Genomic DNA, 72,089 nt, shown 5'->3' on the forward strand with positions numbered 1-72,089 from the left:
ATGAAGGGTTTTTTCCAGCGGATCACCTATGTTTCACAGATATGAATGAACAAGGGTCTTCCTCAGTCAGTTAATTCAGATACATGCAAGAAATTTCGCATTAATGGAAGTTTTCTTTCAGAATTATTGTAAGAAACGGAATAAAAGTCAGGCTTCTTCTTTTCTAATCAAACATTCTATCCCTAGTTATCCCTTTTGAGTTTTCAGAATAAAATACTTCGTTTGGCAACCCCTGAGGATCGCAAACGCCACACTGGGGCAAGTTTGAGTTGAAAAGGAAAGAAAAGTCCCAAGAGGTAAAAAGTGATAAAGCAACAAAATCAAAAGAAAAAAAAGAAGAGAACCTCGGTTGATCATAAATTGGAACAAATTTTTGAAAAAGTCCAAAAGAATGGCAAAAGACCGAAAAAGAGAACAAAATGAAAGAGAAAAGAGCCTCAATTGAGAATAAATTAGGGCAAGTTCTGATTTAACCCTAAAATAGGGTTGGCACCATAATGCGATTTCAGGTCATTCAAACCGCTTTTGAAATCCGCTTTCAAGCCTTAACCTTTCTAAACACCCCACCTGACCCCATTACAAAAGCCGGAAGCCCTGACTTCTGTTCTTTGCAATATTTCTGTCGAGAAATTTTTTACATTAATTAGCGCTCATATACTGATGTCGAGAAATTTTTTAGATGTATTTTTGAATTGATTAGATGAGGTTGACACTGCTCATCATGTGAAAATCCGCAAGGGCACCTTTGAAAAGAAAAGAAAAGGCAAGCAAAATGAATGCAAAAGAAATGCAAAAAAATTTCGATGCTGAAAGTTCCCGTTAAGTAATGATAAAAGTCAAACGAAGTCCAGGATTTTTCGAGTTTAAAATAGGGGCAATTTTGAAAAAATGCGATTTTCGATGCAACGTCCTTGAAAGTCTTATTCTTTAACTATCGTTTTCAAGCCACATTACAAGCACATAAAGTCCATCGTTGACTTATTCTTCATGACAATTCGAAGTGAGGATTATACTTCTGAAGAATCTATCAATCATTTGTGATCTTAAGACTATAACCTGTTTTCATATGTTTAGCTATCGTTTCTGCCCACATGTTACAAGCCTAAAAAACTTATATGTGACTAAATTTTCTTAAGAAATTGGGGTGACGGCAGAAAAGAAAAGGGGGGATCTAGTGACGGCTGATGGGAAAAATGAGGTCCGGCGATTAGAAAGGAAAAAGCGAGAGCCAGCTGAAGAGAAACGAAGGGAGGCGGCAGAAGAAAAACAGAGTGGAAGGAAAAGAAAAACAGGGGAGCTTCAGAGGGGATGGCTCTCGGTTGAGGGGAAGAAGAGAGCTTCGTGAGGGCAAAAGGGAAAAAGGAACAAGGAAACAGAGCAACGACAAAAGACAAAGAAAAAATTTAAAAAAAACAGAGAGGCAAGAACAGGAGGGCGGTGTCTGACGGAAGAAGAAAAAGGAGGAAAGCCGAGAGAAAGCTATGAAAGAGGAGGAAAAGAGCCGGAGGTTTGAGTAAGAGAACTGGAGTGACGGCTAGGGTTGAAAAGGAGAGATTTTTGTGGACAAGGAAGGGGGAGTGAAAAGAGAATCAGGGTGGCGGCGAGAGAGAATAGAAAACAGATAGAGTGACGGCTGGAAAAAATAGAAAGCAAGAAAGGTAGCTAGAAAACTGAGGAAGCGATCTGGGGAGCGAAGTAAGAAAAAGAAAAGCTACAGGGAAAAGAGAGAGCTTGCGGCTGGAGAGGAAAACTGAGAGAGTTGGGAGGAACAAGGGCTGTAAAAGAGAGGGAGACTGAGAAGGAGGAAAACAAGAAACAGAGAAAAGATTTGGGCAACGGAGAAACTAAGGAGAAAGCCAGCAAGAAGAGCAACGGGAGCTAAGAAAGAGACCGAGAGGCCGAGATAGAAAGTAAGAGGGAGTCACGGCTGGGCAAAAGCTTGGAGATTTCTGGTCAAACCAAAAAGAAGGAGAGGAGCTGCTACTCAAGTTTTTTTTTTATCGCTGCTAAAAATCCATCAGAAAATAGCACTGTAAGGTTCCTTTCCATTTTCTATAGATAATTTTATCAATAAATCATGAAACAGTGCTGAATCATGAGTCGGTGAATGTGGTTAAGAGTTGCGATGTTTGTTTATGGTTATAGTTCAAAGATGTTGCCTTTTTGTTGCTTTGTGTATGATAGGTATGTTAGGGTCTGAAATTTGTTGGGCGTTGATTATATTTCATTCCTAGACTGTAGTTTAGTAGCAAGATCCTAGCTGTGAAAAGAAAGGGCATTTACATGGCCTGTCCGTTTGAAATGCTGGATAGGTTGTGAAGAAAAGTGGCCTGTTCCGTTTCCATTTTGAATCTGTCTTGGCTTGTTCGGATGTTGGAGTCTTGTTCTGGTTTTGTTGCTGAAGTTTTCGATTGTTTGAAGTGTTTGATTCGTTTGTTAAGAGGTTTTGAGCCATGGTTGGTTCGAAGTTTTGAATGAATTCTTGTTGAAAGTTTATAGACAACTACATTAGAAACCATGAAAGCTATGCTGCAAGCTCTTTCTATGTTTTTTTGCTTGTTTGTATGTTGAAGTTATGCATCTTGTTGCTTAGTTTCAAATTATGATTTTTGGTGGAAAATATTTTGAGCAAAGCTGTGTATTTGAATCTGAAATCTGAGTTTGGAAGTAAAAATGCAGCAGGCTTGCATTTTCGGTTGCTGAAGATTTGGTTTTGAACTGTTTGATTTGCTTGTTGTTTGCATGGAGTGCCATGTGCGTGTTTGGGAATGTAGGGGTAAAGGCCATCAGTTTTCTTTATCTTGTTTCGGATTAATTTTTTTTTGTTTGGAAATCTGAGTCGAAGTTTGGCTCATATTTAGATCATTTGGTTGCATTTTGAGTCCGAAGGCTTGCTGTATTTTTCTCTCCACTTTGTTTCAAGTCCCCGCACCTTGTGTTTGAATGAGTTGGATTTGTGCTTGAGTCATTTCCGCGTAAATGTTGTTTCGGCTGAATGAAGGCAAGTTGCAGAAGCAACATTGACTGGAAATTGCAGAAATCTAAGCTTCTTCATAAGCTTTGCATGAAAGTTTTTCTAGAATTTGCATGCCTCTTGAATATTTGTTTATTTATTTATTTGCTTTATTGGCTTTAGTTTTGTATATTTATTTTAGTTCAATTTTGATCATTTGAAAGGCAATTTAATGCCAAGATTGTAATAGTTAGGTTATTATTTTATTTATTTCTTTCCCCCTTAGATTGTAGTAGGGCCTCCCTAATGTAATAGATAGGGCTTTCTTTGCTTTATTCGCCTTGCGTGATTTGCATGCTTACGTGCTATGTGTTACCGCTTTTCTAGGATCTAGCGTCTAGATATGCATGCTTATGTGTTATGTGAATTACGTGCTCACATGCCTACTTGCTTTAACTACGCCCATTTACTTGTATATATATGGCGAATGCAAATGTACAATATAACCGTGCCTAGTCCAATGTTAGTCATGATCTTCCCCTCGAGCTCACAAGTCCAATGCTTGTGAGAGAGCGTTAGTAAAGGGCTAGTCCAATACTTGACTCTTAGGAACCCTCCGCACGTTAGATCATGATTATGTGATAAAATCAGTTCATCTCATGCATATTTTCACTTTTTAGGGTCTTTTATCATTTTTTGCATGACATCCCTCCTTATATGTATTGCCCTTATCCCATATTTTCCCTTATATGTATATTCCTTACTCCTATGTGTGATATATAACATTAGATTTGCATTTCATTTAAGAATTAGAATTAGGATAGTACATTTGTTTGATTAGATTAGGGATAACCCCTTGAATATGGGATATGGACGAGTTTGGCTTTCTAGCCTTAGCACGCTTGTATTTCCTCTATTAAAGGGAAAATTGACTCACGAACATTAGTCCCTCGCACCCAACATGATGCATTCCTTTAGGACATACACATTTGTATATTATTATTTTCTTTACTTTTTCTTTCTTTAGAGTCTCACATTTTTGCATTATTTGTGACCTCTCCAAAGAGCCCACTTTGGGCATCACAATTAATGTGACTAGCACTAATTGAGCTTTGAAGAGAAATTTTGCCCCCCGATACCCTCTTAGGTCTATGGTTTGCATTCATATAGTACATCCAAATGTGATAAATCTTTAGGTTAAAATAGGAAAATCTTTGACTAAATCGCACAACTAACATTGGCTAGGTTGAAAGGGTGCCTTGGATTCTTATCCTTGCCTTCCCTTTTTTCAAATGTGACTCCCGAATTTTTTTATCTGATTTTCGTAGACTTGGAGTCGTTTAAAAAGGGTTTTCTACTTTTTCCTTTAAAATTCATTTTTAGGTGACTTGGTACACCTCAACTCAATATCAAGTGGCGACTCCATTTTTCATTCAAAAAACCCTTTTTAAATTATATTTTGGGTCAAATCGTCGCATTTTCAAGTCCCATTTAGACCCATGTTTTTATTTTCTTTTTAAATCAAAAATTCATTTTCCAATCAAAAATCGAATCAAAAGCCATTTTCCTAAACTCGTCTTTTATTTTCTTATTTAAAAATGGGGCGCGACAATAGTGTTTCTTACCGATGCATGGCGTCTATTGAAAAGTGCTCTTGCTGCCCGCTCTTGTGGGGTTCCCCGTGCACTCCCAAAGGAAGCCATAAATCTTGGCATATTTGTGTATGCCACGTCCATTGCATAATATTTTCTTGCATATCATGTAATTATAGTTGAGTACATTATAAATATAAATGTATTTAAACAAGGCAAAAATTCAATTTTTAAAGGCATTATTTGATTTAATTTTCACTCACCTGCTGGTAGCATTGGAAAGACACAATTAAGATCAAATAAAACATTTTGTAGGATCCTAGAATCATGTGCGCTACCCCTCCCACCCTACCCTGACATAAGTGAATCTCATATTATAGTCACACACGGCTAAAATGTTTTATGATAAGCCGCCATGCCTATTCCGGTAATGATCCCTGTCTTCGGCTCTACACCAAGCTGAAACATGTGTTCCATCAATAACTCCAACGCAATACTAATCACAATTGGCCAGCGTTCAGTCTCCAACCGGTTTTCATAAAATGCTAAATTGTTCAAAAAATAACCTCTAACCTTAAACCAGAGCCAGAACAGAGCACTGTTTTGTATTCTTGGATGAATTATGTGATAATCTATCGGCCTGACCAAGTCGCGTCCCAATCGAACGAGAGATCGAAGGCAGTGTCGTAGATGGCAGTCCACTGTCTCAGAAGAATGTTAGAATCTCTCGGCTAGCACCCTATGTCGCTCATTATGACTCAAGCACAGAAGGCAAATGGCGACAAACTCATGAATTTCCACCCGCGGTGTCGGGTGGGGCTCCCAATAGCCCTTCTCAGGCAAACAAGTCACATAACTGCAGGAAAAGGGGAGCTTCCATGTGAAGGTTGTCGAATATTCTGTCCCGACAGCCGTCTATTAGCTCTATAACCCATTGAGCACCCGACTGTGCACCATCTCGGATTCGTCGCTGCTCTACAGGGTTTAGGTATGGGTCGAATAAGGCCAATCCAACTAGTATAAACATAGTGAAGGTCAACAAGAGCTTGTCCTCATCCGATTCGTCAGAGAAATCCCCACCATGCACATAATTATCATACTGCATTTCAGGTGTTATTGGTGCAGCTCCGTCAAAGGTGAATCTGAAAACAAATGAGGCAATAGTAATAATCAGAATCAAGACCAGTTGTCTTCTAATTAACAAAAAATGACTTAAAAATACCTATACACCTGCAATAATGAATTAGCCAAAAATTATATGCGATTTACAAAGACAAGTCATTAACTTCCTTTTCAAGACAATATGGAAAAGCCAGTCTTGTGAGGACCTAAAATTTTTTTTTCTTATTTTATCTTATTTTATTGGCTTATTTAATTATTTATTCACCTATTTTCTCCGAATAATTTATTTCAATCATTTTAAGTCTATTTGTATGGAACAATGTCTGCCCTATATTTTAAAACATCCCGTTAGCAAATTTAATTTTTCGGAGGCTCATTTAAATGAGGAATAACGAGTACACGTTTTTCGAGACTATATTTGAATCGAGAATATAATAATTTTGGAGAATTAAGAATGATCAATAGTAGATTAATAAAAATTAATTGAGAGATTAGATGTGAGCGAGTTAAAATTTAGTTTATACTGTCCGCACGTCGATAGTTTTCCGAAAGACGCGCAGTACAAATTAATTGGTGATTTGAGGAATTAATACTAGACTCGTGTGAGGACTCATATTTTTATTTCTAAAATAGTTATTTTATGATTAATTACCCTAGTATTAGTTAGTTATATTATCGTTACAAGAATTTTTTAAAAATTGCGCTTTATCGCGCACGAGTCGGAAGTTCGCGTTTTCACACGCGCGACTAATTGATGGACTTTAGAAATTTATTTTTGAGCTACTAAGAATGAATAATTATAGTACTAAAGGAATTATATTTGGAGATTTAGTACACAAGTGAAATAAACCCGAAAGAAAATGGACACGAAAAACGCGCGCGACACTACTAGGAGTTGACCTTTCACAAACTTTGGCTCCAAGTTTTCAAGCTTCCAAGAGAAGCTTTAGTCATCAGCCATTTCTCTCTCTCTTCTCATCTAAGCTGGCCGAACCATCAAGAGGGAAGGAGGAAGGAAACCACTCCAAGTCTTGCTCCAATTCTTCACCAAAACACCAACCAATCTTCCTCCAAATCACCTTAAATTTTGCATTCAACTTGCAAATCACTTGGAGATTCACTTGGACTAGGAAGGAAACATCATCTCACGGTTTTTCTTGCAGTTTTAGAGGTGTAAAATTTCTAATTTTCACTCAAGGAGTTGAAGGTAATCATCAAACCACTTAATCTTGGTTCTATTGGGTTCGATCGTGGCTATGAAGCTTATAGCTTCATTATTGATGTTGTTATTTGGATTTAAATGGTGGAGTGGGTTCTATGAATTTCCACCTTGGATATATGGACTGATATGATGATATAATGGTTGGTTTGAGTTGTTTTAGTGTTGTTTAAGTTAATTATGGGTAGAGAATTGAAGGAAACAGAATGAAATTTCACTTGGGTTGCTGACCAAAAATCTGCCCTATTTTTCTTGAAGCTTTGGTTCGAATTTTTGATGCTCAAGTGACTTTGAATCTGATGTATATATGTTGTGTGTGGTGTGTATAAAGTTTCTATGAAAAATCATTTGGATTGGTTGGATAAAAATTGAATTTTGGCAAGAACAAAATCTAGAAAACGTGTAACAGTGGTCCTCTGGTAGTGTTCTTTGAATGAACATATCTCTCTATCCAGACATCGGAATTGAGTGTTGTTAGTGGCATTCAAAACTAGACATCCGTAGTTTTCTAACAGTATATCATGACCTTCTAATTCTAACCGAGTCATCTGTAGTGATTGAGCAAAATCTGCTGTCCTGTTTCATTGTCAAACTGAGGGAAAGCTAGAAGCTGCAAATTGTGACTCTGTTTTCTCTCACTTGCCAATTGAATCTCAAATGACTTCTTCTGATGAAATGTAGACTTTTGAATGTAGTTTCCAATGCCACCAACCATGCACAATTTCAAATTGAATTGAGTGAGATGTGATCTAATTACCAAACTGCAGCAAATCTGGAAAACCCTCTTTTCATGCTGGCCGACTGGTTTGGTTGCTTGTGAGAGGTTTTATTTTGAGATTTTGATGTCAACCAACTAACAATTGCTTATGAAATGTTCTTGGATCTTGGTTTCACAAATGACCCAAAAATTGGGCTGATTTCATGATACAAAGTGTTTGAAAAGGAAAGAAAAGCTTGAGTTGGCAGATTTGTTTTGAAAATTTCACAAACTTCAGTCATTTTGCTAACTGCCTTCCCACATGAGTTTTTGCGTGAAATTTGGTAGAGATATAGTTCATATATGGAAGATTTAGTGTGTACCAAATTTGGTGTATTTTCAATGCCAATTTGATGGCCAAATAATACTTCAATGATAGCCTTTCAAATCTAGAAAATGACTAAACAGCTTATAAAATGCAACCAACTTTGAGCTGCTATTTATCAATGGTCAAAACTCCGATTTCGGTCCCATTTGTTGTGTTTTAAACGTTGGTTGTAATTCTAATTAAGTTACAAATTTCAGAGGCTAGTTCACTTTCTGTGAATTTTGCCGAATTTTCAAAGTTTTCCGAAAACTAGGATTGAAACTGTCTTGTAGTGCGAATCACCCACTTTAAGCTGAAATTTGAGTGTCTTCCATTTAGAATCTTGGAAAAGTGTCTTCTAGGAACTTTTAGTACTTTGAAACAAGATTCCAATAGTATAAAATTTTCCAATTTTTGACCTAAGGAGTGCAAGATATGATTTTTCAAAAATTGCTCCTTAAAACTGAAATTTTTGAACTTGATGAGAAATGAGTTTTTGGAAACTTTTCTCTACCCTTTGATAATGATTGATCATTTTAAACTCGATTTCGTGAAGGAAAACAATTTTTCTTGTGTTAATAAATCCTCACTTTTGAACTTTTGTTTTGAGTGGTTCAGGTTCGTGTTTGAGGTATCAACTACTCAAATTACGTGTGCCTTCTTTCTTGATTAATATGTGGTTGTGAGTGAGAAATATTTGTTAATTGTCCAGGCGTTCAAGGAGATTTCGAAGGGAATCTAGGTGCAGACACCTAAAGCTTTGTTTGCTCACTTATTTTGAATCGGTGAGTGTCAAGTGCATGAATTACGTGTTTACTTGATCAATTTTACTTGTATACGTGAACATAACTTGATGAGATGAGAGTGTACTTTATCGCAGTCACTCTTCTTTATTTGACTTATTATTTAACCTATTTGAAGTTGTATGTTAATTAGAGTGAATCTCGTCGACTATTATACGTGATTACTATTATACGTGTTTACGTGAGGGACGCCCAAATCTCATTGGCCAATCTTGCGACTCGAGCTAGCATGGGCTTGGTCGAGAAGCTTGATGAACCATGGGATTATTACAAAACACAACTTGATCTTTTGAGATCTTGTTCGGCATACTCGTGGAGTATTGCCCTTTTTGTACGTGTTCTTAAAATAAAACTTGATCTCTTGAGATCTTGTTCGGCATACTCGTGTAGTATCGCCCTTTTCGTGCGTGTTTGGTTACGGATCCGAGAGAGTGAAACGGTGGATGGAAGAAGTATTAGGTGAAGTTTCTACGGACTTAATACCTGCCCGGATGACGGAGTGTCCTTACGAGGGGGTATCAGATCGAGCCTTGGCGAAGCAAGTGAAAATTAACTCCTGAGAACTCCTGTATCATTAACAAGTGTGTTATATTACCAATTGTGAATTACTTGAACTTTTTGACTTTAATTCCTGTACATATGTTATTGTTATTTTTTACTTGAACTATGTATTCGCATGTGCGTGTTTTGTTTTTTTTTTCTTAGCCTCACAAGCATTCGCTCACCCCGTTAGATTTGTTTTTCTTAGCAGGACCGAATGGGAAGATTTTGGAGAAAAGTCAACTATATTACTCTTTTGATTAGTACCTTGGTTGTAATTGTTTGGTCGACATATAATGATTGTATTTTGGGACTTGATATATTGTTGAATTGGGATTTTGGATGTATTTGTCTAGACAATTTTTGGAAGTTGTATATTTGGGAATGAGATGTACTTTTGGTATCTTGTAATATAAGATTGAATATCTATGCATGGCAGTGACTTCTTTTCTTACGTCGTCTGGTATTAATAGTCATTTTGTATTAAGCTTGAATAGGAATCGTATCGAGTCCTGGCGAGAGTTGGGCAGGCATTCCACGGATACCCTTGGGAGAAGTGGTGTCACAAGTCTTAGAGGCCAAAACTAGTATCCTTCAGTCACTATGTAATACCTTAGATGCTAAAATGTATTGGCCAGCAAAAATTAAGCAATACTAGACCATTCACTCAAATGGTTCCAAACAATAACCTTAAAACCAAAAATAGTCTATGTTAACTTGTCATGGCCCCCAAGCATCCTGAATTTAAATACTATCCAACACAGTCAAGGTCACAAAGTCATCCTGAATTTAAATACTCTGCTAGATTTGCATGGCGAAAAAGTCATCCTCAAAACGAATAATATCCACAGCAATCATGGCCATAAAGTCATCCTGAATTCAAGTCATATCCAACACATTCATTGCCAAACAAGTTATCCTGCCATTTAAATACTATCAATAATCAATCATATCCACAAAGACATCCTCAATCATTAATACTCATCATTAAGAATTGTCAAATACTCAACAAAGTCATGGCCAGAAAGCATCTGGAATTTAAATAAACAAATGACAACACTCAGAAAAAATAAAGTCCAAGTTCCAGTAGCAAATGCTACAACTAACAGTCTCCCACATAAACAAACATTTGGCAACAACTCAAGCTTAAAAGACAGGATCTCGATGAACAAGGCAAACTACTAAATCGGGGGTGGGGAAGGGGGCTCCTGACAATCAGGCGAGATACAACCTTTTAACTTCATCTAGGCGATGCGGTCGGCGTCTGAGGATCCTAAATTCCAAACAGCCAGCTCTTGCGAATCCTTCAATATTTCAGCAGCAGCGTATTTGGCTATGTAGGGCATATTTTGTATTCCCCGAAGTTGATCCATGGCAACTTCATAGTCAGTTTTCTGCGAGAGATCGCGGCCGGAACGACGCTTGTTCGGAGAACTAACTGAGACACTCATGCTGGAGATCTTCTTTCGACTAACCAACGACTCAATGTTGTCAAGAGCCCTAAGGTATCTCTCAGTCACTAATCCAGAGGCGGTAGACATAGGACTGCCACTTGAGCAATCACCCGACTTTCGCTTTCCTTTCCCTCTCTTACCTTTCACTATATTCGCTCCTCCTACCTCAACTTCAGCAGCCTCGGCCGCAAAGTCCGACCTTTCCTTTTCCTATGAAAGTCGTGCAGCAGTCTCCATGTCTTGCTCCTTGGCTGAAGTACATGGCTCGTTCTTGAAGCCAGAGTTGAAGTCTCCCGTCGCACCTTGATTAACAAAATCCTCCTCTAGCAAATGATAGACGGTGCAGTCATTTTGAAATTTTGGGTTGGCCTGGTAAAAAAAAACACAGCCAAAAGGGAGTTAACGGAACCAGCAAATATAACTATTAAAAGCAAGTTTTAAAAGATATAAAAACTCAACAAAATAGTTATACATGCTCCATCTCGGCCCACTGGCTATCGTCCATAAGCCAGGTAAACATCTGGCTATCCCAACCCATTCCTGTTCCCCGCCTCTTGAAGGCAATGTACAATTTGGTCAGCTCTCGCAATGCATAGTACTTGAATCTTATAGTATCAAAGGAGAAAAAGGTGCCGTATTGGCCGTTCAACTGGCGTATGATTTCGGGAACCACATAGCCAGTAACTGGAGCATGATTTCGGGAACCACATAGCCAGTAATATTATTGTCCCTAATTTCACTAGCTCTATGCATGTTCACAAGGTGGTTGGCAAAATCAATTTCGTGCTACCTAGTGAAATACACACGCTTCCCACCTTGATTGCGCCTTTGTTTTCTCATCTTATTAACCTATAAACAAATTCAATTAAAAAAACAAAGAAATAAAGTTACAGACATGATTATTGATTATCCAAGAGACAACATAATAATAACCAAACTAGAGGAGGAACAAGAATTACCTTGTAATAGTTAGAAATGCACTGCCTTAAATCATTTTACCCCCATGCTGAGTTGGATGAACGAGAATTCTTGATGATTTTCTGCTTCAATGCTGTGTACAGATAATAGAGATACAATTACTGACCATATTGAACAAGGCAATGAACAAAAGGGAACATAACAAATTTACCTTTGGTAGTACGGCAGGTAATAGGGGGCATGTAGGCTTAGAAAGCGGCAATATAGAGCAGTAAACTACCTTGTATAAGCGAAAGCAAGGCAGAATGAAGTTAGACAGCAATCATTCACTGTTTTCAAGGTCAAAAAATAGAAAATTTACACAAGCAAAGAATGGACAGACAACACCAGAAAGCATATTGATTTCATTTTACACACATAATAGGATAATGAATTTAGTGTCCCATGGTTAATACTAACAAAAAAATTTTGAAAACTGGCGAGATTTGAACTGAAAATTTAGTATTTAACCATCCATTCTCGGACAATGTTCCACTTATATATTTAGATGTTAGAATGTCCCTTCTAGGCAACAAAGAATAATCATGCAACTATACTTAAATCATGTTATGAAACAATTAAAAGTATGGATGTCCCTTTGTATTCCCAAGAGGATTAATTCATGATTTATGATTACGTTATGTATAGAAGTTACAATTCATAAATCTATTCATGTAGTGGAGAAACCGTTTCATAGGTTTCTTTATATTATTGTAGTAGTGGATGTTTAATAGGATTTATGTACATTTAACCTTGTAGTGCCTATATATAGAGGTACATTGAAACCCTTTGAGAGTACTTTTGTATCTTGTTAGAATATAAGGATATCATTCTCCCTTTCTCTACTCCTTTCTCTAATACTTCTTCAATTCCTATTGTAGTATTTCATTTTATTAATTTTATAACACGTTATCAGCACGAGTCTCTACTTTTAAGCAAAAGGTGAAAACGGAGGTTCTACTTTGAACAAAAGTGAAACACGAGATTTTGCCAAAATTCTGCCTGCATTTCTTCATGTAACTCCTGAGATAAATTTCTGACCCACAAACTTATTTCAATTTCTTATGGCTAATATTTGAATTATCGTAAAATACAAGTACCTACTGTTGAGCAACCACTAAACAAAAACATATATTGTTTGACATCTTTGAGGTAATATTTCTCCTTTTAATTCTACTTATTTATCTTTATAATTATTTGTTATAAATACTTATTTTCTGATGCAATGAATTTTGGAGATGCTATTATAGAAAATCAATTATATTTGAGGATCTACTTGTCCTTTGAAATATTTAAAGAAAAAAATTCGATCATCTGAAGATGGTCGTTCTTTAACGAAAATATTTGGCCACCAGAAAATGGTCATTATTTCAAAATCTGATATGATAAATTTACTTATGGCTGCAAGTACACAATTTTACTATGTTTAGAATTATTTCTTAATTGAAAATGATATTCTCCACAATTGGTTTCTCGAATATGCTCCTGTAGTAGCAATATTAAGAGAAATTTGAGAAGTATTCTGTACTTATTGCATGCTAGTTCTAGTCCATTCCCAGAAGTGAATGCGACTAAATTTCAATTTATTAGTTATGGTTGTTGCCATGATTATGATTTTGGTAAATATATATTTTACCATGACAAGAGAAAAAGTTACCACTTGAAGTGGGATAATAATGATAAGGACACGAAAATAAAGGTTCTAAAGATAAATGTCCCGAAGTACATTTGACGAATCAAAATTATAATAGCATTTTCACATGGCCAATTTCTTTAAACACCCTGAAGGTGTATGATGATTGATTTAATTAGTTTTTCTTCCCGAAGAAGAAATAAATGTTAAACATTTGGGATCAAAGGATTATAGTGATGATATTTGTCCCATAAGAATTATGATGATAATGATATGTGTCTCATTAATAAGTGTTACTATATACACTATTTTTCAACGAAAGAGACAAACACAATTAGTGTTAGTGCTTAAGTGATTGAAAGCTCCAGAAGAGCCACTACTATATTTTTCCCTGTAGGAGAAAAGTTTATCATGAATAAAGTACTACTTTTTACCATGTCTCGAAAAATTTATTGAATTTGAATATCCGTTGAAATGGATATCAAATTGAGACATTAAATGAGACAATAATAAAGATCATATTTAGAAATCAAGTGAGATAAAGGTTAATTATATTATAATAACCATTCGAGAGAGAAATGGTTATCGATATAGTTGTCTTCATTCTCATTTTGATTTATAATCATCAATTGCAGCAAACCAGAAGTTTACTGATCCCAATGGATATATGATTTGACAAAAGTGAGAATATTTGAGAGCCGACAAGTATTTATACATACCCCCTTTATATTATATATGGCTCCAAAAGAAATTTAGAATTTATGTCGAGTATGAATCACTTTTTACGATTAAATATCGTAAAATATTTGATGAATGATCTATTAAATGATTTATTTATTCTGATGAATTACGATTCCCGACATTAGGGGGAGAAAGAAATCAACCGAAAGAAAATCACCTGAAAAATTGGATTTCCTCGATCCTCATACAAAATAATGTGAACTGAAAGTTCAAGAAATTATTCATTTGCAGAAAATTGCAAACCTGTTGTCAGATATATTATCGACTCCAAAAGAGTTATTAAATCAACTGTTCCTGCAGGAAATACCTTGATTAAAATTGATGTCCCTGAAGGACATGCACAAGTGTTACAATTAAATTTAAGGCCAGCCTACCTAAATAAGGTATAAATTGATTTCATATATCTCCGGAGATTAAATGTCATGACAAAATTCAATCTCTTGAAGAGGTTGCTCCTGAAGAACCAACTTATGAAGAGAATGAAATCATAAAAAAAAAATTAATTGGAGCCTAATAAAATGTAGCACTTGATATTATAGAAGTTGATGAGCATCATGAATCTATATCGGTTGATGAATGTCGGTATAAAAATGATTGTTCAAAGTGGAAAGATGCGATCCAATCTGAATTGGACTCACTGGCTACAAGAAAAGTTTTTGGACCTGTAGTCCAAACACCTGAAGGTATAAAGCCAGTAGGATATAAATGGGTATTTGTGAGAAAAAGAAATGAGAAAAATGAAATTGTGAGATATAAAGCAAGACTTGTAGCCCAAGAATTTTCACAAAGGTCTGGATTTGATTATAATGAAACGTATTCACCTGTAGTGGATGCTATTACATTTAGATATCTTGTGAAGTTTTGCAGTACATGAGAAATTAGATATGCGTCTAATGGACGTCGTTACTGCATATTTATATGGGAATCTTGAAAATAATATTTATATGAGAATCCCCGAAGGATTCAACATGCCTGAAGCATGCAAATCAAATCCTAAAAATATTTATTCTATTAAATTACAAAGGTCTCTGTATGGGTTCAAACAATTTGGACGTATGTGATATAACCGTCTCAATGAATGTCTGACAAAAGAAGGTTATACCAATGATCCAATATGTCCATGTGTTTTTATTAAGAAAAATGGATCAAATTTTGTGATAATTGCTGTATATGTTGATGATCTAAATTTGATTGGAACTCCTGAAGAGATTCAAAATAATGTTGAATATTTGAGAAAAGAATTTGAGATCAAAGATTTTGGAAAGACAAAATTCTGCCTTGATTTACAATTTGAGCATTTGAAATGTAGAATTTTTGTCTACCAAACTGCATATACCCGGAAGGTATTAAAGCGATTTTATATGGATAAGACACATATATTAAGTATTTCAATGATCGTCAGATCATTAGATCCTAATAAGAATCCTTTTAGACTGCGAGAGAAAGATGAAGAGATATTTAGTCCTGAAGTACCATATCTCAGTGCAATTGGTAAAGAATATTGGAATGCAACGATTAAAAGATCTCAAATGATGTTTGCATCAGGGGGAGAAATTAATACACAAGAATAGTGTACTCTTTTTCCTTCACTAGGGTTTTTGGTCCCACTGGGTTTTTCCCTAGTAAGGTTTTAACGAGGCATATTCTTTGTGTAATGGACATCCAAGGGGGAGTGTTATGAAACAATTAAAAGTATGGATGTCCCTTTGTATTCCCAAGAGGATTAATTCATGATTTATGATTACATTATGTATAGAAGTTACAATTCATAAATCTATTCATGTAGTGGAGAAACCGTTTCATAGGTTTCTTTATATTATTGTAGTAGTGGATGTTTAATAGGATTTATGTACCTTTAACCTTGTAGTGCCTATATATAGAGGTACATTGAAACCCTTTGAGAGTACTTTTGTATCTTGTTAGAATATAAGGATATCATTCTCCCTTTCTCTACTCCTTTCTCTAATACTTTTTCAATTCCTATTGTAGTATTTCATTTTATTAATTTTATAACAAATCATTATTTATTAATGTAGATTAGAACCATGACACCCTTCAAAATAGGAAGTAACTTCAGAAAGGCTCGAGTAATAATAGGAAGTAAGCGGCCTTCAAAAAATTTCAAGTACACACTCAATTTGACATGCATTCAGATTGTGGAAGCAGCTTCAGAAAAGCACAGAAGGCAAATGGCAAGCAAATTCACTGTCTTTTCAAGAGCCAATTATGTGAATATATGCCATCAATGCACGGCAACAGATTAATGTTTACTACATATATCCAATAATTAATATCAAAGTGTCCCATAATTCAACAGTAATATTTTCCTAGATCTTCTTACCAAAGATAACATAAGTATAGTAGGCTTTTCAGCATGCCACGAATAATAGGTTCACTTTAACTTACATAACAAAAATAGAGCAATCCATTCTATTTCCGCAGTATAACCAAACAAATAAAAGCCAGAAAGATAATTATCTTTCTCTGAGGCACAACCAAATAAATCCAGTAAGACAAGCAATTTTCGGACCTTAATCTCCAAACAGAGCATTTGGAATTAACACATAAAAAGGACTTTCACAGTTTCTTAGAATACGAAATTAACCCAGACAAAGCTAGTTCAGACGAAGCCATAAAAAGGACAGTTCGGACAAAAAAAATCGGATCTTAATTAACCCAATAAAAGGACCACAAAATATAAAGCGATTATAATATTTTCTGTATAAGCATTCGAAATTTCTTCGGGAACATAGCAAAATCTCCGCAAATGCACTCCATTCTTGCCTGCAATTTAGCCTTATCGACATATCCAGTTTGCAAGTGAACCCTTAAAAATAGCCCTGTTTGGCCACATCATCTCCGGTCATGTTTAAGCTTTCCCACTACAAAACACAACAATCCCACCCTTTAAACCTCATAATAATCAGTTGAGTCAAGCTTTGAAAGCAAGGAAATTAGAGAAACATACATTTTTCGACCCATAGAGCGAAGAGGGAGTCGATACTGGTGATGCCAGAGCTGAAGTCTGGCTGCGATTGAGTGCTTGGATCTACAGAAAGGGTGAGAATCGCGGCGAAAAAGAAGAAGATTGGCATCAATGGCATAGCATCCGGAGCATTTTGTTCAAAATGATACTCTGGTGCGTCAATTTCGTGCAGCGTTCACACTTTGGGGAGTTTGGGAAAGTAGTTTAAGGTTGAACGGGTCGAAGAAGCCAGTCGAATACAACCCTTTTGGGTATTATGTCAAAACGACATAGTTTTGTGAAACTTTAACTGTACACTTAATTGTAGTAGACAAAAATAGTTTTTGGAAAAAATTGACAATCCAAACGGAGCCAAGGGTAAGGAGAAAATGGAGGATGATGGGGACAATAGGGAAGGTTTTCCAGAGCGTTTAGATGAAATTATAGATTCCTTGCCTATACCAGAAGCTCCAATAGGTGCATCTCCAAAATTGCAACAGGTCACGCGTGGGAAAGGTTCCAGTCTAAAGTTGGACCAGCCATCAGGTGCTAGGTGTGCACCAGTGGATCAGTTAGTAAGGGATGCAGCTAGTTTTAGGTTGCAGTCGGTCTTGCAACTATGCGACCAACAGGTCCAGCTTGAAGAAGTGGGAGATCCTAGAGCTGGACAGTCTGCAGGTGTGCATTCATGCTTAAACTCCGCTTGCATTGTCAAACTCTTTTGACAAGTTGGGGACATTTGGGGAGAAAGAGCTTTGGGTCTCATCAGGGGAGAAACGTGCATTGAGTATAGGTAGGAGATGCTTTGTTGGAAATTTGTAGGAGTTGGTGGTTTCTCCTCGTCAATTAAAGGAGTACGAGGTTCGCTTTGATAACAAGATGTGTGACTCGAACAAGCTGGATCCAAAGGTGCCATGCACAGTAATAGTGGATGCGAAAGACACTTAGTTATTGACCTTATCAGCGGAGAGGAAAGTTGGCCTCCCAAACAATTATAATAAGAAGCTTTCAAATATGCTTGCTCAAGTGAAGTCTACTATGCGTCCTTATGTTGGATCCAATTAATGCTATCGTTTGGAACATTAGGGGAGTCTCCTGTTGAGATGTACATTGACGGTTGAAGAAAATTTGAGTGATAATAGAGTTCGCTTTTTGGCTCTTTTAGAGCCTATGTCTGATGTTCAACAGCTAGAGGAGGTTAGGTGAGTCATCAGCTTTGAGTCGGCTGCCTCCTTTTTCGAAGGGAAGGTTTGGATTTTTTGGTTTAATAATTGGGTTTGTACATTTCATGAGTACGCAAAGCAGCTTGTTTAGGTTACTTTTAAGTTTTTGCTAGAAAGGAGATACATGTCTCGATTGTCTACGAGAAGTGTACTCGTGTTGGTAGACGTCCGTTGTGGCAATCTTTAATTGCATTGAGTGAGGTGTCTCAGGGGCCATGAATGGCTGTTGGGGATTTCAATGTTATTGATTCAGCTAGGGAGAGATCTGGGGGGCTTCTCCAAACATTACCAATATGGAAGAGTTTAGTCAAGCTTTAGTTACTACAGGTTTATCACAGTTGGAATTTGAAGTTCTCATTTTACGTGGACAAATGGTTCAATCTAGCACAGGTTGGATCATACAGTAGTGAATAATTTGTGGTCAGAGGCTTATGGGTTCTCTCGAGTTATTCATCTACCACGAGAGGGGTTAGACCATGCTCCACTTTTATTGCGTTGCAAAGCTACTGTTAGTTAGGGTTTGGCCTTTCCCTTTTTGAATATGTGGAAGAGACATTAAGATTTTTTGTAGGTGATTCGATACAGGTGGCATAGGGATGTGGAAGGTATCGGGATGGTCAAATTCTATAATAAGTTAAAATCAGTGAAGGTTAAGTTAGAAGAATGGAACAAAAACCAGTTTGAAAATATTTTTCTGGCTGTGAGGAAGTTGAGGAAGCACTGAAGCAAAGGGAAATAGAATTCGATAGGGATCGTGATTTGGAATCTAAAATTAGGTTACATGAGGCTCAATCTATTCATGCGAATGCTCTTGCTATTGAGTGTGAATATTGGCATCAGAAAGTGGCATTGAGATGGGTGAAAGAGAGGTATGCGAACACAAAATTCTTCCACTCTGTGGTTCGACAGAGGTGCAATGCTAATTTTATCTCATGTATAAGTGATGGTGCAGGGGATGGCTAGAGAACTTGCAAGATATTAAACATTTTGCAGTTTGTTTCTATGAATAACTTTTCTCGTCTAATGCAGCTATTAATAGGGCACTAGTTCTACCCTTTTTGTTTTCATAGATCACATAAGAGGATAATAGTATATTACTGGAGTTGTCTGCGATGGAGGAAGTTAAGGCTGTGTTTTCTCAATGGAAACGGACAGTGCACCTGGAATAGATGGGTTTGGTGCAGTGTTCTACCAAGCTTGTTAGGAGCTGATTAAGGAGGATTTGGTGGATACAGTGAGAGATTTCTTCAAAGGGGCTTAGATATCATGTAGTTTTATGAGCACCTTAATTGTTTTAGTTCCTAAGGTGGAAGGTACGGCTCATTGGAAGGATTTTCACCCCATTAGTCTTTGCAATATTAGTTCCAAGGCCATTTCAAAAGTTTTGGTTTCGAGGTTGGAGGGACTATTGAAAAAGATAGTTGCACCTTGGCAAACTGGTTTTGTTCAAAGACAGTCTATTATCGTTAATGTATTGGTGGCTCAGGAGTTTGTTTCAGATTTAGATTGCAAACTGGTTCAAAGTAATTTGATGCTTAAGCTTGATATGGAGAAGGCTTACAATAGGGTAGAGTGGTCTTTTTTGTTGTTCATGTTGAGGCAGTTTGGCTTTCAGGAAGGGGCAATTGATTTGTTTTTTGTATGCTTGTTAATAATTGGTTTTGCATTCTTATTAACAGGGAACCAACAGGATTCTTCACTTCAACTCGTGGAGTTCGGCAAGACAACCCATTGTCACCAGCCTTATTCCTTCTTGTTGCAGAATTTTTGGGTAGAGGACTTCTTCATATTTTCCTTCAGGATGACCGAAGGTTCTATGTTATTGTAGGCAATCAGGTTACTTATCTTGCATTTTGCTGATGATATGCTGATTTTCTTTCATTGCTTAGAGAATGCAGTATTGCTATTCGTGATCTTTTGCACCTATATGAGTCTTACTCTGGGCAGCGAGTAAATATAGCTAAGAGTTCCTTCATTTGCTCATCTCGGACATTGGATGAACAGAAGGCCATAGTAGCATCAATTTTGGGTTTTTGTTAGCAATAATTGGCTTTTAAGTATTTAGGAGTCCCAATTACTAAGACAAGACCTGTTACAGTTCTTTTGATCATCTAGTCGCTAAACTTGGGTTGAGATTATTCTATTGTAGTAAGCTCCTATCTAAGGGGGGCAAGTTGGACCTACTTCATCATGTGCTTTCGTCCATGCCCTTGTATTTGTTACAGATGCTCCAGCCTCCTAATGCAGTGCTCTCACAATTGAGTAAAATTTTTAATGGCTTCCTTTAGGACAATGGAGGGGGTGATCGTCGAATCCATTGGTGCTCATGGGAGAGGGTATGCTTCCTAGTAGATAAGGGGGTCTAGGACTTAGGTCGTTTTCAGACATGGTTACGTCATTTGCCTATAAGTTGTGGTGGCATCTGCTTCAGAGGAAGTCATTCTTGTCTGAGTTCATGTTTAAAAAGTATGTTGGGGTTCAGCATCCAGTAGTTGTATCAACAGAGCGTCCATCTGGGACTTGGTGGCAACTACTGAAGGTGAGCCATTTAGTTAAGAGCCAAATGAGATGGTGTGTGGGGCAAGGTGGTGTGGACTTTTGGTATGATATATAGTGCTCTAATGAACTGCTCTATAGTAAACTAGAAAGACAGGTTGCGCCAGGGGTCCTTGTTTCTGATTTTTTTGATGGAGATGATTGGGATGTGTGGAAGTTACAAGAGGTTCTTCCACCCTCCTTAGTGCGATCTATCAATCAGCTTACAATTGATCGATCAAAACCTGATACTCTGATCTGGTTACAGTCGAGTTCAGGTGAATTTACTACTATTTCGGCATAGGAATGCATTCGGCAGAGGAGAAATTTTTTAGTGCTAGATAGGGTGACTTGGGCCGCCATTCTGCCTTTGAAAATTTCCTTCTTCACTTTGTGTTTTTTGCAGAATTTCCTACCGTTAGATGTGAACATTTAGCATAGAGGTGTTGCTTTAGTATCTTGGCGTGTCGTTGCTATGGAACCAAGGAGTCTGTAGATCATATTTTTGTTACAGGTATGGTAGCGACACAAGTTTGGATACATTGTGCAGGGATGTTTGGAATTGTTGGAGGGCATTGGATAGGAGTTGCATCCTTGCTCTTCTCTTGGTGTCTTTCTTTGCCAGGAGTGGGCAAAATACACATTCGGGGGCTGCTCCTCTCAGTGGTGTGCTGGTACATCTAGAAAGGGAGGAATAAGGCGCAATATGAAGGCTATTCCTTTAATGTGGAAGGAGTGATTTCGAAGGTTGAGGGATTTTTTAAGCAGCTAGTATTGGATGGGCGCCTTAGTGGGAAGCATTTTCAAGAGGATGAGGATTGCATTTGGGCAAATGGTATACAGGCTACAGCCAAGTCGGTGAAGTTATTGTTAATTCGGTGGGTTAGGCCTCCTACAAACCTTTATAAACTTAACTCGGATGCAAGTGTGAGGGAAGGACGTGCTGCAGGGGGTGTCGTGGTGCGGGATTGTGAGGGCAAGTTGGTATTTGCAGGGTACAAGGAATTTGGAGATGTGGAAGTGTTAGTTGCTGAGGCATTGGCTTTGTTAGCTGGTTTGAGGATGTGTGCAGAATGTGGTTTTGCTAGATTTCTGGTCGAGGTGGATTCCAGGTTGCTGGTTCATTTAGTTTCGTCTAGGTTTGCAGGTAAATGGCCTTTGTGCAATGCACTTCGTCAATTTTGCTATTGGCTTAAGAAATTGCAGGCGTCTCTAGGGCATGTGTATAGGGAGGCAAACTCGACAGCCGATAGGGTTGCGACTTTGGATTTGGGTCAGGACTATGTGTTTGATCATGTTAATCAACTCCCATCATTAGTTAGGGCAGCTCTAGTACTCGATGCACAGCTGTTCCATTTGTTCGTGCGCAAATTGTAAGGGAGTAAATACTCCTTATTTCCTTTTCGTCTACTTTGTATTGGTCTATTTTCCAATAATATAATAGGGGCTAGCATCCCTTCTATTTTTTTTTTTGTCAAAATGATAACATTTGTATTGATTTAAACTTGATAATACAAGAGCACTTTACAAAAGGAGCTCATTGCTCTCATAATCTATTCTTGCTAGATCTTTAATCCAGCCAGGGAAACATGATTCCCAATATACATCATTAACTAGCTTCAAGGCAAACTTTGCTAGCCTATGACACACTTCATTCCCTTCCCTATGTATAAAAGAGAAGTTGCATTGCTCAAAAAACTCCCTCAGTTTTTGTATGTCCTCCAGTATCACAACACAGTTGCTATTGTTGCATGAGACTGTTAAGATACAGTCTATCACATTCTTGCAGTCTAATTGTACTTCGATTCTTCCCCAGCCTGCTGCCTTTCCAAATTGCATTGCATCTCTAATTGCTGCAGCCTCCTCAATTTCTGGTTCCCCCAACTTCTCCTCCATTATGGCCCAAGCTTTCAGTACCTCTCCTTTCCAGTTTCTAGCCACTATTCCTTTACCAGTTCTGATCGACTGTGTTGAGATTGCAGCATCAGTGTTTATCTTGTACACACCTTCCATGGTTTTGGGGTTTTAGCCAAAAAAGAAAAAAAAAAAGAAGAAAATCTTGTGGTAATAGATTCACCAAAATTCTTGTATAGCTATTATTCTAATGAAATATCGAGTTTATTAACAAATCTCATGGAAACTAATCACTACAAATATTTTATTTTTTCTTCTTACTTTTATCTTTCTATTCCATGCAGAATTTGCAGGTTCCTCCATTGATGGATGCATTATTGGAGGGGTTAGATTTGTTTTTCTTTTCTATCTTTTTCACATACTTGATGTTTTTTCATACACTCTCTTTCGCTTATCAGGTTTATAGAAAGTGTGAACCCTATTTGAATACTTGTTCAAGGATGGATTTTGTAGCTAACATGAAGAAAGAAAATTCTGTATGGCTAAATATGCTTAACAAAGTAGAAAAAAATATGAAATAAATATAACAATAACGGCAGACACTAATTTCTTCTTTATATTTCAAACCTATGATGTAATTGGCTACAAATCTGAATTAAGTTACTGCCTGCCTTTATTCTAATTGTCAACCATTTTCAAATACCCAAATCCGCAATTGGTGAAAAATCAAGTTGGAAAATTGATAAAGCAGAATTCTATTGTTAAAAGATTAAATAACCAAAAAAAAAAAAAAACAGCTTAATAAGCTACAACCGGTTGCCAACTTCCACTAATGTGTTGAGAAGGGTTTAGTTTAGTGGATAAATTTGAGATTCTAGAATCTAGACATTACTCATATTACTCGTTATATATATTTCATTTTATAAAAAATAAAATAGAGAAAATTTTTTCTCAAAAAATGAATACTGCAAAATTTTTTCTAAAAGCAATCTTACCAATTTAGATTTAGTTGAAAACAAAAAATAACTAGATAAATCAAGGAATATTGTAATATCATTTCCTATATTATATTGTCTTCATCTAAAAATAATATATATTTTTTTACATTCTTCATTCTCTATTCTTTCTCTAAAGAAATATAATTAACTGTCATTCAACATTTTTTTAAAAATGATCTCCTTTTTTGAATGCTAATGCATAATGCATAATTAGTATAAAAATTTGCACTGTTTCTTGGTTGCTATAAGAATCAATATCTAAGTGATATGGATTTACTTGAAACATCAATCTCATTGTAAAATACACAAATTACAAATTCAGATTATGTCATCTCATCAATACATTATACGCTGTCTATACAAATTCATGTATGTATGCACGTATGCATATATAAACACACATATACATGATAAAAATAGTAAGCAAATTTACATGAGTATTGATGTTAAAAATCATATTGATTTGGCATAATTACATTGATTGCCTGATCTAGCAATATCAAAATACGTAATTCTTATCCTTATCTTGGAGAATTTTAGAAGGAAATACAAAGCCAATTTGGTTAATTAGGGGGAAAAAAAAGCCAATTTGGTTATACCATTGAATTGGTAATGAAAAAAATACTATATAACCTTAGATTGGAGCAAACTTTAGGCTAATGCTATATTGAAACAAGATGAATATATATATATATATATATATTATCTCTAGTTTATTCAAGTACAATGTAATTTTCTAAACTCACTACACGCACATTGCACATTGTAAGCAAGTATAGAAACTTAGTTATTTAATTACACATAGAAAATTGTCAACCATGTTTTTGCAACACCAATATATAAGATAGAAAACACAATTTCAAGTTCATAGGACAGCCAATTAGCCTTGCTTTCAATTTTTAAGATTCTCATTTCTAATTTGAGCACTTAAAAATTGAATTAAAAAAATTCTGTAACAATTCCCAAAAGAAAAAAGGTTTGGGAATCAATATTCTCATGAATTATGAATAATTTATCAACACACACATACTCAAACACTTCTATTTAAGAGACTATAAAATCTTGTGAAGGGGTAAGATTTAAAAAGCGAAAAGGGGACAAGAAATTTGGATCTAAAACCTCTCAATTATAGAGTTTTATTTTCAATTATTAGATCAACACAACTTGTACCAATTTAAATATACATAGTAATAAAAGTGAAAAAAAATCCACAAAAATTTGATTTTGACTAGGAGATAAAGAGAAAATTTCTAACACTCCAACAGTAAGGGAAACTTTTGTACTAATTTGTGAAAAGGCCATAATTTCTGCTTAATTTCCACATCGAAATTTTACCTTTGTTTTAATTTCTCTAATCACGAGCGTTCTTCCAAGTTCAACTTCGAGAGAAAGGAGGATAAACAAGAAGCAAAAGACAGCAACTCTTCCATCACTCTCCTCAGTCAATTATCCTCCCCATAGCCTGCAACCATCGTCTTCTTCAGTCCCTTCATTTATTTCCAAATAATCTCCGCAATCCATTAAAGAAGGGGTGGTTTGGAAGTTGCCAGAGGAAACCATAAGAGGAAGGAAGAAAGGGAAAATACAAAAGAAGTCCCAAAAATGGCTGCACAGAAACGAACTTCAATTCCTCAAGGTGGTCAGGAACATTCTACCCCTCGTTCCAGCCGACCACGGCGTAAACAATCGCGGAGGATTGGAGGTGATCAAGCGGCGAAGATGGCAGCTGATCAAGAACCGCAGCTGCGGCAGCAACAGCAGCAGCCAGTTCAAGAAGCTGAAGATCAGCCACCACGTGAGGCCCCTGATGATCAGCAACCAGTTCAGCCGAATCCAGATGAAGGTAGCTAAATGGGCGTCGAATTTGAAATCCATTTTGCTAGCATTGATTTTTGGATTGGTTTTCGATGCTAGTTATGCGCAGTAGTAAAGAGTGATTTTGACTAATTTAATTGTTGAATTTGTCAAAATTATTCAGATTCTGGTGGAAGTGGAACTGACCCGGAAGAATTTGACGAGTAAGGACTCTTCTTTTATTTGTTTATCAATTCATGTATGTGATTGTCAGTTTTGCATGTATGTATGTATCCATGCATGTGGAATTTATCTGGTGGCAGGAATTTATTTTGATACATATAATTACTTTGTTTTGATAGATGTTGAGGCGATTTTGAATATTACGTGCATTAATTCGAGGCTTACGCATGTGTTAGGCATTTTGAGTTGTTCCGTACGCGAAAATTTTTTATCGAATCACCACATGTTCATGAACGTCTGATGTAAAATTTGTTTGGGGGTAAGTTGATTCGGGCAGTGTTCGTGCATTCAAGGTGCTTGAGTCGATGCCGAAACAGTCTCTGAATGTTGCTTTTTGATGCGTATTGATTTCATTTGTCAGCGGTTTTCTATACTCTGAAGAAGAATATGATTTTGTGAATTATGTCGCATGTGCTTTTAAAGTTCATAAAGGTGTAAACTATGGTGTTTATCTTTCCATATTCAATCAATGTAAGGCTTATGCATCATTATGATGTTCTATTCTTTAAAATAGTAGATGTGTGAGTAGCTATTCTTATTATTTGGTAAAATCTGTTGTATAATTGCTGGCTTTGCAGTCTATCAGAATTCGCTAATTAGGTTGTTTGCACAAAATGTCTTTGTTTCTGTATAAGGTTAAAGTGCCCACACTATATCATCTCTATTACCTTAACGTTGCTACCATTTTTAATTGGATGAGCCATGCCGTGCAATCTTTGTTCTCCTTCATTTGTTCAAGCATGCATGGCGCACACTGCAGCTAAGCTTTATATGGAATTTTTTTTTTCAAATTCCTTGTCTCTCTAGTGCTATATTGATATTATAGCCCATATTTACTTTGGCTAGTTTGTTATGTGATATGCCTTCTTGCTCTAGATGAGCAGTTTCTGTATAATTGGTTACTAGAATTAGATTTTTCTACCTTATAATTGTCATTGGTGATAAAAGGGTTGGTCACGGATATGTTTTCTGTGTTTAGTTGCTTGAACAGTGGCATCAGTACTAACTTCACATTTTGTGGATTTTACAGAATTATCGCCATAGTACGGGGTGCACTTCGTACCAATGTGCAGTGTCCCATATGCCTAGGTACTTTTGTTGTTTTTCTTCCTCATCATTCTGTAAATTATTTACTACGTTCAATTTTTTGCTAGGATTACAATGAGAGACTTTTTTTTGCTCAAATGTTTATAAAAATGTAGAATGTGCAATCTGTCTAGGTATTTTGTTTTTCAAGTTATTAATTTTTTCCTATAATCTCATGTAATAATTTATTGTACTGGAGCTGCAGACATGTTGATATTAACATAATCTCTGAGTTTTACATTTTTTTGGTTCCTATTGAACTTCTAATTCTTAGCATTGGTATATGATTTTGTTGTGTATAGGGATTGCGTCCAATATCGTTATTTTAAGTTTTGATGTAGTGGCCATGATCTGCTGATGTGTCACCTTATGTGTTTCTGCGCAGATGTTTGCAAATTGTCATGTATCTGTTAGTATAGCTAACTGCACCATGTTATGAGTCAGTTCTCATGTACATTAAGATAGATGAAGCAATGTTGCACATTAATAGCACCTGGGTATGCTTATGGTGCCTTAGCAACATGAAGATTCCCAATGAGGTGACATTCATTGTTCAGTAGATTGTGTATAATTAGGTGTGAGTGATTTAATACATAAGAATTCAGGCCTGCTGAATCTTCAGCTGCTTCTCTTCTATGTTTTACAATTAGTTATGGTCCTAGAATTGATGCATGATTTTCAATTTTCTAGAAAATGCACCTACATTCATAGAATATATGCATTCTAGTCACTTAATTTTCTAGAAACTGGATTTCTTCTAAAAGTTAATTCTATATACTCAATGCATTTTCAACATTATTTGAAATTAGCTGTTCATTTTCTGAGGTGATCATATCTCCTTATATCATGTCATCACAAGCATGGCATACCATACCAACCTTCAAAAATAATTGCATAAAGCCATGCATGGGTCTTAGAGTATCTCTTAACACTAAACTTGCAACTATAATTGGATGGCTCAACATATGTATGTAAATTTGGTAACAGGATAGATAAAGTCTGAGTTCTTCGTGTAGTTTCCGTGCATAGGTTTTGTGACTATGACCAGACATGCCTTGTAGATTTGTTCACATCCTGATAACCTCTTTGACTGAAGATGAAAGTGTTATCATGATACTATTTACTTCATGGTCTGCAATGACTTTCTTTGCACTATAGAAAGATTTTCATAGTAATTACTGAATTCGAGTAATTTGAACACCTCTCTCTCTCTCTCTCTCTCTCTCTCTCTGTGACTCTGTGTCTTATGTCTGTGTGTGTGCTCGCATGCATCATTTCATGGATTCATGGATCCTTTTAATAAACCATCTGCAACTATGATTTGTTGGATTCATATAAAATTACAGTTCAAGATATAGTTATCCATGCAGAAAAACTCGCCTTCTGGTCTCTAGCTCATTGTCCATGGTGAATTGATTATTTTCTGTCACTAATTATTCTGCAACTTATGTATAACAGGCATTATTAAGAAAACTCGAACTGTTATGGGATGCCTGCACCGGTTTTGCCAAGAATGCATTGACAAATCAATGCGAATAGGGTATGTAATGAAAATAATTTGCTCTCATTTATTTTTTTGCAGCGCATCCGATGTATTTATTGGGTACTTTCAACTTGGATGAGTAATGTTGCTCTGAGATGGTGTAAGGAAACCTGTAATGAATATTTCTTTCTTGCAGGAACAATGAATGTCCTGCTTGCCGCATACATTGTTCCAGCAGACGTTCTTTGAGAGTTGATCTAGACTATGATGCCTTGATTGAAGCTATATATCCTGACCTTGCAGAGTACGAACTAGAGGTAGTTCTTTCTGTTTTGGATATTTGGTTTGCATTACAACTTTACTTTAAATTCAACAAGGTATATGATTGGCTGACCTGTTTTATGTGGATGTCCTTTCCAGGAAAATGTCTTTCATGAAGAGGAAAAAGCACTGAATAAGCAGGTCATTAAGCCAATGCCAGCGAGATTCATGTTTGCTTGCATCTGTCTTGACTTTTGTATTTTTCTGTTTGTCTTTTCCTTCTTCTTGTCGACCATTCTACGAGTTTTTATACATCTTAACCTATGCTTATGGCATGTTATTCATGCCTAAGTCAGAAGTGATAGCTAGGAAAGGTCTATTACCATTTGTTTTCTACCCTAACCCTCAAGTAATTAGAGTCCTTTTCCTAGAGACCTTGATGAGAAAAATCATATGCAACTTGCAAGTGTCGTTTCAGTATATAGATCCATTACCAAGCTTTTGCTTCATGTTAGTGGACGTAATATATTTTTACCTGACAATGGGCTGCTTTTATCTTCACCTGCTTCACTTACCTTTTACCTGCTTGCTAAAAGCTTGACCCAAGTTTAACTAGTATTATATGCTAATTCTGTTGCTTGGTGTGATAAATACATTATATTGGAAATCAAAAAGTTGGCCTCAGTGGCTCCAGGTACAGATTTATTGTTAGGTATACTTTGGGGACAAAGAACGGGGCAGAATATGATGGAGCTAGCGAATAAGGCTCTCCCTGTATCTTTCATAAAAAATTATTTTTGTTATATATGTGATTTGTTTCCAGTTTGTCCAAGTAATCTGCCTCATTTAGTTTCAGTTTAATTATGAGCTCCTTCTTCACTGCTGGATGTTATCTAATGTTCTTTTGACAAATTTAGTTTCCTGTTTGGTGTTAATAGTAATTATAATCATAATTTCGGTGTCTTTTCTTTGTCTATGGTTAATTCTATGATGTCTTGTGATTAAAAGTCCACTAAGTAGAATTTAAATTGATGTGGAGCAGTGTTCTTTGTTTCCATACACTGAATAGGGAAATCAAGTTCCTTTTCTATATATGATTCTTTTATCTTAGTCTTCATCACAGCAACTCATGCTCATCTCTTCTTCTTTTTCCTCTCTCTCTCTATACATATGTGTGTGTGTGTGTGTGTGTGTGTGTATGTCTATATGTATGCGTATATATATGTATATATGTCTGAATATCTCTATATGTATCAATGTATGTACATATATATACATACATATACATATAATATATATATGTGTCTATGTATATATGTGTATACATGTGTATATATCTATGTATATATGTATGTATATCTCTATATGTATCAATGTATGTACATAGATATACATACATACATATACATATATATAAATAAATATACACATATGTGTATATGTATATGTATATGTCTATGTACATATACATATACACATATGTGTATATATATTTATATATATGTATATGTATGTATGTATGTATGTATATATGTATGTATATAGTGGAATGTTTTCCTTAACCATTACAATTGGCACATGACACATGCAATCAGCAATTGTACCCGTTATGTATCAAACTCGTTCCCTGAAGTGGAATGGTTACTTTTGTTTCTGACCCAAAAAGTGTTTGGAGCTTAACAATAAAAATCCATTTTGTATGCATTACATCTTCATTAAATTCAAAAAACTTGTTTTACAAAAGTTAGTCTTTCAAACAAAAGTTATATATCATTAATGTACTCCACTGAAAGGTTTCTTTCTTCTACAGGATCTCATACTGTGTAATTTAAAAGGAGTCCTTCTGTGGCTGGATCAAACACTTGCCTGCATTAAGAATTTTGTTAAACCTAAATGTCAAAATGTTAAACTATTTTGGTGGTACAGCAGTGCTACCACTTCAATGCAGACTTGGGGGAATATTTAGTGTTGGGAGATTTAGGGGGACTATAAACCCAATATTCGATGCTTTTCTGCAATGGCTTTACCAGAAAAAGCTGAGATATATCAATTAACAGAATTAATTTTATTCGATGTTTTCCCTAGTCTTTTGTTCTTTCTCATGCTCCTTTTCAGAATAGCATCTCATAGATTGTTGTGGCAACAGTTTTCACTCCGATAGCTATCATAACTATGCAAAGGTTTCTAATGAAGTAATTTCATAAACTTGTGAGATGCATAGTGAATTCATGGGCATACATACTAGACTTTTAGTTTTAGGAACATAAATTTGTGAACAGTAGTATTTCATTGCTAGTTTAAGTTGGTGGAGCATATAGTTACACACCTCAACATTTAAAGCCTCAAAATTATGTGTAATAGCTGATGAAAAGAACCAGTTGTCAAAAGCACGAAAAGAAAGGAAAAAGATGAATGGATAAAAGTCCTACATTGTACATTTGCAGCCAAGGTGAATCCATGAAAGAAAGACAGAAAAATTTTCTCTTCCTTCAGTTAATGCACTTATATATACATAAAAATATGTACAATGTGTAAGTGAGAATGATTTAGCTGCCACTGTGATTGGGCAGGTTCAAGCATCAATTGCTGAAATTTCTAGACGACAGTCAGAAGCATTAAATAAGAGGCGTAGAACATATAGAGATGGAGATGACTTAAGAGTACCCCGCAGTCGCAATGCAACTTCAAGAAGAAGAAGCAATCAGAGAACTGATATAGAGTCTGATAATGTTAGTGAGAGGGAAAATGATCTACAAGGAAACTTAGATCCATCAACGTCTGACAGATCTCACATAGAAATCAAGAACTGCAGGCCCAAGAGACGGGCTAGTACTCAGCCTCCACCACCTTCCCCATCAGCTGCTAATCCTGATAGTGAATATCTCAAAAATCCAGTGGAGCCAGTGAGAGAAAATTTAGTTAATCCTCTTGGGGTTGCGCACAATCCAGAAATGCTGACTTGGGGCAGAGGTGGTGCTCGTAGCCACACTCGACATGGAGGTGGGAATGCTGGCAGAGGCACCAGGGGCAGCCGAATGTCCAAGTTGATGGAACAGCTGGAAAGCTCCTCTAAGATTGATTATATGGTATTTCAAGCTACTGGTCTATTGTCCTACCTATCATTTATTTATCCATTGGAAACAACATGAGATCTATATGTAACAGTCCAAATACAGTTCCTGTATATGGTTTTTCTAATTTACATATTTTGTGATACTGTAGATCATGGCATCAAATTTCACTTGTCTGTCCTAAATCTATTCTTTGCAGACAGAAACCCCATTTGCATTAGTTTCTCTGGACAAGGAAAGGATACCAAATTTAGAAAAGCCCTGGCTTTGTTTGCCGTCAAGCTTTTCCGTCAATCAACTCCGCAAGGTTAGAGTTTTCTTACATGATTGTCTCACAGTGACATGAATATATAGTCACCAAAATGTTAACCACTGGACTTTTATCTATTAGACAAGGGTCTAATCAATTCCGAAGATATAACCAGGTCTCGTGGCTTCATTTGTTAAAATCTGTCTTTCCACTGTTCAACAATGGTAGACATTCATTTAAAACTATTTTGTTACATAACTTTTTTTTGTTGGATCTTGACACAAAATCTTGTGTTCGGAATATGTATTTCTTGTATTATACAGTGTCAATAGCTAATTCAAGATGGTGCCCATTCCCTGAGCCAGATTCTTTATACAGTTCTCTTTTCTTTCTGTTATTAGATATTCTCTAGTTGTTTTCTAACTTCATTCCTTTGTGAAATATTTTGTTACCATAGCTCGTTGCTGATGAAGCAAAACTTGAAGCTGAAGATGTTAAAATGCTGTTAGTTAAGGAGGCAGGTGTTGATAAAACCAGTGCTGATTATTCACAAATGATTGATAGACAGGATCCCCTTTCACGAATGGTTAATTGGTCCAACATTTGCTTGGAAATTCAAGAGGGCCAAGAAACTCTATCTGGGCTCCGTTGCTCCACAAACACCATATATTTGGTAAGTGACAATTCAAAATCTCTGTGATATTGTGCTTGCTGAGCCTTCTGTTAGGTGACATGTACTATAATCCATTTTAAAAGGCACATGATCATTCTCTTTATATTCCATTTTTACTCCTTAATGAAGTGCTTTTTCTGTTCCAGATACTAGCTTACCAATACAAAAAGGATAATCAGCAAATTCAACCCTCTCCTCTTTGAGAAAACGGTAACAATGAAGTGTTAAGTGTGAGACTACTGCAGCAAAGGCTTGTTGCAACAAAACTAAAGGCAAGAGATCGACCAACAGGCCAGAGGGTTTAAAAATGCATGTTTATTGCAAAAGACTTGTGCAACTATTGGTGACATATCATCTTAGGTTTCTTGCAGAAATTTTGAAGTTTTGATGGTAGAATTTTCCTTTTAATGAAGCTGAACAATGACCACAGAAAACATTTGTATACTTACATCCACCTATGTATGTAGTGTAAATCCTGTATCTTTTCATCGTGGTGTGACTTGATTCTTGACCCAGCTCATGGCCTTTGATCTGTTAGCTAGAGACCTCATTTGTGCTGGTTTCTGCTTATAAGAAGGGGCTTACACACATTCTCTCTCTCTCTCTCACACGCAAGTGAGTTGTACTGCTTATCATTTTGAAATTTGCTGTAGATAAAAACATGCAAATTCAGCCAGCCTGGAACAGAGATTTGTCTAGTTAGTTTAGCAGGTAAGTGGGGGTTCTATTGTGTCCACGGTTCGTTCTACTGCATTTAGTACAACATTCAAACAATATAAATCAGGAAAGATATTATTATGAAAGATTCATTTCGTTCTCCAAAAGTCAAAAAGCTCTCCAGTAAAAATTTTCTCTCAAACTGCCCAGATGGGACTTTGTTCCTCCAAAGTATTGAGGGTTACACGTCAGAATTTTAGGTCATTCCAACTCAGCAACCCAAAAAAAAAAAAAAAACAGAGAGAGAGAGAGAGAGAGAAGAGCATTTGAGGTCACCCCAATTCTTTATTCTCTTAAAAAGAAAAGAATAGTGACCTTGAGATTTATATTAAATAAAAAGAATTATGAACTTATATATTGAATCAACAAAATTTGTGATATATGTAGTCAGAGCTAGAAAGGACTGGTTTGACATCATTTTCTTTGAAGAGAATTTCTAGTTCTTTTTGTTTTGTGTTGGTTGATCTTTATTTTCAAATGTTAGATGAATAAGGAACATTAGATGGTTGATTTATTAGCTTTAGCTTGTGACTTTGATTTACTAATGATAATGAGAAACTCTAGGATCTAATCATTGTAATTTTTTAATGGTTCAATAGCTAAACATGCATTATTTGGCCTATGAATTATGCTTTAAGTTTTGGGCTAGTATGAAAGGTCAACCAAGTTAATCCCATATTATATAGCAAAAATATTTATTTAATGTATCACTATATATCAAGTTAAACTTGTAATTATAAAAAATGTTAACAATGTAATTATAAAAAAAAAACTAAATTTTTCTGTAGATAGGGTAGTTGGGTAAGATGATAGAATTGAAATTAACGTGCCATTTGGGAAAGCAATATAATTAACATTTCCCTAATTCTATGCTGCAAGTACCTATAAGATTTTTACATGGAAGTTGCTTTAATTTTTTATTTTCAGGCTTCTAGTTGGTGTAGTCCTCCATGTATTGCTTGAGAGGTATAATAATAACAATTCAATGGAATGGTTAACACATCAATATCTTTCGTACAAAACGATTGAATAATTAATGTATAGTTGTCAAGGTCCTCCAAATCACGTAAAAAAAAAAACCCTAACGGTAATTAAGAGTACACTCATGTTTGAAATAAAATAGAGCCAATAAAATTTATAATGAGGGCATTGTAGAAAAAAACATAAATCACTAAATTTGATGAGGCTATCCGTATTTTATTTCTTGTTTAGATTCTACATATTGAGGTTCCCTTCATGACTTGCACTAAAGGATATATGCACTAAAGGTTTGGCTTCCAGTTAGTCGCTATCACCTTTTTTTTGTTCTCTTGTGATGACTTATTTTTATCATCTGATGTTTAATGCCTTCAATTTCAATTACTTTATATTATGTGACATTACAGAATATAAAGCATTGGTGAGATAATTATTGCTTATCCAAACATTTCAATCTTGGAGCCGTTGCTCTACAAGTGTATAGTTATGTTTTTTATCAATATATTCCTATCGTTTCAGGGAAAAAAAAATTAATAACAAGAAGAATGTTGGCACATGTTAATTAGCCACGAATATTTGTGAAAAGAGGAAAATTTAGGATCCAACAATTTGTACATTTGCAAGAAACTACTAAGCAAACAAATAGAAAATTTTCTACCGCAATGTCATTAGGGGATTTATAAACTGGAATCAAGTTTGACATATGTTAACTAGTCACAACTATCTATAAAAGTAGTTAAGAGTCTTATTCTCATCCTAATATTAATTGTTCAGACTTGATTCACTTGAGGCGTATATAATAACAAATTTAACTTCTTACAAAAGTATCATTTGGGACAGCAAGTTTTTTGTGAGTTGCTAAACATTATTTAGTTTTTATTAGTTATTAACTTTCATACAATAAAGTTATGGGAATTCTATTAGATAATGAATTATGAAACTAGACAAATTTTATAAGGTGCAGATACTGTTGAAGATGCTATTATAGGTCATTCTTTATGTAAAATTGGGAAGTTATAATGATATAAGAATTTTGACAATAGTAGACATCTAAAATTTAAATTGATTCTTTTTTTTCTTTTTTGAAATTCCTATGTTTTCTTTGATATCTTTACTCTAATTTGACACCTAAGCATTATTTAAAAAGTAAAATATAGAAAAATGCCTTGTGGTTTAGTCAAAGGTCATGGAATCCCTATATCATTCAAAAATAGCCAAATAAACTCTTTATACTTTGGACGATATGGACCTTGGACAAAAATCATTCAAATTGATGGAGCATGGATTACACACACATGACAACTGAGTGCACATTGCAGTGGAGGAAGGTATTTTGGTAATTGTACTTCTTCTTATTTCTTTTTTTTTTTTTTACTTTTCTTTCATTTTCATCTTTTTTTTTCCATGTTTTCCTGTTTCTTCTTTTCTTTTCTAATTTTTTCCTTCTCCTCCCACGCATCAAATCATCAAACTAAAAGCCATTTGTATCCCCTTTTTTCATTTTTTTTATGATTCTTTTCCTTCGCCTCCTGGTGTAGCAAAACAGAATCACCACCACCAGTTGCCATTGCTGCCATCTCCACAATTAGCTACAACCCTTGTTGCTACTGCCATTAACCATTACCAAATAATGTCCAAACTTTACCAAATTTTCATCCCAAGTGCTATTCATCTAGTAAACTTCGATTACAATGTTTGATTTGACCAAAACTAGTCAAAAATTAGCAAAATGGGATTAGAGTCTGGACTAGTCTAAGCCTCTTTGTTACCTTAAATCACCATTATATCTTATAAAATTAGCATTGAAACGATTCTCAAGAGTCATAGAATGATTATGTAAAAGCAATTTAACATGAAAATGTGTGAATAATCTAAATTTAAAACAAATTTGAGACCCAAGATGTAGGTGAAATTGGCAATGAAGATGGCAACAATGATGAAAACAATGATGTAAGTAGCAGATGATGATTGGAGAAGATGATGCCTTTTTTTTAAATTTCAATTTGGCCGCTCAATTTATTTTTCTACTAAAATGAAGTAAGGAAGTTTTTAAAATTTCAATTGAGTCTTGAACTAACTATTGGTATACTTTGCAAATAGGGATAATATAGGAAATTTTCATCTGGCCATTAATTTGGATGATTTTCATCCAAAGTCCACATTAGATCAAACCACAAGGGAATTTTCTATATTTTACCCTTATTTAAATATTTTGAAAGAAAACTTGTCAAGCACCTAAAATTATTTGTGCTTATATATATAGGATAAAACATAGTAAATATAAGGTAGGTTTTCTTAACTACCAGCTTTCACTTTTGTCAAAAATTTTATTTTCTTTTGCAAGTCAAAGTCAAATTAGATTTGTTATCCCTTGCATTATGTTCAAAATCAACTAGAATAACACCAAGTAGTACTATGTTATTTAATTTAAACTATATTTAATAAAATTAAGTAATTTCATTCTAAATCTAACTGTATTTTGTAAGAAAATTGCAATGCAATTCTCTTCCTAAAATAAAATATTGACATTGATACTTAAATTTATAATCTTTAATGCTATTATGTTCCACCACAGCAGGAGCCCAACATTGATACATTAGAAAGCTTTCTATTATTTTATACAAAATTGCTTATAGTATATGTGTATGAAATTAAGAGACTATCATTTATTTATGAAATATCTAAATAAAGATCAATTGTACAGTTATGCAACCATTTACTTTAAAACTTTTTGTTTGCTGAAGGAGTTGCTAATTTAAAATGCCATGTTTAAAAGCTTAAATTTTCTGAATTGGCATAATAGAAATACCATACTCATACATCAAGTGCAGTAGAAGAATTACAATACTTGGATATTATTGAAAGTACTAATTACTTGGTAGCTCCCATGCATTTATTTGAAGTAATCTGTGTATAAAAATGTAAATGGTATAAAAAATGCTCATATCAAACCCAGATTATGAGTTAGTTTTATAATATGAAATGATATTTTATTTGGATAATATATGAAACAATTTGGAGTTATGGCATTTCATGTTGACCTTTGGAATCATCAAATGAATTTGTCTTAGATGCTTCAATTACTGATGGTCCATCATCTCTACAAGTAAAGGAACATAGATTTTATCATAAATTAGAAATGAAATGTGTAATAAATTTATTGCAACCACATTTGTCAATAAAAATAAAAGGTGATTACCTTTGTATTTGAAGAACTTCCCTATAGACATAATGCCTTGGCGTATGAAGTTAGCATTTCTCGATTTTGATCTTCTTTTAGAATAGTTGACATGGACATCCCTCTAGATAACGCCACATATAACAATCTATGAAAAAAAAGGGATTGTGGCAAGTAAACACCTATATGTTAAATCGTTTGCATTCATACCTTATTAATCGTCATTACAAGGCACAATCAAATTGGGTATTGCCCTCTCTTGAATTGAAATTGGTAACTTTTATTTTCTGCTAGAGATAGAGGAATTTGTGGTTATAATACCTGTTTCATGATTGATACTTTTGGGTTCATTGAATAAAATATATAATCGTACAAATTGATGATAGGCATACCTGTTTCATGTTGTGGTCTACTATCACAATTTTTCTGTGAACTAAATTGTCTTTGAATCTTTTGCATATCATTCTTGTACCGTTACACAACCCATTTGAGGGTCCAAATTTCTCAATAACATGATTGGATAAACTTTATTGAACACTAACTTGTATGGTGATAATCCCATTCGGAGTAAGAGAGTTCGAAATTTATTTTTTGATAATTGCTATTGATGTAGTCAACTCCTTCATCAAGAACTTTTGAAAGTTCTTTCTTCTCTAGGAAACTCTCTAATTATTGTTTCATTTAGAATGCCGACTGTCTCAACCTTTGCAGCATGTATTGCATAGTTTTGTCATATATTCTACGAAGCATGCATTTTGTTTTAGTGGCAGATAAATACTGTCATTAGTTCTTCTTCAAAAGCTTCTCCATTTTTTATATTTAATCAGCATTTTCGTTGGTATTTGAATCATGTCATCCTCTTTAATTAGTTTTTCTCTATTTCCAACCCATAATAAAAAGTCACTAAAATTTGAGTTACGTCTTGCACACATATTTCTTGTTAGATTCACCTTTTCCATTTTAATCAATAAGGTTGACATGAAAAAACTTGTGATGACAGTTTTTTCCCTAGCTTGCCAAAAATCACCTCAAAGACATCAATTTTCCCTCCAAAATCTTTTTCATTATTCATTATGTCTTTTAGTGATCTTTCAAGTGTCAATAACAAATCTTTTAGCTGATAGAGCTTCATCCCAAACTATCGGTTTTTATTGTTTAAGTAATTTTGCATGACCAGTTTATTTTAATATGGAATAAAGACTGCTTTCAGTAATTAGGTTATGTGGTCTTTTAAAGTAGAAGCGTGTAGTGCAGTTCTTCTATCAAACATTAGAGCTGTTGCCACTCCAAATATTTCAGTAATAAGTACAATCATTTTTTTTAATCTTGGATGAGATAATAATGTATGTACAAAAATGTTCTTTTCGACTCCTCCGGGTCCATCAATGAAAAAGATATTACCTATTCTAGTGTTTACCTTTGTTGATCTTGATCCCTATCTTTTGATGTTTACAAAACAAATTGATGATACTAATATCTCTCCAAGAAATATTTTCAGTTATGAAGTTATGTGATTCCATGAACAAGTGCTATTGAAAGAAGACAAAGGTTGCTGAAAGCTGTCGGACGCTCAAAAAGACTGCATCGGACGTCCGAAAACCATTGAATATCTTCGGACGTAGAAAACCAGCCTACCGGACGTCCGAAAGAATTGAAAAAAATCTCTTAAACTCTCTGCCTGCTGTCGGCTCTGTTTTGAAACTCGGACCGGACCGGCCGGTCGAACCGGGAACCGGCCAGGTAGCCGGTCCGAGTCTTATTAAAAAACCGGAAATTTAAAACCCGGTCAAAGCCGGTCAAAAACCGGGTTTGACCGGAAAAAAACCGGTGTTTCCGGTTCAACAGTAATTTTTTTTAAAAAAAATTCAAACTTTATAATATTATGTTTTGACCCCCTAAATTGTTAAAACTTATCGATATACCTCAAATATTTGATACTTTATAAATATTGTCCTAAAATTTGATGTTATTTTTCAATTAAACTCATAATTTTAATTCTAAACTTGTTAATATTTATTAAATAATATAAATTGCTACTTAATTGTTCTAATTTCTTTATATTTTCTTGTTAAATATATTTGAAACATCAAATATATATGAATATACCTTTATTAATATCAATATATTATTAGATATTATAAATATAATATTTTAATTTTTAAATAATTTTTATTTATGACGTCATCCGGTTCGACCCCTATCGACCCCCGGTCGAACCCATTGACCCCTGACCCCTGACCTTGGCCGAGTCGCTATCCGGTCCGGTTCTGAAAACATAGGCTGTCGGACGCATAAAACAGGGCTATCGAACGTCCGACACTACCAACTGATAGTTGACTGTTTAGCTACTTTCTATCCGTTGGAAGCATTTATGAGGCACTTTCTTGGCTCTATATAAATAGTGGTTGGTCAGATATTTCAAACAATTTTGGCACACTGAAGATACAAAAGATCTAGAGAGATTTTAGTAAGAAAATACTCTTCAAAGAAGATTTGTAGTCTTAGTGGTGTGAGGTTCATTGTAAGCTTTTCATTTGTAAGTGAATACTTCATGAGTGTAGCTCTGTGAGGGTTATCCGAGTGATAGTAAAACTTTCTTGCTTGATCAAATGTGGCTTGGGGCGAGGAGGAAGTGATCATTCCTTTGTACACAATAGTGATTGTAATTCATCAACTTGAAATAGTTTGTTTGAATCAATCTACAAGCTCAAGAGGAGTTGGGTAGTTAATTGGTTTGCAATTCTTTCCTTTTTATTTACTTATTCATACGTTTATGATTTTTAAATTGTTTATCTCTTCTACTCACAAGCACTTGTACTTTCTTATCAACTGCTCCATTGTGTGGTCGCCTAGAAAAGGGTTGTTTTCGGACCTAACAATTGGTATCAGAGCTTGGTCTCCTAGAGATTAAGTTCAATCGGTTTTGGAGTAAAGATGACAACCAACAATGCTATGTTCTTTGAAGGACATTCTGTCATTAGACCACCTATGTTTAATGGGTCAAATTATGTGAGTTGGAAAGAAAGACTGATTATTTTTTTGCAATCTATTGATATTGAATTGTGGTTTATTATTAGTGAAGGTCCATATGATGACTCTCTTATAGATGAAAATACTCAGAGATCTAGACCAAAAACAAGAAATGAACTGACTGCTGCGGATAGAGCTCATCTCACATTAAATGCAAAAGCCATGAATGTGTTATATTGTACTTTAGACTCAAATGAATCTATTAGAGTCAAAGGCTGCAAGTTAGCCAAGAAAATTTGGGATAAACTGAGAGAAATTCATGAAGGTAGTGAGAATGTTAGAGAACAAAAGAAGTCCATTTTAGTTACAAAGTATGAATATTTCAAGATGCAACCTCATGAAAACATTGATGAGATGTATTGTAGATTCAATGACCTCATTAAGGATTTAGAGGTGCTAGAAAAAGAATATTCTCTTGGTGAGAAAAATAGAAAAATCCTGAATGCCTTATCCAATGATTGGGAAAATATAGTGACTGCTATTGAGGAGGCTAAAGATTTGAATACTATGCCTATTGAATCTCTTATTAATTCTCTAACCTCTTATGAGCTGAAGCTTAAGTCCAAAATACAAGAGGATGAGGATGCGAAAGTAAAAAAGAGCATTGCTCTAAAAGCATCTCAAGATGAAGATAATTCTGCCTCTCTAGATGAAGATGATGCAGAAGGTGATGACAATGATATCACACTCATCACAAGAAGTTTCAAACGAATACTCAACAAGAGGAGATTCAGAAAAGATGGATCTAGCAATTCACTCCCAAATCAGTTCAACAACCTAAGAAACAAAGGGAAGCTAGAGTTTAACAAAAAGTAAACTGATAAGTGCTTTGAATGCGGCCAACCTGGACACTATGCAAGTGAATGTCCAGTGATGAAAAAGAAAGAAGGAAGAAAATCAAGATTCAACAAATTTCAATTCACATGGAATGAGTGCAACTCCGATGGTGAAATTGAAGAGGATGAAGAATCTGCTCAATTGGCTTTTATGGCCATTGGAGATGATGAGGTAACATCTTGTAATTCTTAATTTGAAAGTGATGATGAAACTGATGATGATCTTGAATCTTTCATTATAAAATTGCATGATAGTTTGAAAGAATCTTACGTTAGAAACAAGGAGTTAAAACAGAAAATTAGTTTTTGACTTCGAAATAATACAAATCTTTTTCAACAAAATAAAAAGTTGAAAGCTGAAAATGATTACTTCAAAAAGAGTAAGACTGCTTTACACTTACAGCTTGATAGAAAAACAAACCTTTGTGAATTGTTCAAAAAGGAACAAGGTGATTTGAAAAGAAGAATGGATGGTCTAAATGAGTTGCTTAAACACAAGAAACAAGTCTGTTTTCAAAAGAATAGGTTGAATTCTAATTCCAACGAATTTGCTATTCATAGGAGAAGACAAGTAAGATTTATTAAATCTGTTTATGTAAATAACTCTTTGGTTATGTGCAATTTTTATTGTCAAAAAGGTCACATGAAAAGTGATTGTTATGTGAGAAAAAATATGAGAAGAGGTATGAAATGCATGTGGATAGTTAGACATGATGCTAACTTTAACAAGTAGGAGATTTTATTAATCATTGCAGTGATTCTTGTTCACAATATTTTTTTCTTTTGATATTTCTGATACTTTGATCTGAGTTTTCGCTGATATTTTTGAATACTACTGAATCTATATGATGTCAAAAAGGGTGAGAAAAGAACTATTCTGATCTAACGATGATTTGCTAATCTCTCTGTGATATGTTGGTATGTTGGTATTGCTGAATTCTGGTATCATTTCTTTATTTTTGTTTGGAATATTGGATTCTCTGTTATTGTTATTGGATTATGGTTGTTGGTTATTACTCTCATCTTATGATGACAAAAAGGAGGAGAGATTGATACAATGTGTAAGGGGGAGTTATTCTGAGATTATGAGTTTGGCTCTTAAAAGTTTTGGTTGCGATGATTGAGGGGGAGCTTATACTTATTTTTGTTTCTTTCCATCCATTGTTTTGTCATCATCAAAAAGGGGGAGAATGTTGATCTTGATCCCTATTTTTTGATGTTTACAAAACAAATGAATGATACTAATATCTCTCCAAGAAATATTTTCAGTTATGAAGTTATGTGATTCCATGAACAAGTGCAATTGAAAGAAGACAAAGGTTGCTGAAAGCTGTCAGACGCTCAAAAGGACTGCATTGGACGTCCGACAACCATTGAGTATCTTCGGACGTAGAAAACCAGCCTACCGAACGTCCTAAGGAATTGAAAAAATTCCCAGTTTTTCATCATACCTTCGGACGCAGAAAACCAACCTACCGGACGTCCGAAAGAATTGAAGAAAATCTCTTAAACTCTCTGCCTGCTGTTGGACGCATAAAACAGGACTACCGGACGTCCAACACTGCTAACGGATAGTTAACTGTTCAGCTACTTTCTATCCGTTGGAAGCATTTATGAGGCACTTTCTTAGCTCTATATAAATAGTGGTTGGTCAGATACTTCAAACAATTTTGGTACACTGAAGATACAAAAGATCTAGAAAGATTTTAGTGAGAAAAAAATTCTCTTCAAAGAAGATTTGTAGTCTTAGTGGTGTGAGGTTCATTGTAAGTTTTTCATTTGTGAGTGAATACTTCATGAGTGTAACTCTGTGAGAGTTATCCGAGTGATAGTAAAACTTCCTTGATTGATCAAATGCGGCTTGGGGCGAGGAGGAAGTGATCCTTCTTTTGTACACAAGAGTGATTGTAATTCATCAACTTGAAATAGTTTGTTTGAATCAATCTACAAGCTCAAGAGGAGTTGGGTAGTTAATTGGTTTGCAATTCTTTCCTTTTTATTTACTTATTTATACGTTTATGATCTTTAAATTGTTTATCTCTTCTACTCACAAGCACTTGTGCTTTCTTATCAACTGTTCCATTGTGTGGTCGCCTAGAAAAGGGTTGTTTTCGGGCCTAACAACCTTTTGAACTATTTTCTAAAATGCTTATTCTTGTTATAGATTTAGCTTTAGTTCAACTTCACAATCAGTTTGATTAGCATTTATTTTGCCTATTTTTAGTTAGGACTTAGAGTAAATTTTTGATGTGTTTTAAGTTAAAATGGAAGAATTGAATTCCTTTAAAAGTTACTTTCATACAAATAGTGTTTCTTAACCAAAACATGTAAAAGTGTGGGTAATATGCAAATTTATGTTATTTTTGTAGCCTTTTGTATCTTGTGAATTAATTCAAATCAAGAGAACTTTGACAGCTTTTGACACATCTTAGTATTTTGGCTATATCGTGAGGTACAAATACACTACAAGAAAATTGCGTTTCTGTGACAGGCGAAAGTCGTCACTAAAAATTCAGAAGTCGTCACAAAAAAGTCAGTGATGACTTTTACTACTGTCACTAGTTCTATGTCACAAAAGGGGGTCCATGTGACGACTGTTGAAAGTCGTCACAAACGATTTCGCTTTTGTGATGACTCTTGTCGTCACTCATTGTTGTACATTGTGTGACGACTTTTATTGTCACTAAGCTGGCTAAATTCTTGTCATAGTCAACCCTTGGAGTTGTCACATTATGCTTCCGTTCAGTGACGACTTTTGTTGTCATTGTTTTCCATCCATAAAAAGTGACGACTTTCTGGTGTCACTAATGAAACCTGTTGGCAGTGACAACTTTTTTATTGTCATTTATTTTTTTTTGTAAAAGCAATAATCTAATGTTAATTACGCAACATAGCTGCCAACAATCACAAAACGTTCATTGAGTAGCAAGGAGGAAAAAAAAGCCAACATACGAAAAGAAAGCCAACATTCATTTCCAATAGAAGATCAACCCAAATACATATATATATAAATGTTGCCTCAAATGAGTCATAAACCATGCACCATCCAAAATAAGTCATTCAGTTATAATACTAGTGATTTCCCATCCACAATAGAGAGTAGTAATGTTCTATACAAAAATATGAGCACGATTCCCATCTAGAACAAAACATGAGCACGATAGGCCTTGTAGTCTTCAAATCAAAAATCATCTTCACAGCAATGACTGGCTTCTTCTTCTTGGGAATCGTGTTAGAATCTACATGTTACCAAAATTGAAGCAATGAGCACTGGTGTTAAAACTGGAACTACATTTCTAGATAGGAACCATATTATAAAAACTAATGTCACTCTAATTTGAAATTTTAGCAATCTAAGTAAATTGCTTAACACAAAAATAAAGTGAAATTATAGCAAATAAGACATTGAATGTATATTCTGTGAAATATAGAATAACAATACAAACACAATAAATAACTGCATGTTCATAAATATATATGCAATAACAATAACAATAACAACAATAAAATTCTAAAATTATTGAGAGCCTAGATGATCATAAACCATACAGTATATCAAGAAAAAAAAACACACACACACACACAATCACAGGTGCCTCTTTTTCCTTAGCACAAAAAAAAAATTCTGATACAGAAAAATTTAGATGAGTTCAACAAAGAAAAAAGTGGAATACATCCCAACGTTCAAACACCTTTGCTTTAAAAACACTAAAGTTTTGGTTGCAACATTCAGCACCTCAATGGCTGTAATTAAACATGAACAAAATTTCAAGCACCTAAATCAGCCTCAAGCAACTCAATTGCATTAAACAGGAATCAGATTTGGTGGAACCAGATTTCAAGTGCCATCAAACAACTAAATTGACATCAAGCAACCCAATTGTATTAAAAATGAATCTCTATTTTGTAGAACCAGAATTCAAGTGCCTCAATTGTAATAATTATGAAGAGCAAACAATTTATTTATACCTGACACAGAAGTTGCTTATTTGCGCAAGTCTTTCAGCTAGTTAGCTAACTCATCATACAGGCTTCTTGTTTCTGTTTGTTGCTGTTGCAAGGTCTTAATCAACTCTTGCTGAGTAGTGAATTGTTGAGTTACTTCTGCAGCTCATTTTTCTGCTTCATCTGCTCTTTTTCGGCTGTCCTCAATCTCATGCCTCCAGCGTTCTACCTCAGCAGCTTGCTTCTTGGTTGCACTACGACCGCGGATGTGTCCAGGTATGTAACCAAGTTCTTGCTCGCACATTTCCTTGCTAGTCATTGAAGTTGTAGCCTGCAATTCCCTCATTTTGTCCTAGGCAAGTAAAAAATATGATCATTATGTAGCTGGAATGGATGTCAATAATTTAAAATTTCATTATCCAAGTGAAACAGCTCACCAAGGTCTCTTTTGCTTTGTCATTTACCAGCCCTCTTGACTTCTTTGACTTTCGACTTAACTTAAACATGTCTATCTCTGAAAGCTCGACATCTTCTTTCCTTTTCTGTCCAAATTTTCAATTTTTTCATTTTCAGTCATATGACAAAAAGGATGTACATGTACAAGTGTTGGCTAGGTTTCACATTACCTTTTCCTCAACAACTCTTGCAAGCGATTTTGTGCCAACAGTAGTGTGGCAGTCATTTTTGGCACGATTTTGCTTGTTACGTTCCCTAATTTTCTGCCACAAATTAGTGAAAATTTTAACTGACAAAGATTAGCAAATTTGTGAAGTGAAATCTGAAATTTAATAAAAGGATAGGTTATTTTGACAAGCTAACCTTAAATTCATCATTTTCAAAGTAGCTGACCAGCCACTTCCAATCTTCTTCACTCACACCTTCAGGAACTTGCCTCAATGCTTCTTGCCTTGATTCAAAACTCTGGAAATACTTGTGAAGCCGATATCGATGGTTTCGATATTATGTGTTTAACTGCCTATTAATAGCAGTTTTTGAGGTGATGTGCTCTAGAAATCGAAAGTCATCCTACAATAACAGTGCAATCTACTTAAAACCAAGCAAATCTAAAGCAGTAAAATCTCTCATACTTTTTGGATGAAATTAGAGTATTAGCATGTCAACAAATACCGTAACCGTACTATATATGCCTTCTCGGTCACCGAGATTGAGATGGAACCACTTTAGAACATTAAGCCTAGCAGCCTTCCTAACAACACAACCCCCTTCTGTGATGAAGTATTGAGAATCCTTCCCAACAATCCGCCGAATACAATCATCAATTTCAATGGTGAGTGTCTCATTAGCCTCCCTTTTTTTTGATAATGATAGATTTCGTGTACGTCCTCTTCTTCTTGCTGACAGCAGCATAGCTATTAACAAATATCAGTCCATACATTACTTTGACCACATTAACAAAGTCAGTCATGAAATAGAAACTTGGTTTTTAATTTCAGCCGTGAAAATAAAGTCTAACTTACCATTTTCTTACTCATCCGAAACTGGAATAGTCTCATTTTCTCCGGATGCATGAGACTCAGATGTCTGAGGGTGTATCATCCTACTCTCACTAGCAATTTCTCTAGGTGAAGAAGTTGGAGTGATAGATATTGCATTCTCTGAGGATATACTCTTGGATGCACTTCTTGGTTGATTGCTTCCAACTGAATTAGGTATTGCAGGCTGTTGTGCACCTTGAGCTTTTCTCGACAGCATTTGGCCTCACTTTCCTGGTCCAGCCATCTAAAAGTAACAAGAAGTTAGTGTTACAGCATAGTATAATTTAGGAATAAAAACTAGTTAACCAGAGTTAAAGAGATTAAACTTAGTGTCATGTAGTCCTCATCAATTTCACCTATTCCGAATCGATGTCATTATCACTAAGAATCTCCTCTCCGTCTTCCTCATTGTTAGACTCATGTTCATTCACTTCATCATCATCATTAATGAAGTCTTCAAAGGTGCCATTTGAGATATTTTTTGACTTCTCAGCATGTACAATGGATGAAGGTACAGCCTTCGGTATCTCATTGTCTTCTCTTGAAAGTAATGGTGGATTGTCGAGGTCTATTATAATAGTGAAATCCCCAGTTGCTTCTTCTTGATATATTTCCTCAACAATTGGTTCTTTTTCTAAATCTTCAGGAACATCATACAAGTTCCTTGGACTGAACCTCTCGACGACAAACCAGTTTTTGCCTAGTTTCAAGTCTTCAAGATAAAAGACTTGTTGGACATGTTGAGGGAGGACATATGGTTGGTCTTCATACCATTTTCTGGACGAATTGAAACTTGTGATACCCCATTCTTTGTTCACTTGCATCCCAACACTATCATCGGTCTTCCACCAGTCACACTTGAATACTATAACCTTTTTTTTCCCGAGCCAGTATCTTACTTCAATAATTTGTTGTATCACACCATAAAAATCGATCATATTGTTACCATGCTCACCTCTAACTACAATACCACTGTTTTGAGTCTTTCTTTGCCTTTCCCGATTTTTCGTGTGAAACCTATACCCATTAACCATGCAGCCCGTATACATGCAAACTCGGTTGTCTAACCCAAATGCTAATGCTCGAAGCTCGCCATTGGAAGCCTCGCTGCCATACATAACCTAGTAAGGACAATTTCACCTAAATCAGTAATTTATTGTATTAGAGATAAAAAAAAAAGTAGGCTGTCCAAATGACACTACAAACATACACTCTGTTTAACCCATTTTGCAAATTCTCTATCGTGCCTTTGGTCCACATTTTCAGCACTCTCTGCCTCCAACTCCATTTTATGCGCACTATAGACAAAAACAATAAACCCATAAAATTTTTATGAACATATCAAAATATAGAACAAAGGTACAAGCTTTAATTAACATTAAAAGCTTACTTTATATAGTCATTAAGCTCATCACAATTGTTCAATATAAATGTATGAATTTTTTCCAGCTCTAAGTCAAGGAAATTGCCCCTTTTGGGCCCTCCAAATGGACGACCAAGGCATGAAAAAATGGACAATTCACTAGTATTATATCCCCTATCATTGTTTCATTCAGGCTTGTTGAATATCGTATCAATATTGTCTAGGTACATAGAGCAGAATGTCAAGCATTCTTTATCTATGTACCGCTCAGCAATGCATCCCTCTGGCCGGGCCTTATTCCCAACATACCGGGCCTTATTCCCAACATAACTTTTCAGCACTGCCATATGTCTTTCTCAAAGAAAAATAAAAGAAATTAGAAGATTGCAGTGGTCTTTAATAAAAAAAAAACTTACAAGGCTATATGTACAATTCTCTATCTCTCAAATGGGAACATCCAACGATATTGCGCTGGACCGCCAAGGATAGCTTCAGCAGGCAAGTGAACCATCAAATGCATCATTATATCGAAGAAAGCTGGAGGGAACAACCTCTCTAATTTACATAAGATGACTGCAATTTTTTGGCCTAACTCCTCCAGAACCTCTCTATGTAATGTTCTAGCACATAATTTTTTGAAGAATTCACTTAACTCGAATAGCACTTGCCGAACTTCTTTTGTTAAACTTCCACGGATTGCAAGTGGGAGTAGCCTTTGTATGAAAATGTGGAAGTCATGACCTTTCATTCCAGAAATTTGAAACTGGCCATTCTTTATACATCGGCAAATGTTAGAGGCAAACCCATCTGGATATTTGACAGAATTCAAGAACTCACATGCTTTTTTTTTCTCCTCCTTGGTTAGGCTGTAACAGGCATGTGGCATGATATAAGAGTCACCATTTGGAATCAAATGTAGCTCTTTTTTCAAACCCAAATCCTTCAAATCTTGACGACACAACCAGTGGTCTTTGGTTTTGTTTTCAATATCCATAATTGTGGCAATGACAGCCTCTGAGACATTTTGGACACATGCATTAAATCCAAATTATGCCTAAGAAGAAGGTCTGCCCAATATGGTAACTCAAAGAAACAACTTTTCTTTGTCCAGTTCAAACCACTCTCAGAACGCTTGCGTTTCTTTGCATTGGATTGCGCCTTGGTCTTCCCAAAATTTACCTCCATATTTTGTACCTGATCCAAAATTTCATTTCCAGATAAAGGTGCAACAGGATTCCTAAAGTCCACATTGCCATCGAAAGGTTTTTTTTCTCGCCGCCAAGAATGGTCAATGGGTAAGAAACGGCGATGACCTGTGTAACACAACTTTTTTTGGTGTGGTAAATGTATGCAAGTTGTCTCAACCATGCAAATAGGACATGCTTGATACCCTTTCGTACTCCATCCGGACAGCATTGCATAAGCTGGAAAATTATTTATAATCCATAGTAAAGCTGCCCGGAGGTCAAATTTCTTGCCACTATATGCATCATATGTTTCAACACCAAGCCACATTTCATTCAGTTCATCTATTAGAGGCTCCATGTAAACATCAATCTCATTTCCCGGGGATTTAGGCCTAGGAATTAGCATTGATAGGAAAAAGAAAGGATCTCTCATACACTTCCAAGGGGGCAGATTGTATGGCACTAGATAAATAGGCCAGATGCTATAAGCACTACTCATGGTCCCAAAAGAATTGAAACCATCAGTTGCAAGACCTAACCTCACATTTCTAGGATCAACGGCGAAGTCCGGATGCAACCTATCAAAGTGTTTCCATACTTCACTGTCTACTGGATGCCGCATGATGTTATCATCATGCACACACTTTTCTTTATGCCATCTCATATCTGAAGCTATTTCTTTGTGGGTATATAATCGTTGCAGCCTAGGCTTCAAAGGAAAGTAACGCAAAACTTTGCGTGGAACTCTTGAACCTGCCATCTTGTAGCGAGGTTCTTTACAATTTAGATTTGGACAAGTGTCTAAATTTTCATTTTCCTTGCGGAAGAGAACACAATCATTGACACAAGCATGGATTTTTTCAGATTTAAAACCTAAGTCTCGAATGAGTTTCTCAGCATCAGCAAAAGACTTGGGAACTGTGGCTTCAGGAGGTAGTGCATGCCTAAAAATTTCCAGCAATGCATTGAAGGACTTTATAGTCCACCCGCTCATTGTTTTCAAATGGAGCAAAGTGACTACAAAGGATAGCTTTGAGTAAAAATGATTCCCTGGATACAGCTCCTTTTTTGCATCTTCTAACAATTTAGGAAAGTTATCTATGTCACTATGATTCGCATTTAGACTATCATCCGTTGATTCTTCCCTACCAGCCCAATTGTCCCCCCATTGTGCTGTCCCAATGTCGTGCAACATGTCATTTAAATCTTCAGTAACACTATCCTCCTCTCCATCCCCATGTTCAGTACTATCCCCACAATTTTGGTGTCGAAATTGTTCCCCATGGTGTATCCATCTTGTGTAGCTTTTACGAATGCCTTGAGTCAATAAATGATCCTCCACAACTGTTTTAGTTTGGTTACAAAAATTATTGCATTGTGTATATGGGCATGGGATTTTCTAATTTTCAACTTTTTGAGAATATGCAAACTTGAGGAAATTTTTGACTCCGAGTTCATAAGCCTTGTCCTTCCTATTGCTAATCTTCATCCAAGTTTTATCCATGTCCTAGATATAGACACATCAGCCTTTAGTACAAAATACTTTTCTAACATCAAACTAAAGAGAATAATTTGTTAACTAGCCTTTTCAAAAATTAAGGCTACAAGTCATATGAAAAGCAGCCATAAAAGTAATATGAAAATTCATATGAAAAGCCATGAAATCAGTATCACATATCAAGAAAAGTAATATGTAAAGCAGCCACGAAATGAACATGAAATTAACCATGAAAGCAGTTTCCTAAAATCCAAAAAAGCCATATGTAAAGCAGCCATGAAATTAACCATGAAATCAATAGAAATTAAAGAGCAGAGACTTCAACAAATGCACTAGCAATCAACAAATGTTAATACCAACTGATGGTTAATACCAACAAATGCACTAGCAATCAACAAACAAATGTTAAAGAGGGGAGACTTCTAAAGCTCAGACTTTAAAACAAACAGAACAGAACAAAAAATACGCTTGTTAATGCCAACCCAAAAAAAAAGAACAAAAATAAGGAAAAATTAAAAGAAGAACAAAGTCCTCTACGATGTTAAAGCCAGATACCTCTATGATGTTATGGAACAAAGTCAATAAAAGAAGAACCGTACACAGAAATTTCTCAAGATACAAACTGAAAATGTAACATTTCAGAAGCCCAAATTGCCTCGGATAATGGCAAGGAAATGAAGCCTTTCGGGGGCAGGACAGAAGCCATTGGATAATGAGCTAACAAAAACAAGGGAAAATTAAAATGTAGGTTCGAAAATGGCAAGGAAATGAAGAACAAAGAACAAACTTCAGTTGAACTTACCTGAGAAATGTATAGCTTTCCCCAATTGCCTCGGATTTGCTGGTGCTAAAGAGCTCGACGCGGTTGCGGGTCAATAGAGGGGAGAAAGGGCTATCGGCAGTGGTGAAGGAAATGTTGAAGAATAAATTATGGTGTTGGATAGCTCAGACTTCAGCGGCTGATGGTGGTGGATAGCGGCGGACTTCAGCGGTTAACGGTGGTGAGCGGCATTTCGACGCGGTTGCGGGTCAATGGAGGGGAGAAAGGGTCATCGTCAGTGGTGAAGGAAAGGCTGAAGAATAAAGCTCAAGTTACTGGGTAGCGGCGAACTTCAGCGGCTGATGGTGGTGGATAGCGGCGGACTTCAACGGCTAACGGTGGCGAGCGGCATTTCGAATCTACGGGAAGGAAGGGTTAGTTCACCATAGGAAGAAAAGACTGAGAATGAAATTTGTCTAAGTGTTGGAAGAGAGAAGCGGCGAGACTTTTGTTTGTGTGTGAACAACAAAAAACGACGTCGTTTTGTAGAGATTTCAGCCACCCGCCTCGTGCCTCTTTCAGATTTCAGACTGGCGCTCTTTTTTTTTTTGGCATCTAAGCACGTCTTTGAGATTCCAGGATTCACGCCTTTAGCTTCATACATCTTTTTTCTTTTTTTTTTTAGCCAAATTTTTTTTTAGGTTTCTTTTTTCATACTTAATCTCTTTTTTTTTCCTTAATCTCATCTATAAATATCAAATAAATTATTTGATATTGGTTTCATTTTTGTGCATGTATATATATGTGTGCTTGTTTGTGTCTATATACATCTTTTTAGGTTTGGACAACTCAATATACAAATTATTTAAGAAATTACCTTACAATAAAACTTACACAATAAAACATGTTTCAAAAATTTAACATGCATAGAATCGCTTATATACAGTATAACACTTCTTACTCATGCTTATACTACTCTTTGTCTATTACTTAGTTTTTATAATAAATTAAAAGAAACATGTAATCAAATATTTTGTTAATTGTGTGGCAACTCTCAATCTTATTGCACAACAGATATTTTACTGAATAATTTTAATTTCGTATATACCTATTCCATATGAAAATAATTATTACTTATGATGTATTACACGTTATACTAATCTTTCACAGTACTAACATTAGACTACAAATTATATTCAATTACACTTCTTCAAATTATTTCAGTTATTGATTTTTGGGGATTGTTATAAGGAATAATAAACAATTCGTGAAAAAATTTTTATGCTCAGATATGTCTATTATGTCAACTTAGCAAAAATTACAAATATCTAAAAATAGTTTGTTATTATATCATTTGCATTTTGCTAATACGTAATGAATAAGGGCTAAATTATAAAATTAGGGTGTTATATCTTCGGTGCTTTTGCTCATATAAAAGAATTTGGGGCTAAATAATAAAATTAGGGTGCCATAGTAGAATTAGTGAAATTTGATGAAAATACTATAGAATTGCTTATATACAGTATAGCACTTCTTACTCATGCTTATCCTACTCTTTGTCTATTACTTAGTTTTTATAATAAATTAAAAGAAACATGTAATCAAATATTCTGTTAAATGTGTTACAACTCTCAATCTTATTGCACAACAGATATTTTACTGAATAATTTTAATTTCGTATATACCCATTCCATATGAAAATAATTATTACTTATGATGTATTACACGCTATACTAATCTTTCACAGTGCTAACATTAGACTACAAATTATATTCAATTACACTTTTTCAAATTATTTCAGTTATTGATTTTTGGGGGTTGTTATAAGTAATAATAAACAATTCATGAAAAAAATTTTATGCTCAGACATGTCTATTATGTCAACTTAGCAAAAATTACAAATATCTAAAAATAGTTTGTTATTATATCATTTGCATTTTGTTAATACATAATGAATAGGGTCTAAATTATAAAATTAGGGTGTCATATCTTCGGTGCTTTTGCTAATATAAAAGAATTGGGGGCTAAAAAATAAAATTAGGGTGTCATAGTAGAATTAGTGAAAGTTGATGAAAATACTGTAGTATACAGTGACGCAAAAAGTTGTCACAAAATTGGAACCGGGTAGACTTTCAATGACAACAAGTTATGTTGTCACTGTAGAGAGAGCGTTTGTGACGACTTTACTTGAGTTGTCATAAAATCATTTCCCGCGGCATCAAATGAGATGTGCGCCAACTATTTCGTGACGAGTTGAGAATGACAACTTCCAACGTTGTCACTGATTATGCTTGTGTTGTACTCATCTGTGATGACACCTAATGTCGTCACTGAATTAGGTTATCTGTGACAAGATTTTTGTTGTCACATAAATTTTTGTCACTGAAAAATATATTTCTTGTAGTGATATTAGATTGAGATGTTTCTTAACTCATTTTGAAGTTAAGACATAACAATACAATTCTTATAAGACATCTAAATCCATTTCATTGATTTTCCAGGTCAAAAAGTCAAATACAGTCGGAAGAATTTCTATCAAGTGCTAAAACAGGGCATCAACTAGTCAGGCTTATTTTGGTCATTTATTAGCTTATAGAGATTCAAATGAGATGATTCTTGAATCATTGGAAATCTATCTCAAAGAACTACAACTTTCATGTTTTGTATAAGTAATTCAACTTTCATCATCAAGAAAAATGCAGTTGAATTTGGTCCAAAAACAGGGCAAAGTTGAGATTTGAGCAGAAAGTGCAAAATTGGATAAAAGGAAAAACCGTGAGGCAATTCGCAAGGTATACCTCATGGATCCACCTCACGGATCCCTGAGAACCTTCTGCAAGTTGATTTTGCAACTTGCATTTGTTTCACATTGATTTGTGGACAAATTTTTCTAATAAAATCCGGCTGGATCCAGTTAAACTTGAGTTGGAAAAGTGAAGAACAGCTTTATGACCACGGTATGAGCACATTTTCTCATCCAAGAAAATCTATAAATACCTCTTGTATCTCATTCATTTGGACATGATACAGCATCTTGTAGTGTGAAGTAGAGTAGAGTAGAAGCGTAGATAGAAGTAGTTTAGCTCTAACTTTATATTGAGAGTTTTTTTCTTAGTTTAAGAGCTTTTAGAGGAAGTTGAAAACACTCTTGTACCAATCTTATTTGAGAGATCAACTTGTGTAGGAATTTAAGAATTCAACCTCCAAGATATTGAATAAGAATTTTTCTTCCTAAACTTTGTCTCTTATTCTTGTTTGCCATGCTTTAATATAAGGTTGTTTTATACTTAGATGTTCTTAATATGATGTCGAGCTTATCTTTTTCATATCCTAGGGTGAAGATGAACTTCTTGTAGTTTTGATTTGATGTAGTTTAAGAATGATTATACCTTTTCATGATTTGTTAGTTTGATAACTTATGCTTATGCTTTATAGTTATTTGGCCATCAACTATGAATGATTTGATAATTGTTAATCAATGAAAGTTGCTTTCAAATAGATCTAAATTCTTAAACATTAACCTTATTCTTACGAAAGTAGTGAAATCATTTTTGTTGGATTCATACAATAACTTCATTGATTTTATTTAATTTGTTTTTTTACCTTTTCTTTGTGAACATAGGTGAAGGATGATTTAAAGAGTAAAAGAAATTGGCAAAAGCAATTTCTAAAGGAATTAGCCAAGGCGGTTTCTATTGAGAATGTCCATTGTTGAATGCAAGGACATACATTTGGAAGTTATTCCTTGACAATTCATGAAAACATAAGCATAATCACCTTAACTAATTTCTAATCTTGACATAACTACGGATTCTAACCTTTAGGATCCTCTCACTTAATCTTTAAGTAATTCTAATCTAACTTGTCTTTACTTTTATTTATTTTCTTGCAACATACCGCCTATATGGTTGTTTTTGCCTAGTTAACTTTGTTTGTTTTTACTTCCTTAATTCTAATTGTCTAGATGATAAAGCAAGTAATTAAACTCAAGTGATTGCCACATTCTAAGTCCCCATGGGATTGATGCCTAGTTAACTTTCTTTGTTTTTACTTCCTTAATTCTAATTGTCTATATAATAAAGCAAGTAATTAAACTCAAGTGATTGCCACATTCTAAGTCCCCGTGAGATCGATATCTATTATCCTTATACTCAATGAACAAACTGTGCACTTGCAGATATAGGGTAATAAGGTTTTAAAATTTGTAGTGAATAAAAAAATCCCTATCACAGTTTAAGGTGTCTCAATAGAGATTTCTTCTCCGATTTCTCTTGGATATCTGTTTGTGTGATGAGTCTCATTTGTAGGTGGAATTGGCAAGTCAAATTGGTCAATATTTTTACCTATACTATCTAGATAATAATTGATGCTTTAAAGAGTGGTACATATGAGAGTGCTATTTGTTTCTTTTCTGTTCCTTTTAAAATATTCATGCATAGCCTCCAACTATATGTACTAGAGAGCTCTTGTGTCTTCATATTTGTAATTATTGGATTCAAGTAATCCTGTCTTTTGTATAGCTTGTTTGAATGTGAAAAATTTTGTTCCATTTACTGTTAACAAATTTTCATATAAAGATGAACTTGGAACATGATTTAGTAGGGTCCTCAAATAATATCTTTTACCTTTAGTAGGAATTACACTTTTACTCTTGCAATAGTTTCCATTTATCCTTTCAAACCAATACCGATCTTTTGATTTCCAAACATAGTCTTGATAAAGATGCTTTTTGGCTTTCGGATTTCTACAATAGAAGTTCAAGAATCCTGTTAGTATTGTCTTGGAGACATTGTTTGACTGTATAAGATATATTAGATCTTGAAGTCCTAGTAACGTACAAATTATTTTTCAACAAGATATAGTCACACATTTATTATTGCTGGATTTACTTTGTTTAAGTAAAATTCAAATATCCTCCACAACGCTTCTTGTGTAGAGACTCATCTAGCATTTAAAAAATCCTAAATTTCATCAACTAAGTTATTGCCATCAATACAAGATATGTAAACAACTATTTTATCATGACTTTTTATAGATATATTTGTAGAAATACTCAACAGCTTTCAATCCAGAATTTATCTCCATATTTATATGACAATTGTATCTTGTGAGAAGATATGGGTTGTAAAGAACAAACCAACTACTATTGAGTAGTCATTTCTAAGTAAAACTTCTCTACTATTGAGTAGTCATTTCTAAGTAAAACTTCTCTATTGTTGTTACTGTACGCGATTAAATTTCAAGTTTGCAAAACGACAAGAAAAATACACGACAAATATATGATATATAAATTTAGGAAAATATGTAGGTACAATTTCTGGAATTTTCTCGAACTTATAGAGAGGTTCCTTCGATTCTTCTCCTCCAACGCCAATCCAAGGGCTTCGCTGCTTGTTCTTGGACCCACCACCGATTCCTTCAAATCTTGATATGGAAGATTTAAAGAACATTAGAAGATATTTGAAGACTCAAGTCTTGATATATGGAAGACTTGGAGAGGTTGAAGATCCAGACCCTTGTAACTTGGAGCTTCAATACTTGAGTGTATGAGATGCTTCTTAGTGCCCCTTGACTTGGTAGAGAGACCCCTATTTATAGCTATAGTATGAGGTAGAGGTTGAAAACATATATACCACTCTACTTGTCTTGCAAGACATACAGTCATACTAGAACTGTGCCAGTTTAAATATTATCTCTTCATTTTATATTTATTAATAATGAGATAATACTTAAGGAATATTTCCTTGATTGGCCAGATTTGTAGGGACATACGACATGTCACCATTTGATTGGGTAGGCTATTGCAGTATACAAGACATCTATAGGGATTAAATGGCTCTAAATATTATTTCTTTAATAAAGAAATAATTATTTAGATATTTATTCATAATTTTGCCAAACCATATAAACACGTGACGCGGCATAATTTAATTGGTAGAGATGTCTCGACAATATTAATTGGCTGCAACATTTCGTCTTAACATGTGGAGAGGTATAATTGACTGACGAATAGCCAAACTTCCAAATGCGCATGACATATGGCCATATTCAATTGAATAACAATAAGCCATATAAATAATTTATAGACCAATGGTAATTTTTAGAATTTAATTAAAATTCCATTGCCTACAGTTACTACTCTTGTAGATTGGATATCCATCCTCTCGACCCATACTCTTATCAAAACAGGGTCAAGGGTAATGGAATTTGCATTCACTATTCACCATGCATGGGATTTTGTCATTTGGTGCCCGCAAAATCCATACATCATATGCTTAATTTCAAGGTCGTATATATGAGGGATCTTTTTTTATGTTAAGTAACTCAGCAGAAACCAATTAGTCATACAAGTTAGTGTCAGTAATCTTGCACTCTTTTTTTTAGGATAATGAGCATATGAACATGTGGAAGCCCCCTTCTTTTGGAATTTAATTATATGGACATTTGCTGTAACTATTTTGAAGATATTTTTTTGAATAGTTGGTCTTTAAGATCTTATAGCTTGGCATGAAATACTCTTGACATCAAATCTAATTAATCTTGTGTAGTTTGTCCCCCCACCAAATTTTGTTGAACTTCTATTCATTATATATTTGCATGTCATTGTAGTAAATAGATCTATTTTTCCAAAATGATAGACTAAAGCAAATGCATCTAAATATCTTCTTCGCATATCTTGTGGCCTACCAATAAACATTACTGGTGAAACTATCCTTTGGCCCAAATTTTGTAGAACCAAGATTCCATATAAAATAAATTCTAGGTTCATAATATTGGATCGTAGGATCGCAAGATCCCACTAAAAATACCTAAATTAACGATTTAAAATTCATATATCACTTTATATAACATAAAAGATATCAATTGAGCAAGTTAATCATAAATATATAGCATTTTTTACCTGTAGTTTGATAAGATAGAAAGAAAATGAATGTAAATAGTTATAAATAATGATATTAAGTCTTAAAACCAAATATTTTACTCAATAATAATTTCAAATTCAAGATAATCATCAATCTTCATCAACATTGAAAATCATTACTTTTAAGTTCAAAAATAAAACATCATTAACTATTAAAATATCACTTTTAACTTTAAACAAATATGAAAAAACTAGAAAAGACAGTGGCTTTATAAATCAAGAACTTCAAAATCAATTCCTATCTTCATCTTCTTTGTATTCATCATCTCCATAACCTATGTTTTCAAAATCATTATTTTTTAAAATCATTTTCAAGATACCAATCCTTTTAGGATCTATTTTCAACATCATCTTCTCCATCATCCATATTAGTATCAAAATCATTGGTTTTCATTTGAACATCATCTTTGAGTAATCATCATCTCAAGGATAGATCATCTAATAAAAAAATGAATGAAACTTACCAAAATGAAAAAAAACTTGTAAATTGAAGTCATGGAAATTAGAAAATAAAAATAATAAAACTTGAAAGTCAAAAGTAAGAAATAAACTTGCAAGTCCTTTGTACATTTCTTTGTAATCAATTCAATTTCATCATATCTCCATTTTCCTCTTCATTCAAGGTGTCACAATGTAGATTTTCATCTAAAATCACAACCAATTGTTTTCCGTTGAAGGAGTTGGATTTTCTATTTTTGTTACCCATTCATCATTTGAAGATAAGCCCTCAAAAAAAATTTCTTCTATGACATATTGTCTTTGGCTTTATTTCTTTTCTAATTTTAGATTATATATCACAAATACTAGATTATTCATTCTTTTTTGTGCTTGCTAATTTCTTCTCTTAGAGTGCACATATTGTAATTGAAACAATTTATACCAAAAATATGTTCAAATACATAAACTATAAGTTAGAACTAATTATTGAATCAAACAATATACTATATGTAAATGTTCTTAACAATTCAAATGCACTTCAGTTACATTCACATATAAAAGAACCACAAGTAAAACTTAAGACTCTGGCAGCAATATTTTCAACTTTGAGCATTCATCCCCATAAGATTCCTGCCAATCAGTTCAAATTAAAATGAATCGGAATCAATACAAGTTTTTAAAAGTGAAAACATACATGGACAACTACAAACTAACTAGAATATTCTTGTTCTTGTCAGGTCTCATGACCAAATAATCCTTTTACACATCAAAAAATATCTATCTGTAAATCATTTTTCAGCCTGACACTAGAATTAGGAACCATCTTTGTAATGCAATCATAAAAGCCACGTTTTACATTTGCATCAAACTAAAAATTTGAACTATATTAAGATTGGGGATTCAAATTGTAACCTGCAGTATATAAGGATGCTAAGTTGATATTCCCATTTTTTGTCAGTGATAGAAAATGCTTATTGATATCTATAATATAAATATGAGTTTAACGAGGAAATGATTAAATGAAAATAATTTTAATAACTATCAAAAGGTATTACAAATGAATGCATAATAGGCTTTCAAAAAATTTACCTCTTCCAAGTGTTTTTCATATTTTATTTAATTTCTTCTTTTGCATGGTCAATTGCTTTGTTGAGAAAATCATTGTAGAATTGTCATCAAAATCTTCCAGCCTTATCTCTTTGGTTAGTGGTAAAGCTATCTTTAAATATATCTCTACATTTGGCCAAAATTGTTAATTATCAAAAGCAATGCTCTCAATTTGTTTCCTTTTTTCCATCTTAGCATAACTATCTCTTTCACTTGTCAAAGGAGAAAAAACTAAACAAGTTACCTTTTAATTCACTTAGACATTGCATACTCAAGTATAAAGTAGCAAAACAAATAATACCAAACCTAATTAGATTCTTGCCATTTGTAAATTGTTTCATCTCATAAATGACTGTACCCTGTAAGTAAATATATGAAACAACTAATCTAGCCTTCTCTATGGTGACTTTATAGAGTGGATCAAATTTTTAAAAATCTTCTAATATCAGATCAATACAATGAGTAGAACAAGGGGTCTAGAGCAAATCTTTTTCTTTTGTCCATCAATGTTTTTAAAATTGCCTTATATTTAGAAGCATCATCAATAATAATCTGGATAATATTACCCTTTTCAATTTTTTGGACAACACTATCTAACAATTCAAATAACTTTTGAGTTGTCTTTGAAATGTTAGTGATAGCTATAGAAGATAAGAACACCGTACTAGCTGGACTATGCACAAGAAATTCTTTAAAAAATTGTTGATTACTCTTTTTCTTTGATTGGACCATCAGACATTTAATAAAACAACCAGTCCTCTTTCACTCCTTTTTGTATTTAGTAAGTAAATTCAATATCTCTTATACTTTTTTTTTTAAAGAAAGTCTCTCTCACATTCATGGTATGAAAGTCAATTAAGTATTTTTCCATAATCTTCGATTTTTTTAATCATCAAAGAAAAGTATGGATTACTCATAACATCAAATGTAATGGCACTTGTATGCTACTACCTAACCATGATTTAATGAATTTTATCTCTATCTTGTTTAATGAATTTTATCTCTATCTTGTATTTGGCATTTGTCATTTATATTTTTTTCTTGCATGCACATTTTTAATACTTTTTCACAGCAAAACCTTTCATAGAGCATTCTTTATCCCTCTACTAAACTTCTTCCTCCTTTTCTAAGCCATATACATTACTAATTCTTTGTTTTTCTCTTTGATTTCTCAAAACTCACACTTAATATGTCAAATATTTGTCTTCAAGCATCTTTAGGAATTATGAGATATGGTTTGACATTTACATTATACAAGCTAAGTTGATACAATTTGGTTGAGATTAAGGAGACCCAACCTCAAGACAAGCCACAGGATCATTTTATGGACAAGTTTGGTTTGTAGAATAACTAAAAGACCCTATTAACCCCCTTAGCTGTGAACTTTGATACAAAATCTCAGCCTACAACTAAGGAAATAAGAGAACCCCAATTTTTAGTAGAAAACACTGCAATCGAGTGCAATTCTTGATCGACAAGTCAAGTTGAAGATGCCAAGACGCACTCAAGAGAAATTCAAGGGTAGTTCACAAGGACCCAAGAAAAAACTCTCAATTTCAATTATCATAGTCTAGAAGAATCAGGGGATTAATTTCTTTGATTCAAGAATTTTCAAAGATTGTAATCCTTTTATTTTTTGATTTAATATATTTGTTATTTTGTGCAAGTTTTCTTCTTTTCTATTCTAGGCAACTAAACTTGTGCTTACAACTATATACAAATTCTTTTATGTATGAAATACCAACTAACTTGACAAATATTAAGTAATGAATACAAATATACTACTTAACAATACAAATTCTTTTTGTCATAAGTCTTGTTTGGAAGCATATCAAATTAGGCAAGTAAATTCATTATTGAATGTAAAAAACTATGTCTCATCCAAACAGGATGCAAGCTTATTTTTGGTACAATTGATTATTGCATTTGTTGAGGGGTTAATGTTGTAAGGCTTGCTCAGAAGTATGCAAAATTAAATAAATGAAACTATTGAAACTAAGGAATTGTGGCTCATCCAAACAGGAGACATAATTGAATTATTGGTAAAATGAATAAGTAAACAAATCCAAGAAAAAAGGACTCAGGGTTGGGAGATATCTAAGAGGATCCCTCAACAAATTTGTAATTGGGGTCTAACGTACGCTTCATTATTTATTTATATGAGGGTATAATTAGAAAGTGAAAACTAAATCACTAAATGATTTTCACACTTTTAATATAGCATAGATGTACATATGATTTATTAACTTTTCTAAAGCACATTTGTAGAATACTCGTACTTCCTGTTGCATTGTTTTGCTAGTGTATTAGTGTATTTTTTTAACTCCCAAGTTTATAGCCATATTTTCCAAAAAAAAAAAAAACAAATTTTTTGACTCCCAAGTTTATTCAGTTTAAAACAATTTCTCTTTACACAAGTCCATAATTGTTACATTGTTATATTAATAAAATATTTCAATATTGATTTTCAGTTTGTGATTGTGAAGCCTACCATTTCACTATTTATGCGCCATTGTGGTTAGATGGAAGTTTGTCCTGTGTAAATTCAAGTTACAGTCCAGCGCATCTTTAGTTTTGACAGCATCCATTGCATTTTCTTTTCTCTAAGTTTTTTTTTTAGTGAATATATGTGTATATTTCATCAGTCAACGCCATTAGATTTGCTATCCCTTCTCTTGGGATATTTTTATAAGTTATACTTTTTTTTAATGTTTGGCGGGTGGACTTGTCTACCCATTTTATTAGTACAAGCTTTAAAAAGTATAGGGACTCCAATAAACAGGAAGAAAAATAACAGGAGTACTATTTCCTTATAATTGTAACTTAGTACCATGACGAATATGCGGTTACTACTGTCTATCCATACACAATACGCCCTTGACGCGTGCAGGCAGAGTAGAAGCTTCATACGTCACTGAATTTTGAGTTGTGCTTTGGCTAAGGTATCGACCGCAGAATTAACTCCAAAATTTTATTAGGATTGAGATCAAATTTATAAATTTGAATCGTAGAATTGTGGGATTGTCATTGGATTGTAACATGAGAGAGAATGCGTGGGTGTGCAATGTGTCCGCAAGTGTCATGGAACCAATAGCAAAATATCACCATTTAAATTAAGAAGGCTAAAGAAAAGTTGCTCTAACAATTGTAATAATCCAATCCAAATTTGACAAAAAAAAATATCCAAAAGACCATTATGCTAAAAAAAGGTATATACAAAAGAAAAAGAGGGTCGCCTCCGGAGAGCTCATATGTTGTATAAAAAACAAAACGATGATTGCGTCCATTTAGCTCCGTCACACATTCGACGGCCCGCATCGAATCTTTTATCGGAGCTCCAAATCTTTGACTGCAAAAATTAAGTCCTAGTCCGACATTGCAAAAGTCCACTACGCCTACACATTGCAAAATCAATTCAAATTAGTCAGGTTTATTCCGAACATAGAGAACCAAGAAAAATGGACATTCCTAATACAACATTACCCGTATAACATATTCGTAAAACTTATGAACCCGGAAAAAGAGTTGCACGTCTCTGTTTTGTTTCTTTCGGCAAACTTATTTTCCGAACATAGATTGGAAATTTTTTTTTTTTGTTGAATTTCTGGAATTAAACATGGCGAGAATAAGAACTATAACATTGTGTTAAATTTTGTCTTGTACTAGCTGCACGTTGTAGTCAGAATTTACAATTTTGTAACACTAAAGTGAATAGTAGCAAACAATGAAAGGGGGTTTTTTAATAAAAAAAAAAAAAAATTAGTGTCTACGTAGTCTATGGCACAGTAGGTTTTGGGGCCCACTCCTGCCGATAGCCCACAGATCCTACCAAGCCTCAACCATAGCTTGTCAAACATTGGCGGAAGGACCCCAACAAAAAAAAAAAAAAAGACACTTGTCAATAGTGCAAAATAATGTTTTGCCTACTTTCAAGGCAAAAAAAAATCCAAAGACTAGAAGCAGTTTCTGGCCCACTATCCTGAAGAAAGTGACGATTAAACAAACCACTCGCTCATTTTGCCAATTGCTCAATGTCAGTTGCACGACCGATGGCATCCGAAACGTAGGATATTTGTGTTTATTATTGAAGTATGAACAGGTGTGATTTTACATCAGGCAATAGACCATGAAAGAAAAAGAGCTCATGGGATTTTACAACCTCATACAACACCCAACCCGCACATCCTTCTATCATTATCTACATTTGCATCGTAGAAACGAGCAAAGATTTGGCAACTATAAAGACGGCGAAATTGCAGAGACGAGTATGAATAACAGATCATTTGCATGGTTTTTGCATATCGAACATTTTGGTTTTGAAAGCCCAAAAGAACAAAATTTCGAGGTTAAATAAATAAGCATAGATCAGAAAAGGAACAAAAAAGGGATAAATCTGATTAGGAGGCCTATCGTGCCAAACAGGTCAGATGGAGCAAGGTTACGAGTAAAACTAGTCCATGAGACTTTTCAGGATTGATCAAAGCGCAAAGATTGGCCGACGCAAGTCAGCTGAAAACCTAGCGAATAGGTTGCAAAGGAGGTGAATTACCAGAAAGTTAGCCACAACGTCGCTTGCTACATCATATAATGGGAGAAATTCATAGCCAAGGAAGTCTCTTGCTACATTAGTAAACACGCTGACGGACTATGACAAGTAGTCAATCCAGTACGTTACTTCCAAGTAGTGTATATCCTACACAACTAACGAAAGTACCTCAGAAAAGAAAACAGTGTAGTAGCACTGAAGGCCTAGACGATTCATGTTCAATGCGCTTAGGGGTAAAAACTTCAAGGAATGACCAGAAAGGAAGTTTCTAGTGATGGAGATATATTTAAGAAACAACGAGGTTAACTTTACACAAAATGTTACGCACAATCACATTTGTGAAAAGGCATACAAACTCAACGCATAGGCTTTGCTGTGTATTCGATTAGAACTAGTTTAACAAAACGGCTATAATGTGCCAAAGAAATGCAGTTAAAACACTGCTGTTACAAGAGTTAAGAAATGGAGTTAAAACACGAATTGTTCCGAGTGTCGAAGAGATGCAATTAATACACGAGCGTTCCACTTCAAAGAAGACTTCGCAATGGAGGATACAATCATAGACCAAATGTTTTGGTTAATATTTCCCTTCAAACAAACCCCATTGGACCGCTAAAGACCGCATGGATCTGGAGATTCCCAAATAGGGCACCCTGTTTTCGTTCATCAGTTTTATCCTAAGATACCATTTGCCTTCCACATCCCGTCTAGCTGCATTATTTATTTCCTATTTACTTTTGCCATATCACAGAACTCCAACCAGTATTTGGTCATGATTGACCTTCTCTACATTTTACAGTCGCTATCACCTTCTAGCCGCCCCATATGCTCATTATCAACTCGCTATATATTTGAGTGTCCTTTTATCCGGGACAGCACAAACCTATGCAGTCAAATGAATCATCTAAATTCGTTAGCATCTATCCCAAGTCATACTTGACTGAACAAATGTTCAATCCTCATTGTGTAGACTTGTTAGTAATCTTCCCACATAATGTAGCGAAAAACATGTAGTAATGTGAATACAGACAACGATTTAATTTATAGAGAGTACCTAAGTTAGACAAAGAGTTGAAGAATCCCAATCCTTTTTCAATTTTTTTAAAAACATTATCATATTCTTTTGTCTCGACAAAAGTTGGTTGGTCAGCTCTAATTTGTCAAATTGCTTTGGTCTATCAAAAGTTTGTTGCTAAAACTAATAGCGCAAATTTCACGGTTTGGGCAGCAGAAGCTAACACGCTTTAAAAGAGCTAGGTTAATTCCTTTAGGTGCCACATTTTTTCACGCAATATACTGTGAACTGACGCATTCCTATCAGAGTTTGTAAACGGAGTAATACTTTTCACAGTCTCAAGTTTAGATTTGATTAGGAGAGAGATTTTTGGAGTTGCATTCAATGTATTAAGCAAGTGAAAGTGTTAAAAACTTAATTGGTATGCTGGATTGTATACTCTGGTACTCGCAGCCTCACACCCAGCTTTATGCTTTTGGGTTTGAAATATTAAGTACACGAAGGTGTAACAAACTTGTATGGTTTGCTGGATCTATACTCTCGAATGCACAGCCCCACTCCCAGGTTAACCTAGTAGTAAGTGCTCCCACTTTGACACCCATCCCCATGAATAGAAAAACCTCAGGAACCACTAAGACAGTTAAAAGGTCAAAAGCGCAAGTCAGTCATCAACATTTTTATCTGCTCGTTGCATTTACATCTTTCTCCAAGCCTTTTTCCCTTTTCCCGGTCTTATTTGCTATAGTTAACTTGAATCAGTTATGCTCAGGTAAATGCTCCATATAAACACTTCTACTCTTTTCCGGCTTATTAATGGCAACTCTACAGACTCCAATATGCTTTAACATCTGATATTATCTCACTTAAAACTCTTCTATCCTACCTACGGAAAGAACATGCATAAAGAAATAGAGAGAACACCACAGAAATATTTAGAAAAGTAAACAAAAGCTTCATAAATTAGGATTACACTTGACAAGATTCATAGATGCTCAGTGTTACAGATGAAAAGCATGACACCGACAGACTGAAAGAATATAGTTAACCATAGTCAAGAAAAGACGCAATATACAGTGACACATGATGGACTTGAACATGCAACAGAAAAAGGCAAATGCTTAGACAAGCTGTCAAACAGCCCTAAGGCATAGATGTAAATTTATCTTAACTACCAACCAATTGCTTGACGAGAGTCAGCACAGGCATACATGTAATCAAAATAAGTATTATAAATCACCAAAAAAAAAACTGAATATCCAAGCATGGCGCCAAGTTTGCAACTTGCTACAGCATTGACTCATTAAAGGCAACTAAATTTAACAATGAGACATTCAGAATATACCACTGTAGAGAAAAGGTTACTACAATTCATCTTCACTAACAGCCAGATCGGGAGGCGAAGTGATGAAGATTCACTGTTCCTCCATTTTTTCTTTGGTTTTCCTATGTTTTAGACAGGAGAGGAGGGTTTTTTTTTTTCGGGAGGAGAGGGAGGGGGGGCGTGTTTTGTCACTACGGTACTAAGGGAGCAATCTAATCCCTAATACTTTAGCTTAACTTCATGAATAAGTATGACATAAAAGATGCACCGAACATTGAATCCAGCTAAAACAACTTCAGTAACATCTGCTAAACACACCCAACTTTTTTCCTAGTTGTAAGTATTCAACCATGCCATAAAGACAGCACAAGGGCAAACTTCTAGAACATACTGATTTAATCATAATGGAGTTCATGGAACTTAAAACACTAAGTTTTGCCCCAAAAAAAATGACACAGGAAATGCATTATTAAAACACGGGAACAAAGGCCCAAAACCTGTAGGAATAAACAAATTATACAGTTTACACTTGGCCAAGTCAAAAATACAATAGACATGTCTTTATATGGCATATTCAACAACCTAACATATATTAGTGCACTTCAGCAACACACAACAAAAATAAATTTGAATGTAGTTAACTTTATCTGCATCAAACTAATCCTAAAGAGATTCCTCCCACCCCTTTCAGTGGCAAACTTCCTGTTTTTGTCCCACTGAATTCCGCTACAAAATAACTTAGAATGTACAACTGAACTCCAGTAAAAGAAAAAGACAAAAATACACTTGAATGTAGTTCAATTTAGCTAAAGCACCCCAACCATAAAGAGATATCCATGAAAAGTGTAAGTAACAGATACTTCCTAAAGTAGATGACTAAAACAAGAATACTGTCTGGTTTGTTCTAATTCCCTCCATTTCAGCAACAAACTTCCTGTTTCTTTCTCCCGGTCAACAACTTCCGTTTTTGCTTAATGATCATCCTTAAAGACCAGAATTCACACCACCTCCTATCAATTACCTAATTTAACTTCTCCATTCCACAAGCCTAACTAATATGCACTGCAATTAGCTAAACAATTTCACCTGAAGACTTCAAATTTAAATAAACTCCTAAAGCAGGCAACTGTCGACCAAGTAACTTTCTATCTGCAGGTAACTTCTGAGAAACTCCCAGCGCATCTCCTTGACACCAAATTCCCCCCAAAAAAATTTTCAATGAATGTTTCAAAACAGCATTGCAGGGAACCACCTACTCAATTCCAGCCCATTCATTAGCTTACCTCAATTTTTTTTTAAGCCTCAGGCATAGAAAACTATAGCCAACTAATTTAGGAACGTACTCTTCAAAGAGATTAAAACCAAAACAGCACATGTTCACCAATCACATAATAGCAACACAGCAGATCATGAAAACTGCAAAAATTTAACTCTGCCCTCCCATAATCAAACCAAAATGCTGCATTATAGTAGAAGAGCAGCTATCACAAAACTACTCCAACTGATGACAAACAAAGGAGTTGATATATTACCTGGTGGGGCAATTCTGTCAGCTGCCAGAACCTTGCCCAGCCTGAGTTCCAGGTGGTTGCTGCACCCTGTTAAGGAGATTGACAGCAAATAATAAAGTTGATTGATAGCGTCTATTCTTTTCTTCCTCAGTCTCAGATGTATCCTGGCCTGCTCCTTGCAAAGCTGAATGATGCTCCTGCACCTGATTCCTAACATCAGCTTCAGTAGTTTGTGGCATAGAAGCATGCTGTAGGACATTGGGACCATTAATCTCACTGCCCAATGTTACAAGATTTGTAGGCTGGTGAAGGACTGATGAACCATACAACCTCAATGCATCAGTTCCCTGTGCCATCCCATGCCCCTTCAGAGGATCATGGGGCATTCCAAGTTGATGCTGCTGGTCAACATTAGACAAGGCTGAAACCTGTCCTTGAGATGGGGTTGCAGAGGCAATTGGTCTAGAGGACACAGCACCTTGAGGTTGCATGTTGAAACCACGATCTTGGATTTGGCTATAGCCAAGGGCACCTTGAGCAGGAAGATTGAGGGTGTTTGACACCACAGGATAAGCATGAACTTGTGGAATAAATTGTGCTTGGCTATGAAACTGGCTGTTGAATTGTTGTGTAACATAACCTGCTTGCTCAGGAACTTGACGTTCATGCTGCCACCCTTGTGGAAGTCCTTTATCAGGTGCAGGGGTAATATTTAATGCAGGGCCCAATGTTGTTGAAGCGGACTGTACTGATGAACTTTCTGAACCAGATGACTTACTGTTTCCCTGATATATAGAAGCTAGAGTGGCAATAAGATCAGGTGTTAATTTAAGTCCAGCTTGAGAAACTGCAGCATTATTGATTGGCGGAGTAGAATTCAAAGAGGAGCCCAACATTTTCAGAGGTGGTTTCATATCTTCCGGTACTACCTTGTTATAACCCATTTGTATACCAATTTCCTCCTGCGCTATCTCATTATATCCAGTTAGAGAACTAGCTTGCTGCTGTGCATCCACATACTGCGGCTGAACCAATGACGGCGGAATATTTGAGCTAGCAGAAGCTGCTTGGGGAAACTCTAAAACAACTCCATAAAGCCTTTCAGGTCCCGTAACCTTAAGAACATTGGTCAGAAAATCAGATGGAGGCACCAAGAACAAGGTGGTGCCATCGTCAAACTTGGCAACACCAGCCCGATTTCTAGCTCCCAAGTATCTCAAAAACTCCGTATATGAAGCAAAATCAGCTTCACTGTCAGGCAAGAAGAATGCGATACTAAAACCAACCGCATCAGCATAATGCTTGGTTAACAAGTCCAACCCAGTCCGAGCTGTGCAATTAACAACCTCTGGACTGCAAAATGAACACATATCATACGTCAAGCAAATAGTGGAATTAAATCAAATAAATGTTGGCAATAAGCTAAATAAACAAAAACTCATGGAAAGAAGAAAACTCAAAGGCAGAAAAATTCGAAAATCAGCAAGAACTAAGATGGACTCAACCGCCTGGATCACATACAAACACTTCATGGAACAATCAGACTTCTGAAATAGGGAAACTACAGGTGAACAATTCACAGCTTTTCTTTGTTAGCTATGTCCCATGCGTGAAGCATATGCCACACTCAGAATAAATACAGTTGATGAACACTCAGCACTAAACCCATCCAACAATTTTAAGATACTCAAATAGATGGCTGATACTCGGGGAAAAAAAAAATGATATGCAACTAGAAATACTCCATGCACAACCTACTTAACAGAGAAAAATAGAAAAAGAACACCAGTGAAAACCACCCCACAACAGAATTACAAAAACTTAGCACACTTACAGTAGAACTTTGACGAGATCTTGAAAAACCCAAAAGACCACCCAAATAAACTAAACATCAGATTCTAAATAAAGTAAACATTCTATTATATGGGAGGAAATTAAGTTATCAAGAATGCTTCATGCAATAAAATAAAGGAAAGAGCGGTCCGATTCAAACTAAGCACATACTGCACAAAGTTTGCAAGAAGCATCAAAAAGACCAATGAAGTTGTTTGAAAATAATATACTTACATCTCAGAACTGATACCTTCCCCTATAGGAACACAACGGGCATGGCAAATAAGTGAGCCACCTTTTGCAATAATCCCTCGCCACACATAATCAGGCTCAGGAATGCGCTTCCCTAGTCCACCAACTGAAATTTGCATGCCAACTGGGCTAAGATGACTTCTTCCTTCAAAATTAGAAAGAGGATCTGTAGAACCTGCGTATGTACGAAGCCCATATGGTTCATCCAAACCCAACCCTTGGTCATCAGTTATTCTGGCAGAAAATGATGAATTGTGAGCTTGCAAAGTTCCCTCAACCCTTGATCTTTTGGACTCCCTCTGAAGTTGGCTGGCATCATAGACATCCCAAGCACTTGATGCAGATCTATTTGGCAGATTGAGACTGGCAGAAGGTGAAGACAGCAGGCCAGGTGCAGGAGAAGATCTTCTCCAATTTGGACCCCCCAAATGGGCGTGATGACCACCTTGAAGATCAAAATTTCCTTGAGGACCTAATGGCCTCATAATGCCATCAGGTCCAGGGGCTCCACGAGGTGGCAAAACTCCAGAATCATGACTAATTATGTCCATTTGTCCATGCCTAAATGGAACATCATTCAGGTACGTATCTGGCCTTGTCCCTTTGGTTCCAGGATAATTCCCCAAGTAATCTTTGTTTGGTGCAAGTTCACTGTTTGAATACTCAATTGAGATTCGTGGATCACTAAAAAGCTTGCCTTGCAAACCTTCTTTTGCAAGTCGTGCTTCATCTACACTTCTAAATTGTACAAACGCATAGTTCCTGTCTTCAAAAGTTTTAATCCTTTCTATCTCACCAAACAGAATCATTGCATTATGCAACATGTCTTCATCAATCTGAACTGAAGGAGGATAACTTATCCACAAGACCTTGCTTGGTTGACCATCTCCCCTCCGCCCTCCTGGAGACTGGAATTGCTGCAAAAGGGAGAAAAGGAAGTACAGGAGAGCATTAGTTCTTAGATAGCTCATGGATCCCAAAAGAAACAAGAAATGGTTTCAATAAGATTTGCATCCAAGACAGTTATGGCAGAAAAAAAAACCAATCTGAAGACCTTTCAAGCATAAAGATCTACAAAAATCACTGATTACAGCAGACAAAAACTAAATCATTTTTAAGGATTGAATAGTACATGTCGTTTTGACCCAACTTGGATAGACTCTTGTGCCATCCATCGTGTATCTGGAGGGCCAATGCTCCTGTTGGGGAAATGTCCTTCCCTTGCATCACGAAAATCAGGTAACTGCTCCTGCATTATATGTGAACACAATATAACCTCTCTATGCAAGCTACAAGGATGAGCAATATGGAACAAGTACAAGCCATGACTTTCATGACCAATGTATGATATTTTATAAGTCACCAACAAGAAGTTATAACCAAACTTCTAAGGTAATTTAGCAGTTGGATGCTTACTCTTCTAGAAGGTTGTGATCGAAGAAAATCCACACGTATCTGATCCCCACCAATTCTCCTCCCATTCATATTCTTCAACGCTTGAGAAGCATCTTCTAATCTAGAAAAGTCGACATATGCAGTATTACGGTCTCTAAGAAATTTAAATTCCTGGATTTTACCAAATCTTGTAAATTCTTCTTCCAGTTCTTCTTTTGAGACAGATTGGCTTATTCCAGCCACCCAT

The 72,089-nt window shown here is 35.1% G+C and overlaps 4 protein-coding genes across 5 annotated transcripts in view; 1 reads left to right on the forward strand and 3 right to left on the reverse strand.

Annotated features, from left to right (window-relative positions):
* Positions 1-22,325: 22,325 nt before the first annotated feature.
* On the reverse strand, positions 22,326-22,814 carry LOC140037911 (uncharacterized). Its single transcript, XM_072083077.1, has one exon. It carries the CDS (start codon positions 22,812-22,814, stop codon positions 22,326-22,328), a length of 489 nt encoding a protein of 162 aa, XP_071939178.1.
* Positions 22,815-25,255: 2,441 nt separating this feature from the next.
* Positions 25,256-33,002, forward strand: LOC113737538 (putative E3 ubiquitin-protein ligase RING1a). The gene is made up of 11 exons (XM_072083078.1): positions 25,256-25,496; positions 25,632-25,671; positions 26,052-26,161; positions 26,639-26,779; positions 28,235-28,316; positions 28,456-28,576; positions 28,680-28,721; positions 31,091-31,606; positions 31,791-31,898; positions 32,299-32,514; positions 32,661-33,002. Exons 1-11 carry the CDS (start codon positions 25,256-25,258, stop codon positions 32,715-32,717), a joined length of 1,674 nt encoding a protein of 557 aa, XP_071939179.1. The 3' UTR covers positions 32,718-33,002.
* A 15,491-nt stretch (positions 33,003-48,493) lies between these two features.
* LOC140037912 (uncharacterized) lies at positions 48,494-50,748 on the reverse strand. The gene is made up of 3 exons (XM_072083080.1): positions 50,675-50,748; positions 49,176-50,548; positions 48,494-49,071 (listed from the first exon to the last, which is right to left on the reverse strand). Exons 1-3 carry the CDS (start codon positions 50,746-50,748, stop codon positions 48,494-48,496), a joined length of 2,025 nt encoding a protein of 674 aa, XP_071939181.1.
* Positions 50,749-63,053: 12,305 nt separating this feature from the next.
* The window catches only part of LOC113734937 (flowering time control protein FPA), an 11,921-nt gene continuing 2,885 nt past the window's right edge, over positions 63,054-72,089 (reverse strand). The window contains exons 3-7 of one of the 2 annotated variants that reach the window (XM_027261716.2): positions 71,864-72,089; positions 71,580-71,696; positions 70,430-71,364; positions 68,384-69,715; positions 63,054-63,364 (exon numbers count right to left, since the gene is read on the reverse strand). The exon at positions 71,864-72,089 is cut by the window's right edge and continues 20 nt beyond it. In XM_027261716.2, coding sequence (XP_027117517.1) covers positions 68,401-69,715; positions 70,430-71,364; positions 71,580-71,696; positions 71,864-72,089 — 2,593 coding nt within the window. In that variant the 3' untranslated portion in view covers positions 63,054-63,364; positions 68,384-68,400. Of the gene's footprint in view, positions 63,365-64,850; positions 65,399-68,383; positions 69,716-70,429; positions 71,365-71,579; positions 71,697-71,863 lie in introns of those variants that run through there. The other variant, XM_027261717.2, reaches the window with a different exon arrangement.

Source organism: Coffea arabica, chromosome 3c (genome assembly GCF_036785885.1).
Source record: "Coffea arabica cultivar ET-39 chromosome 3c, Coffea Arabica ET-39 HiFi, whole genome shotgun sequence".
NCBI lineage: Eukaryota > Viridiplantae > Streptophyta > Magnoliopsida > Gentianales > Rubiaceae > Coffea > Coffea arabica.

Excerpts from the sequence above, each read along its gene's own strand:
- LOC140037911 (XM_072083077.1), bottom strand. The coding sequence starts at position 22,814 with ATGGAAGGTGTGTACAAGATAAACACTGATGCTGCAATCTCAACACAG.
- LOC113737538 (XM_072083078.1), top strand. The coding sequence starts at position 25,256 with ATGGCTGCACAGAAACGAACTTCAATTCCTCAAGGTGGTCAGGAACAT. Across the intron at positions 26,162-26,638 it reads TCTTTCCATATTCAATCAAT|GGTTGGTCACGGATATGTTT; the intron begins GTAAGGCTTATG and ends TGGTGATAAAAG. Across the intron at positions 28,317-28,455 it reads GACAAATCAATGCGAATAGG|GAACAATGAATGTCCTGCTT; the intron begins GTATGTAATGAA and ends TCTTTCTTGCAG.
- LOC140037912 (XM_072083080.1), bottom strand. The coding sequence starts at position 50,748 with ATGGATAAAACTTGGATGAAGATTAGCAATAGGAAGGACAAGGCTTAT. Across the intron at positions 50,549-50,674 it reads GGAGTCAAAAATTTCCTCAA|CTACACAAGATGGATACACC; the intron begins GTTTGCATATTC and ends CATTCGTAAAAG. Across the intron at positions 49,072-49,175 it reads ACGCAAGCGTTCTGAGAGTG|AGGCTGTCATTGCCACAATT; the intron begins GTTTGAACTGGA and ends AAAATGTCTCAG.